The sequence below is a fragment of the Platalea leucorodia genome (assembly GCF_965183815.1).
Source record: "Platalea leucorodia genome assembly, chromosome: 8".
NCBI lineage: Eukaryota > Metazoa > Chordata > Aves > Pelecaniformes > Threskiornithidae > Platalea > Platalea leucorodia.
In genome coordinates, this window is record NC_138830.1 from 1,294,603 (window position 1) to 1,366,691 (window position 72,089).

At 41.3% G+C, this 72,089-nt stretch overlaps 2 protein-coding genes across 8 annotated transcripts; one reads left to right on the forward strand and one right to left on the reverse strand.

Annotated features, from left to right (window-relative positions):
• Positions 1-21,150: 21,150 nt before the first annotated feature.
• CCDC39 (coiled-coil domain 39 molecular ruler complex subunit) lies at positions 21,151-44,525 on the forward strand (the record flags this gene model as incomplete). Its single annotated transcript, XM_082320213.1, is given in 20 exon segments — positions 21,151-21,261; positions 21,753-21,872; positions 23,004-23,150; positions 24,213-24,371; positions 25,337-25,432; positions 25,521-25,643; positions 27,395-27,586; positions 29,376-29,479; positions 29,820-29,952; positions 33,261-33,455; positions 34,169-34,333; positions 35,721-35,858; positions 37,215-37,423; positions 38,672-38,795; positions 40,055-40,214; positions 41,397-41,503; positions 42,791-42,931; positions 43,073-43,252; positions 43,486-43,574; positions 44,232-44,525. Coding segments are annotated over 20 exon segments (2,853 nt in total). The 3' UTR covers positions 44,392-44,525.
• TTC14 (tetratricopeptide repeat domain 14) lies at positions 39,337-54,754 on the reverse strand. 7 transcript variants are annotated; one of them, XR_014229041.1, is made up of 13 exons: positions 54,590-54,754; positions 54,383-54,504; positions 53,986-54,185; positions 53,509-53,593; positions 53,290-53,419; positions 52,502-52,654; positions 51,744-51,815; positions 50,359-50,478; positions 50,153-50,275; positions 49,361-49,478; positions 47,228-47,337; positions 45,131-46,756; positions 39,339-40,118 (listed from the first exon to the last, which is right to left on the reverse strand). XR_014229041.1 is itself a non-coding variant. In XM_082320214.1 (12 exons), exons 1-12 carry the CDS (start codon positions 54,751-54,753, stop codon positions 45,799-45,801), a joined length of 2,355 nt encoding a protein of 784 aa, XP_082176340.1. In that variant the 5' UTR covers position 54,754; the 3' UTR covers positions 44,998-45,798. The 7 variants fall into 7 exon arrangements, 4 of the variants coding, with proteins under 4 accessions (XP_082176340.1, XP_082176341.1, XP_082176342.1 ...); XM_082320214.1 differs by lacking the exon at positions 39,339-40,118 and having other exon boundaries at positions 44,998-46,756; XM_082320216.1 differs by lacking the exon at positions 39,339-40,118 and having other exon boundaries at positions 46,649-46,756; positions 47,228-47,320.
• Between the last annotated feature and the right edge of the window lie 17,335 nt (positions 54,755-72,089).

Here is a 72,089-nt window from a genome sequence, read left to right on the forward strand (position 1 = left end):
GGCTTGTCATGAACATTTTTCATGGAAGGAGGTCTCGGATCAGATTTCCAATAAAGAATGTGGGGGCAGAGAACCTAACTTGCTTTAAGATGGAATTTCGGACATTTATGATCAGAATTATGTGACACATCCGTGACTGCAAGAAACAGATTTACTGGTCTGAGATGCTCCAGATAGTCTTGTCCTAAGTTTCTATGCTAGGTGTTAGCCTCATATAAAAATTAGCACTGGTCAGATCATTCGATAGAGAGGTGGATGACACAGAATGGAGAAGGGCCGATCTGGAATGACAACATATGTCTGCCCTTGTATTTCAGCTCTCCCATGTCAGCAGGAGCCACATCTCAGCAGATGGTGGCAAAATGCCGGTGCACCTCGGAAGGGAAGTTTCAAGTCTTTTATATTTCTTCAGTTATTTCTTCTCTCTCTTTTACACATTTGCTAACAGTGGCAAGTGATTGCAACGGGGAAGGACTTCACGAACCAGAGTGTGTAAAGGGCCTTGCAGTCCATCTGCTTGAATGTTACCGTTTGAATTCTAATCATTATCATTTAATCCACTAGCTGAGTCCACGTCACAACGGAGCCAAACTCTCTCCCTGTTTATGCTGAGCAAGGTCTGAAGGAAATCTATTGACTTCAGCAGAACTATTTTGCATTGGCTTCAGTATGGCCGAGAGCAGCATTTTCACCTGAGAAGAGAACTTACAGTTCTCTGTAATAGCAAGTCTGTTTTCAATACTGGTTACATTGGGCCAAACTCTGCTTTTTAAGTAGAGCATCATACACCCGGATTAGCTTCGCTGAAGTGAACACAGTCATTCTACATTTATACCCATGCAGTTTACCTGAGGATTTTATTTTCCTATTTCTTACGGCCTTTAGTAGTCAAGATAGCTCTGTAAAAGTACTGAATATGGAGGACAATATAAACTTTGCTATCAGAGTGAACCAAGAAAAAAGTCACGTAATATAAAAAAGTCATGTAAGTGTGACATACCGGAGTGCTGATACAAGACACTGAATAAGCAGCTGAAGAACAGCTGGACACAGTCACCTCAGATGGGTCGGGGTTACAAAGGACTATCTCCGTCACAGGACGTGGGTCCGTGTTATTGGTTCCAACAACACAGTCTTATCTTCCCTCTTTTTGAAATTCAAATGTGAACAAAATATATTGCCAACTACAAAGAATCAGTACAAACTCATACAACCCATTAAAGGAGTAGTTACTGCTAACTCCTGGTAGCTGTTACTATGGCTGCTTGAATTAAAAAATAAAATAAAATGGGAAGTTTCATTTTGAGACAAACTACCTGGCTGTTCCGTCATCCTCACTGTAAAACATTACATAATATCATATGGAATATGGATTTAGCGTCGTCTTTTATTCCTTCTCCTTGCCTCAGAGAAAAATGCTGTGTGGCAAATGCCATGTATTGTTAAGCAAGATCTAAGAGTGGAAAAAGGCCTTATGCAGGACATACCTTTGGGTATCATAATTAAAAGAAAAAACTCTTAACAGAGTTTTATGAGGTAAGGAAAGGAAAGCTCCATTTGGTTAATTCAAATGGCTGTAGCATATTTGTTTCTGTTGTAAAATATGTTTGAACAATATGTGCATAGATCACAAATATACTTCTGTTAATGCATACTGAAAATACAGCAAGTAGAGAAATATCTGGTTTGCTTCTCTGTCCTCATTTAGATTAGAATACCTGACACTACATTTATTTAGTTTTAGTGTTGTTTCCTTCAAAAAGATCTAACCTCTCTCGAGACGAAACAGGTGGTAAGGCAGGCATATACAATAGATTTACTATCAGTGGGTTAAATAACACGAGGAATAGTTTAGGCAGAAGGTTTTTTTTTAATTCTTGGGGGAGGGTGAGGGAAACCTAAAACTAAAACATATTCTCATCAGGAGGAAAAAAAAATAATTTAAAAGCTTGTCATAAATGAAAACAATTTACTTGTGCCAGTGTCCTTAAGTGCGACAAACTCTTCTGCTTCTGCTGCTACATTCTCTAATGATATTACTGCATATAGCACATCTCATCTAATCTGTTAGTAAAATCCTAAAGTCACTTATGTCAGTCTCTAATGCAAGCCAAATGAGTCTTCCCAGTAATAAGAAGCTTCGCAGAATTAGTTTTCGTTTTGCAGAAAATTGCCATTGGGGCTGGCACTTTTATCTAAAAATTTCACTCGTGCATAAGCAAAAAACTCATATATTATTTGGTTACATTCCATCAGTATGAGAAATAACATTGTGAGAATTCTATGCATGCTAATGATATATAGAAATCCACCTGCTTTCAGATAAAATGAGTTTAATTTTCTGTTGCCCACTGCCTGGTTGGCCTTTCATAAATTACTTATGCACAGCTATTATTAAAATAGAGGGAAAGCAAATTAGAAAGTCCTCATATCTCTCCACTGGATTTAACCAAGGCAGGGCTGTGACAGCTAGAGTCAGCGTTTTTGAAAAAATTCTGCTCTCTTGAAAAATTTTGCATCTCTATACAATTCTATGCCACTGTTGTAAACGTTCTGACCTGCCTTCTTACCAAATTAACCTAAATCCTTTCTATTTTTCAACATTAATGGAATCCTCTAGAGTCCTGCTGATATATATTAAAATATATTTATTGGTTAATTTGAATTCCAGCATTTTGTACCTCATTTCCCAGTACTTCTGTTATATCTGAACAGCTTGGAGCTTTAGCATTAGAAACTTACAAATTAAGATAAATACATCTGACAATTATCAGATCAAAACAACTTAACTTTCATTGGAATATATGATTGCAAATTTCCCTTCCTGATGAAAGAGAAAATGAGGACTGTCTGCTTGAAACAGTTAATTGGATTTGAAAGTACTGTACGTTTCAGCAGTCGGTGCAGCTTTTGGTTGGTCAATGACTACTTGACCTCCTGGTTTTCCAACAGACAATTGGTTTTCTTTTCTTGAGGGTCTTTTAAGTCCATAGTTCATGGTGACTTTAAGTTTAATTTTCTGTTAATGATATTATTTTGCTCTTTTAAGATAAAACTTTCTTGTGATGTGCTGAGCAGCAGTGGCAATCCCATTACTGTGTGAGGAAGGACACCTTCTCAAATTGCATTCTTTTAATATTGTCTGTATCGTTACGCTATTTCTGAGTGTCATTTTAACATTTTGGGTTTGTATTTCATGTGCATTTAAACTGATAGCTGCTCTGCTTCTTGAAAAAAATACAAATATAAAAAAAATCAAAATGCCGTTGTGGTCACTTGCCCAGTCAAAGATCCCTTTTAAATAACTGGGTCCTGATGCTAATCAGCAACTGGTTTAATGCCTTCCACTTCAGTAGACTGACTCCTGATTAGAAGTGGTGCGGGTTAGTTTGGGCCAAGGACATGCCCTACAGGTTTCAGGCTCAATCTCCCTATTTTCAAGCCCATTAAATTTGCATCCATACCATATAATAGTGCATTAAGCCCGTCCACACAGCAGGCAATTTTCTAATGCTAACAACAATTTTGTCCATAGCTGACATCCACAGCTCTTTGCTAAACCCAGCCAATCAATGCTGGCACGGCTAAGAAGAGTCTCTGCAGTTCTTACGCTAAAGCAGCTTTCCTAACGACTCGAATCAATTATTTCAGAGGAGTTTTTCACTACATTTACATAAAATGCATATTTATTTGTTATCTGCCATAGGTATTATTTTATATCATGTTGCATTCTCAGAGGGGACTGGAGCCATACAATACCGGCCAGCTCTCAAGCTGCTGTTTCACATTAGAGCCCCGCAAATCTAACAGCTACCTGCCACCAAGGGGGCCGTCCTGCTCTGCTCTGCCTCCCACAGCGAGGCAGCTCACAGAAGTAAACCAGGAGAAAACCATCCACTTTTTCGTAAGGTTAGTTTTCTGATAGTTGAGCTTCTTTAACTGGTTTAGCAGCAGACTGAATAAATGCCAGAATGGGGTAATAGAAGCAGAGAGAGCATATGGCTGGCAAAGGGAAGGGGGAGCAGACAGCTCTGTTAGGCATCAGGTAGCCATTAGACTGACTTAGGTATGATGTGAAACCAGTTTCCCTGGCTCTCCTTAGCAAATTTAAATTCCAGTGAAGAACAAATGGTTTCTCAATGAGCTATTTCAAATGTCCATCCATGAAAGAGGGCTCTGGATAGATAGGAGAATGAAAAATTATCAGTAGGTGTAAAATTCGACATAGATTGTAAAGAAACTGTGGAGCTCTGAAAATCTGCTGGAACCAAAGCTACAAGTCTGAGTTCTTTATAAAGTTGAGTAAAGAAAAAGCGAATCAGCTGCAGAGTTTGTTTATGTAAATTTGGCTTCTGGGTCTTAATTTCATGTGAACAGAGAGTGCGCGGCAGTGGGTTCCCTCTATGCCCGGCGGCCCAGAGCGCAGTGCCACGGCTTTGGTGGTTGTCTGGACTTGGGAAGCTTGCCCTCCGGTGATGTGATCCCCTGGGCCAGCGCTCCAGATCTTAAATTGAGCTTTAAGCCACTCTTATGTACGGTCACCAGAAGTACCGTCTGTGGAGAATGACAGTGGGTCTACCTCTGTGGGCAGATAAAAAAGAAATGGGACCATTTAAGCTTTACTCCTACCAGTAACTTTTGCCTGACTCAGGGTAATCGTGTGAGAAACCAAACCAGAGTGCTTGGGACTGGAACCTCAGAGAACAACTTTTGATCACAGGAACTCATGTGTTTATCATCCCTAGAGTAATCCAGACGTTTTTAATTCTTAGGAGTGCTTCCTGATGCTCAGGAGTCGTGGCTAATGTGGAGACTGGTTCTGTTCAATAATCCACATTCCTGCGTATGTAGCTCTGTAACAGTGGGATAAGTCAAACATACCTTGTGCAAGGTATGTTATGAATCTTAAAAAGTTTTTACTTGGCTAGAATATGCAATGCCAACGCAAACCATTGCACACAGCAAAAACTATTCTTTTTAACTGCTTAAAATGTTTCTAGAATTGGATCATATATAAACATCCAAACATTATTGTATACTATACAGATTTAGAAGTCTCAGAATGAGTCACATAAAAGTTGAAATCCTTTCTAATATGGAACATCCTCAAATTCCTTTCCCTATTAATTTTAGAACATACACATTTTCTCTCATTTCTTACAGTTCTGTTATTTAATCAAGAGGACAGGTGCCTAACTGATTAAACACCAGTTTTTACCAATATAAAAAACATTTAAAAACTCATTATTCAGCTTCTCCAAAATAATTTATTGTTTTAGCTACAAATATTGTTAATAGCTACAAATACTGTTAAATTTGTCTCTGGTTTTGAGACTTTCAGACTGTACTTTCTTCATAGTCTCCAGAGTTAAAACTTTGAGTCCATCTCCCTCCACCCTTCAATGACAATTTCAGTTATCATAAATTCACGTGAATCCAGGAATGTTCTTTAATGGAAAGTATATGTTGCAAAATTTGTGATAAAATTGTAAAAATGAGCAGGTAGGGTGTAATACTGTGTTTCACATATAAAAACACATCTTATATGGTTGTACGCTTGAATGAATTCAAATGCAACATACTAAACATTACAGAACGCTGCTGTCCGCAATATCTGATTATTCTCTACAGTCTCCTATCCCTCCTGACAGTTCAGGATCTGTAAATCACACCATACGTTTTGACATAACTCTTACCCCATGCAGTCAAGGCCTAAGCAGTTCATCTTGAGGCCTTAATGGAACACACATAATGCAAAGGCTTTAGACACAGCGATACAAATCACCTGCGATGAATTACTGTAATTTATGGCTTATGTTGTGGGTGCACATAGGAATTCTGGTCAGGACCCCACTACGATAGATGTTAAACAAACTGAGAAAAAAAAGGTCCTGCCAGAAGTTTGCAATCTAAAATAATGTAACTTGTAGACATATCTGTGAGCATAATGCAATATGCTACATAAATAGCTTGTGAGAAATCCATAGACCGAAATACATTCTCCTAAAACAATGCCAGATAATTTTCAACAATAATGAGCAATTGCATTAAAAACAATTTAAAAACTCTGTCTCCAAATTGTTCTTGAACACAACAATTAAAGTGCTCGCTTTATATAACTTACCCAGATGCAGCAGACAACACTGAGTTAAAGCCTGTCGTGAATTAAAAAACATTCTGAACATAAAGAAAACCAAAGACTGTGACTTCTTTCTGTACCCTCTCAAGTACAGAATGTCCTGTGCACTAGTAGAGGACATTCTATACTATAAGACTGTTGAAATGCTATAATTAAAGGTCTGTCAGAGTTTCCATTAAATTACTGATTTTCAGGGTTTAATTAATAATAACAGGGAAAATTAATGTGAGTAGAATTAAAGCCACTGTCATAGCTCTACTGCATATTAATTCCTGATTTTAAGTCTCTACAACACGTGGGGCTGATCAAGCTTCCTCTCTTCAGGCAAAACTCCTATCACAGGGGAACCTCTTTGAATGTAAAATTCCTCATTGGAGACAGCGGATATTTGTCTGAACGTAGTGCAACCAGGCTCTGAAACACCTATAGCATTTATACGGTAAGTTAAATGAACATTTCAGAAAGCCAAAAGAATTACTGAATCGCATGAAGTTACGGAAGAAATGTGTTAAGCGCAGTTCAAACTTATACACCCTAAATCCCATGAATCTCAGCCAATTCCTTCCCATCAATCGACTCAATGTAAGTTTATGCATTTATTTTAAAAATATTACTATTCTTAACTACTACTAATTTTTCCTAATTAAGAACTAAGGGATTGGCCCCATAATGGAAGGTGGAGAATATATGTAAGTATTGGGAAATGGGCTTTCCCTGGAAGCATGAGAGCAAATCAGATGTTCTGTTACTGAAACAAAGGCTACTGGCATTTTGGATTTGGGTACCAATAATTTCGAACACAGAACCTTCCATAAGATTATTCACTGAAAATAAGCACTGGTATCTCACCATACAACACAAGGAAATTCAATCTTTGGCATAAAAGGATCAAATAAAACTACCTCAGTGTGGAAGTCGAGAGAGGGACCTGGCAGAATACTGGAGGATATTAATTTCTCTTCGAAGTAAATAGTATTACAGCTGAAAAATGTGAAAGCATGAAATTTTCTCAACACTGCTGTGAGAAACAGACCCAGAAATACCAGATGTATGCAAAATACTACAGTGAAGGGTGGAGACAGTACATTCAGAAGTTGTTAAAAATGTTAAGAATATTTTGTTTCACATAAAAGCACCTATTATAAAATACACATTTTTTGTCCAGATTCCAAACTAATAGGTGGCATTATTTTCTCTTACATTAAAAACCTATGTTGTAATGTAAACCTATAGCACACACTTCTGTGGTTAATAGCAAAAAAAGGGTTCAAAACTAATTGCTGTTAGGACTACTAAGTAGGTCAAGGAAGTTCACAAGTAAAAAAAAACTTTATGTTATGAAGAAAAATGGGTATTTATATAGCTAATGAAAGCTATGCTTCTCAGAAGAAGTACTATGAAAAAGCAAAGTCCACCTAATTAAAAATTCACATTATATCATAAATAATAAGCTGAAATACAATCAGTAGAGACTATAATCTGTTTTCAGTAAAGCTGGATATGTTTGCAGCACAACCCAAGAAGTGTGATAGAAGATAAACAATCAAAAAAAAAGCATGCTGCTTCTACTGTGATCTTATATCCGTACTGTCTTGATATCTAAATGTGGGGATCTACTGTAGGTGTCACCGTGCAATTCACTAAAAGTTGCCGTCTTTGATCTGGAGAGCTTAAAAACTAAACAGATAATATGGACAAAACGTAGGAAAAGAAAGTATTACCATAGCTTTATCAAGCTAGAATCGAGGCTATGGTTCCACAGCAACCTAAACTGGAAATGTAACTGCCAGGCCCTGCCGCTGTCCCCCCCTCTCTATGTGCTTCTCGGGCCATGTGCTGAGCTGTTTTAGCTCACTATTCCAGCGTAAAACTGTCCTCTCAGAGCTGAGCGTACTTTTGCCAGACTAAGGTACTGACATAGATCAGGAAAGGAACTGACAACTACCTGAGACAGCAGGGGACGCAAACGTGGGAGAGGATGGAGGGGAAGGACTCGGGCTTTGGGATAACAGTCAAACATAGAGATTAAGTCATTTACCCAAATTCACTTAGAAATTCCATGGCATGCATCATATAATATTTCTGTTATCAGAATAAGTAGCTATAAACAGATCCTGAATAAGTTTAGGATGGACATTTCAAGAGACTTTTTAATCCTAGAGCACCAAAAGTTTGCGTCAGTCATCCTGCGAGGTTAATAAGAGCAAAAATCATAAGGAGATTTTAGATGGAGCTTTGCATTATATGGGATGGTTGACAGAGATGATAAAGGGTTATGACTTGAAAACTCAAAAGTGTCCTTTCAATTCTATGCATTTTGAAATGGCTCAACTGATTCATAACTAAGAGAAGCTGAAAAAAGCTCCTTCAAGTACACTGTATAGGAGGAAGTTAAATCAAATGAATGCCAAAGCTAGAACCAGGAAAAAGATAGGAACCCCATTCTGCAACTCTTTGGAGCCGAGAATAGTACTCTCTCTAATTTACTATCGTCACTATAAACCAGGACACAAACAACAGTTAGGCTCTTGATAGAGACAAATTCCCAATCAAACCGAGTAATCTGTACTATTAATCTGGCGTGTACCTTGCCCTGCTTACATAGTCTTTCAGAGTTTAAAGAATTAAGAAACCAAACCAAAACTTTGCATGGGGACGCAGTTTGCTGTAATCCATGTCATGATAAAACAAGGAAGCTCTCGACCAAAATGGATAATCGATAACTGTGTATATCTATTGCTGAGCTATGAGCTCTTGCGTTAGGTTTAAGTGAAGCATCACATCATCCGCTTTCTCCTCTCATATTCCCTAATGCTGAAGTCACATGAGAAACATCTGGTGATCAAAGCAAAATCACAAACTGGATAATTTCTATTTGGACGTTACTTTTTGGCTCCACTTATTCCTGCAGCTGGAGCATTTCCTTCCAGCAGCTCTACGCTGTTTTGAGAGCAACACTGGCAAAATGTCACAAATTTATGAGAAACTTTGAAGGGGCTTAGTGTTAAAAGACTTCTACTTTCAAATCAGTACAGCTTGAATCAATAACACTGCTACTAAACGTAAACAGGCATAATGGAAATTTTACAAAGCAAAACCATTTGTATGTAACAGCAGAAACAGCACAAGGTCCTCTTTCCATAAGAGTGCAAATCACATTTAGAGTAAGGCCAGAGAGAAAAGCAAGATTACTTTGTGATGATTTGCTGCAAAGTTCACTACGCTATTTGCTTGATAATGAATTTCAGTCATATTGTCATGTACTTCAGGCTTCATCAACAGAGTGCTACACCGCAAAAAAATATGATTTTAGCACATTGGAACAAAAGTGAAAAAAGGAAAAAGCACACATTATTGTTTGATTTTCTGCAAGTAGTAATTCGTAAAAATATTATTTTACTATAAACTAAATTCATGTTTCTAATGCATATTAAATATGGAATCAGAACTCCTTCACTGGATTTCAAGTTCTTAACTTTCATAGTTTTATATTCATTGCAGCTGATTTTTGGTTTTATTTCATTCCTGTACCAGCAGACCAAATACAGTATGCATTTTCTGAGGGAATAACAACCAGGAAGAGAGAAGACATTTTTTAATGCAGTTTGAGAAAACACCTTGCCCTGTCTAACCACAAATTCCAAGAAAGGGAAGGAAGGGAGAAAAGAAGGGTGCTGTTGGAAGAATGAACATGGATTCAGGTGTATGAATTATTGGCTAATTCTGTGGTAAGATTTTGCTTCCATCAGAAATAATAAGTGGGAAGAGATTACTGAATACATTTCCACTGCAAAGGGAAGAAAGCAGTTACTGGTATGTTGCACTCGTAACAATCTGAATGTTTTTGGCTTACCATTATTTACAGTGTCTTATCTACATTAGTAACAAATAAAAGATGAGCAGCATCTTCTGTTGCCTCTCAAGTCATACTTCAATCTGCTCTCAAGACCAGACGTGCTATTCATACAAGCATGGCTTCAGGCACACCCGCAGAAAGCCTTAGGCTCAAGTACACGCCGTGCCTTAGTACGTTGGGAGGCCTTCCAAAGACGGCACGCGCGCGCTGTCTATAGGCGCTCCAGGCGGCAGTTAGCGTGGATGGGAGGTGAACAGCTCACAAAGCACATCACGCTCACGGCTGCTCCGAGCGTACACACTAACAGCAACTGGTGAATAGGTACGAGCAGTCTTCTCCTGGCTTTTGTACGTGTATAAAAGCATGGCCCCGGTTGTAAGTAATTAAAGGATTTACTGGTCAGGTCAGGTTGCAGAAGCTGTAGCGCACAATGAGGGACAGCTAAGTTTCCTGGCTCAAATTCCCATGTGATAGAACAGTTACAGTACTACACAGCTCTCGGTCCCTCTCCTCTCCTCTCACATTTAGGCGCTGGCTGCTTCTGCTCATACAGCCACCCTTCTCAAGAGCATGGCTTTGCTTTTGAATTAGCATGAGTAACTGGACGTGAAGGCAGAGAAGTTGCTTTTACCACAGGTCTTGTAAAGAACTTGCTGGGAATCCGTCAAGAAAACTGTTCTCAGAATTGAAACTTTTCACAGAAGTTTACCAATTTTAGTGAAACTTTCAGAGGGAAAAGTATCTCAAGTCAAAGGCTGGATTTCTGACAAAGGTAAGAAAGAGAGGCCTGGCCAGCATCCCAGGATATCGGTACTAGCCTGGCATGTTAAAGACAAGCATTCAAGTTCACATTCAAGTGAACCTGAGACAGCATTTGTAATGTTGTAAATATAACACCGTACTTATTAGAATACCTACATTTTCCAGATTGTTACCAATATAGAACCTGCTTGGGCGCACGAGGCTCCTGGATGTTGACTCAAATTACGACCCTTACAACAGTGACACCATTCATAAAGAGCTATCTTTCCTGAGAGAGCCACAGGTGCGGTGCTGGCTGAATGCACAGCATGCTTAGAAACCTGGGTCTTCGGGGAGATGTAAACAGGAGCTTATCGTGAGCGTAGAGAAGCGACAACTGGAAAGCTGCCTGAGGACCGTGAAAGTGCTCTCACAACGTCCATTTGATGATGATGTTACTCCAATGAGTTCAGTGAACTTATCCTTACTTTACACACGGGTCAGAGAAAAATGAAGCTGATTAAACTGTAAAAATCCACCTTGTACATCTTATCATGCAAACCGAATTAAAAAACCCATGGAAATAGTCCAAAGAACTTTCTCTGCGTGTGGCTGTAAGTCATTTAAGTCACTCAGTGAGACGGGATAATGGCCATTCTTTTTCATTTGGCCAGTTCATATTGTGACACCAGCAGAAAGACAGTCTGTTGAGTTTTTGTCTGCAGCGTCTAATTTTTCACCGCACTGCTCCTGCCCTCCCTCCATTGTGTCAGGGGTGCAGTAGGTGTTGGGAGGGCACCGAGAGGCTCAACCAGTGGGTGGAGAGGCTGGAGAAGGGGGACTGAATTATAGGCAGCCTGCGGAGTCTGTCTGAAAGGCTGTGCTGTTTCTCTTTACGGTTGATATGGATCTATGTCCCCATGCTATATTACATGGAAGGGATTAGAAAGAGGATTTCTGATATTTCAGCTGACATGTCAGGAGAGATCATTTCATGCAACTGTCTATGTTGCAACCTAAATTCAAATATTCTACCTTTTAAAGGGATTGTATTTATTTTCATCTGTACTCCTAGGCTCAGAACCTTATTCTGCAATAATTGATACTGGAATGAAATGCACTTCAGAGAGCCTAATTCATAGCTAATGTTTTGTATCTGTAGGTTTACCTTACTCACTCCCCAGTGACATAAATGACTACATGAAATGGGAATAAACGTTAAAATAGCTCCAAAACCTATGTGTATCACAGTTTGTAGAAGTTTGGAAGTTCTTTTGTAAATCAAACATCAGTGTCTTCTTTTGTTTTGTTTTGTTTTAACGAAGGCCAAGAAAATAAAGAGACAAAGTAACAGAAAAATATCTGAACTTAACTGTAAGTGCAAGGTATCAAGGTCACTGACTATAAATACAAATAATGCTGCCGCACATAAATCTTAAACGGCTTACTGCAACTACTAATATAACTTTACAGTATTTACAAGATTAATCTTTTTAAAGAAAATTACAGGCTCATAATATCAAACAAGATTATGCTATGTCCTATATAGTATTTTACTATACATACAGCATTAATGTGACAGCAAATATGCACTTTAGAGATATGAAGTAACTATTGCATGAAGATGGTAACGCTGCGTACCAAATACTAATCACAGCAACAAGTCTTAGGCCCATCTCATCTCCCCATACAAAATATGTTATTAAATTCTTGATAGCCTCATTGTATGTCTAATGGGAAATGTATCATTTTTCATGCCTCCATAGAAATATGCATTGAGTATTCCAACTATAATATACAGATGTAAGATTTTCTAACTGCTGGCTGTTGAGGCAGTAGAAATTCCAGAAATACTACAATGCAGAAAGAACCCTTAGATCCTGCCCTTGTGACAGAATGAAGGTACCTTTGCTAGCTTATATGCATTTCTAGCACTCTTGCAATGGCATTTTCCACGTTGAACTCACGCAGTCCACAGTCTGCACCAGATGAAATTTAGCATAGCTCTGTTGCTTCGGATGAGCTATGTGCTTTATACTACTAGCTGAGGATCTGGTTCACTGGTTTTAAAGTTGGTCCAGCACGAGAAACAAATCTCCCAGTGAAGGCAAGCAATACCACCATAAGAATCCAGTTAGTAGTTTAGACCAATAGACACGCTTCTTCTGGAGCACTGAATAGTGATAAAAATATTAAGTAGAAAGTTTTGCTTGCTAAAAGTTCAGGTAGTAAAGAAAATCAAGCTCCCTTTCCCTTCCAAAAGTCTAAAAACATTTGATTTATGCCAGTATTTTAACATGGCCACGCAATGACCTTGCACAACAGAACAAATACATTGACGAGAAGCCCAGTTTGGGCCTGCGTATACATTAGAACGTTTTTGTCAGAAGCATAAGCTCCATCTCATTATGTTGCAGGGTATGCAACTCCTACTTTCACTAACCCGTAAATAGATACTGTTTGCAGCAAAGGGACCGTGCACATGTTTATATGACATACAACAAAAGACCTTGCTTCTCCGGAGGACATTCCTGTCACTTTCTCTTCTGCAGCTCCCCAAGCAAAAGCTGTTGCCTTGACAACTCTGGGGCATTCTCTGGCTCCACATATGCCGGTAGGAGGAAGGCCAATTTCCTTCCACAAAAACCAGAACTGCTAAGAAATAAACAATTAACAACTGTTCCGATTCCCTCAGTACTGCCAAATGAGGAAGAAAATGAAGAATCTTATTACAGATACAGGATTTTATAAGCCAGAAGCAGAAGGATTCAAGCACTGAGGATTCATAGACACAAATGAGGAACAGAAGAAACTGCAGTTACTTAAGAGTTCAGCAACACAGGGAATGGCTATAGCTAAGGTCAGGCTAAGGTTCTTCTCTTTGATCCGCTTCCTACAACTGTAAGGCCACTGGCCTGCCACAGCATTACCCTTGCTTTACCTTTACACTATTTATAAAGAAAGTGATAAAAACCAATATAAAAAGGATCCATTTGCAATTTCAGCTACTTGTGCATATGAACTTTGATAATATTAAGTAGGACTAACTTTCTTTATCTTGAATTTTGTGCCCCATTTTTCTTTTTTGAGTGCAACTCTTCTTCAAGTAAGTGCATTTCTGAAGTAAAAAAGAGGACACGGGAAAATTGATGGTCAGGAAAGAGATCACAGTAGCTGCACTTCACTAGAAAGAACAGGAGAGAGAGAGACGCTGTTTATATGTAACACAGAGAAAACTATAAGCATGCTGCCTTGAAGCTCTGGTCTTTTCTGTGTCCGGTAACTGAGCTGGGGCCTATTCAGCTATGGAATAGTCAGCTGTGTGGTCGTTCTGTACCAAAAATCTCACCGCATCCATGAGGAAAATCACATTCATTGAAAGTCAAAGCTTGTACGTAGAAAGACAGATATGCTGTTGTAATCTTTACATTCTTCATTACCTTAAGCACGGATCATGGCTTTTGGCATCTCTCTCTTATCAAACCTTCCCCTCCTCTAAGGGTTAGTCAAAGCACAAGCTATCTGTATTGCCAGTAGATATCCAATGATAACAGGTTATGTGTGTCTTTTACCAAAATGAAATTATTTTGGAAAGTATCCATTAGTAATTAGAGCTGGATTTTCAGAGTCAATAGAAGCTAAAAGTACAGGAGAAGCTACTCAAAATTTCATGATGCAAAGAGAATCTGTAATAAAGAGCAATGTACTCTGTATTCCAGAGAGACTGCAGCGTATCAATAGACATGTCTGCCAAAAGCACCTAACACCACTGAAGCTCTGGCAGGCATTTTATTTGTTTATTGTATTTTATTCAAGGAAAGGATAGACAAAGGCTACTGTAGGGACACTTCTGCTGGCAGTTAAATTTAACATGCAACCCTGTATGGCCAGGCTTCACGATACACCATCCTGCGAGTCCAACTAATAGCATTTCTAGTTTAAGTTAAATGGAAGGGAATTAGGGTAAGAAAACTCCCTCTATTGACCACTGACATTGTTTATTACATAAAAGGTAATTGCTTAGAGAAGATTCCCTCTGCTTTTGCTGCAGAAAATGTCTTGGTTTGCTGTTAACCCTTCTCCCATTACAGTGTAGCCACATATGTACCAGTGCTCACAGAAGCATAGAGAGCCTTCTGCATGATTGAGGGCAAGAACTCTGTAATGCACTACCTTTATCTGCCGTATTTTGGTCTGCGGCAGTAAATTTTGTACACTTCTACTGACTACTCCCTGGAAATATGGTAAAGATGTGGCCTTTTATACAAAGATAAGGTACACAGAAACGATATCCAGAGAAAATATGGTAATAGAAAAGAACAGGCTCAAACAACAATGAACAGCTCACAGTCAAATCCAAAAGCATTAGAAGATTTCAAGCTGTGTTGGTAGAGTACAAATCCATCTTGGATCAAATTATTCACCCATTTACTGTAGTCCCTCGCTCGGCCTGGCAATTAGTTCAACTGTGGAATGCTACTTACGGGTACATTCACATTCCCTACATACTCTCTACAGGACAAATGGAAAAGAAGAACTGGATACAGGCTACTCCATGTAAACAAAAGAGCAATTACTTTCATATAGGTGTTAAAGTTGTATCTGAAAATAAAACGCAAGTCAAAAATTCTCGTCTCCTAGTTTGTATTCTGGGCAATCTGAGGCAAGTCGCTTAGCCTCTTTGTGCCTCTGGTTCATCATCTTTAAAACAAGGCTCGTGCTACTGCCCTTATGGGACTCACTGCCTATTTTTTGGATCTGATAGGGTCATGAATTTTCCTGTTATGTGTAACATACGCGTGGAGCTTGGTAATTCTATGCACTCTTGTAACACAATGCTCTCTCGTTAGGCCATCTTAACATGGAAAAAATAGATCTGCCAAGCAAAAAGTTACGTTAACAAAACTCAGTTAGGCAAAACAATATCCACAAATAGGGAAAAAAACAATCTGGTCTTTAGCACATTCTTGGGGAACTCACCAGAGCAGACTGAAGGTAGAAGTTAATGTCACTGGATAGGCCTGATCTGCGGAAAGAGATTTTTCCATTCTGTTTAAGAAACAAAGAGAAGGAAAATGCTATTTTTAGAATTACAGTATGAAATGCCTGAGTTCAAAAAATTATGAAAAGCAAAAGTATATTTTCCCCTCTTTTTTCTTAGCAGTTCTGATTCACCATTGCATGACACAATTTTTACAACAACTTACAGTGAAATATTGCAATTAGTTTAATCCTGTAGTAGGGATGTAAGCTACTTTGTACATGCGTAAATAAAACTGCTTTATGCTAAGCAGTACGTCTCAGTCTCTTCCCCCAAACTGTTTAAAGTAATTTTTGGTTATAATTAGCAAGCCCTCAGAATGTAATTATTCTATGACTAGCAATTTTGCAGTAAAGACTCCCTTCCTGTCAGACGGGTTTTAAACAGAAAGGTCATTTTGGCTAATAATTTCTATGATTTTATCTCCCTCTCCCCCACAAAGTTAAAAGCTTGAGTTAACACAGGATGTCATAAGGGAAAGGAACATGTTTTCTTCTAGGGTTTTAGAAATGTACTATAACCTTGACCTACACGAATAACTTCTGGAGGCAAAAGTGCAGTTTGGTTTCTCAGAGTAATGCCTTGGCTTTACTCCCAAATCCGTCAGAAGGCTGCTAATCATAGCATCAAACAAAAGGGTGATTTTTAACAAGTTTTGTGCCTGAGTCTGTAGGATTTGCTCATCTAAAGCACAGTGCTGCTTTTCCTTTTGCATTTGCCTGCTTCCACTCACTGTAAGCAGGTCCTTAGTTACCTTTCAGCTGACTAGTGTCAATGATAATAACAATACATTTTTATTTTTAGAACACTCAAATCTAAAGACAAGTTAGCTCTGCACACGTATGCATGCACACACAAATGTAAGTAATATCTGAACATTTCCAAAGGGCAACAAGTCCTTTTGGAATAGTAATGAACAGAGAAATCATCTTGCGCCCTGCATGAGATAGGTGCATTTCAAGATTTTCCTATATAGCTTCCATGAAAATTGGCCCCTAAGCAAGGGTGTGAGTCACTGATGAATACAGCTCTAAGGCTTCACGCTGTGCAGCAAGAGCTGTAAAAGGCATTAGAGGAACACAGGGGAGGAGGAGGAGAGAGAGAGGGGGTTAGGAGGTTATTAAATAAAACCTAGTAATGGTTTTACATGAACATTTTCTGAACAGTGTTTTGAAAACGTACATCCTAACCCACTGGGCGCCATTCAGACTGCTGGCTGCAGTGCCCTCTGTTGGCTGATGCTCAAAGGGGCTGCACAGACCCTTTGCCACTGACATGAAATAAGCTTTTGTCTCTACTTAAAGGGATTTGTTGTTACAGCTACCCCAGCAGTCTCTTAGTGGAAACTCAGGTTGTACATGTGAAATCAATTACCCTCTGTTGGTATGGCTTATAGTAATTTTTCAAATGAATATGGCAGGAAAAGGATGTTTTTTTCTCCTCTGCACCCATATCCACCACACAAAAGCCCATGGCCGCAGCACTGTACCAGCAAGTCCAGCCTTCACCAGCACAACTACGCAAAAAAGTATAGAACAGGCCAAAGAGAACCTATTGGTGACAAACTTAAACTTCCTCAAACTTATACAATACAGAGGTATTTGATTTTGGCTTATATTTCTCTTTTTTTAACTAAGACCAATATATTAAAATTGGCATCAATTTATATCATTCACTGGTTAGCAATAGACTATATGTAACTGATAACACATCAGACTTGGATTATGAGCAATTTTCCTTTTTATGCAACTGTGTTTCTCCTAAGTCAGGAGATCCAGGTTTCAATAAAGACATCAGATTTTTAGTCAATACATAAGTCATTATCATGCCAGACTCTCCATCCTTCAGACTTCCTGCACGCTCTGATCTCAGACTCACTTGCGCGGTCCCCTCAATCTCTCTTCCCGTTTTTGCTTCTTCCATTGTGTTAGCAGTCTTAGTGCACCCACCTGAAAGAAAAGACACAATGTGCCCCATTACATCCCATTCTCAAACACCCTGTGACTTACGGAGGAAAAGGTTCACACGTGAAATTTATTATAAACAGTGATTAAATCACATTAACTGGCTACATTGGTTTAGTTACAAATAATCCCATAGCCCTTTAAATGAGTCTTGTTTTCAGTAGACGGCTTAGATGTACAGTCAGGAAAAAATGTTTTCCTGTATTTTAGATAACAAAAGTATCACTTGCTAGAAAGCAAATCATAATTGAAATCTTTATTTTCACACGGGTAACCATTTAAGGAGCTTGGGCATAAACCAACAAACAGAAAATGAATTTTTTTTTAACAGGCGTAAGAAGAGCTATAAGTCTTTTAAAGGCCAGAAAGAGTGGGTTTACGTTTATGTAATTGGAACAAATGAGCACAGTGGTCTACATAATTGAAAATTCAATCCAAAAGGAATGTTAACAGAGGAAAATAGTTTGTCATGTTACAATTACTTGTTTCTCTAACAGCTTTAAAAACACCACACATAATTTAGGAAAAAAAAAAAAAACCTTCTGTGTGTATATATATATTTAAGAATAGGAATTATAGTTTCCCTTTTAACTGAGGAGTCGATAACTGTTGTTGTTAAAAAAAGAAAACAAAAACCCCCTGAAATACGCAGACACGCAGCACCATCTGCTGGATTAGCATGTCTGTCAAACATTGCTGCACTCGCAGAATATATGACCACCGGCAGAAGAAGGGAAAAGCCATACAAACAAAAGCACATCATGGAGATTCGTTTAGTCAGGATCAGGCAAGAGAACTCAAGGGGTGTGGAATTTCCATGAAAATTGTGAAATAATACTCTTTACTCATGTAACACTTCATACTCTTCAGACACTATGTATAAATACTGTACTCATAAAAACATATGAACAGAACACTTACAATTACAAAAATGCAAAAGTTTGGTAGGTGTTTCAAATAACTGCATCAAGATTGATTTAATTTGGTTTCTTGCATGTATGCATTATGGTACATGATTATAAATTACCATTTTTTTCACTGGATGCCTGTCTCGCTTAGTGAATAGGACTGACTGTTCACCTAATAATAAACAACTATCCAATGATTTGCTTCCTTCTTAGAATGCATGATGTGGTCTCATGGGTTATTTAACACACAAGCTCTCCTTGGGTAACACAAGGTTTTCCAGTGCTCATCGCTGCAATGCCACATTGCATTTCAGATGTTAATTTAAAATCCCTGCCAGGTGAGTTGCATTTATTTTTCACAAACAGTGAGTACAAGGACATTCTCATTTTGGGGAGGGAAGGAAGTGGCCCCTAATGCATACATGGTGATGTGCCACTGTAGTCTCTGCTGTGTTTCTAGTAGCTTGTGGCATCTTTGGAATTCCACCTTTTCATTCAGTCAGGTCACCTAACCGCGCTCTGCAATACCTAGCTCTTGGCAGCTCCCTCCAGCGGGTCAAAACGCACAGCAGCCCTTTCGCCCAGCACCTTCCGAACACATGGAGCTTCCTTCCGCCTTGTTACCACACCAATGCACCACCCCTGCACCGGTCCCTTTCGTGCTTAGCCCCATTTCGGATACAGTGCCGAGAGCCGCTGGTCCTAAGAATGCGTGTTGAAAAGCCAGCTGTCTACACGTCAGTCTTCTAGAAGTCTCCTCCATATATACTAGATGCAAGAACACAGAGATCTTACGAAGCCTCATTTTTCTGCCTGTAGAAATTTCCCTTCTTCTTAATGGCCATATACCTCAGCTATCTTTTATCCCCCTGCAGATGACCATCTTTGTCTTGTCCACACTGGTAGCGTAGGCCAAATCATCCCACATCGACCTGGAAGACACTAACTGTACTCTGCAGATCGTCCTCAGTGTCAGACGGACGTCATCACTGCGCTGCAGGTGGTGAAAGTGTATGGCAAGGAGATCAAAACAGAGGACTTGGCCATCGCAACTTCATACATCCCGGAGGGCAAACAGGAAGGTGACAAGAGGCTGCTTGCTGCCAATTACTGTCTCGAGCCACTACATTTTCCTGCTGTTTACCAGGACAGCCAAGCTTGCTTCTTCAGAAATACTAGCCAGCATGTCTTAGAAACATCCATAGCCCACCACGCCACGTAAGACAACAGAGGCAAAGAAGATCTTCCTTGTGACCTCTGTATTTGTTTCACGGGTAGCTTAAGGCACCGAACCCTGCACCATTCCTCTATTTTTAAGAAACTAAGTTGCCTCCTCACATCGTTCTTTTTTCTTTCAATACTTTTAAGAATAACTCAAGACTTCTCTCAGGGTGATGATCAGCGAAGTGACCAAGAATTGAAGACCAGCAATAATCTGCACAATACTGCAAGCTGCCATTTTGGTGCATCCCCATCAGGCCTGACTTTCACTGTTCTTCAGCGATCTTTTCTTCTCTGAAAATATTATTCCATAACATATGCAGATACCTAGCAAAATCAACGTCTCCTGCTACGGTCAGTGTTGCTACTATGCCACAGGCCCATGTTTCACAACAAACCTCACTGCAAACGCCTCGCTCCTCCAAACCACCCCCCAACCATTATTGCCATTTTGCTCAGGCAGTTTTTAATCATGCTTTGATTAATTCCTTTAATGTCTTTTCAGATGTTTCAGCCAGACAATAGGGGAAACAGTCAGCAACCAAGGGTTTCTGCAGCAAACCACGCTTCCCAGCGAGGCTGACGTGCCCTTTTCCATCCATGAATGATGGAACTCAACAGCACAGGATGATTTGCAACCCAGAAGTACAGATGGGTTCAAAAAGGCAACCTCTAAGGTTACAAAGGAGACGGCATTAGTGTTTATGGTCACCTGAATGCAATCTCTGGCTCAGGAAACCCACCTGTTTGTCGTTGGGAGAGAACCCAGAGGCCTGTTCACAACAGGACACGTACCGCACACCCCGCCAGAAATCTGCGGTTAGGCGTTATCGGCAACAGGTGAGCTACCCCGCCGGCCCGACCCGGTGCCGGCGCAGCCGCGAGCAGGCCGGTGCCCTGACAGGGCGGCCATTCCGCGGGGCCCGAGGCGCTGCCAGCGCCGCGTCAGCCGAAGGCACCGGGTCTGACGCCTTCCGCTTCGGCACGGCTACAGGCGAGCGCGGGCGAGGCCGCCGTCCCCAGGCAGCTCCGCTAACCCAGACGTACGCGCTCAGACCACAAACTTCCCCCTTCGGGGCGCGCAGGCGGCACCAGGCCCAGGCCCGTCCCGCGGCGAGAGGCCGCCAACGGCCGGGCGGGGCGGGGCGGGGCGGGAGGCGGCTCCCGCCTCAGCGGCGGCCCGGTTGGGCGGTCGCCGGGCGCTCGCCGTTGCCAAGGGGCCCGGCGACGCCAGGCCCGGCCCGGCCGCGGTTCCCCTTCGCCTGCCGCCGCCAGCGGCCATGGACAGCGGCAGCAGCGGCTCCACCGCCTCGGTGCTGGCCGAGCTCCGCTGGGACGATGGCTATGCCGTCCCCGTCGCCAACGCGGAGAACCAGGCGCTGGAGGACGAAGTGAGCGCGGGGCCGCGGCCGGGGAGGGAGAGGAATCCGCCAGCGGCCCTGGAGGGCTGCCCGGGGGCTGCCCCGGGCGCGGGGCCGTCGGACCGGCCCCTGGGCTCTGAGGGGGCCGCCGGCGGCCTGCCCTTCCCCGCCCGCCTCAGGGCGGCACGGAGCCCTCCCCGCCGGGCCGGGGAGAGAGGGGGGGAAAACCCAGGGGTTCGGGGGAGCCGCGGAGGGAAGCGGGGAGCGGGGTCCTCGCCTTGAAGCGCGGGGCTGCGGGGGGAGCCCGGCGGGGCTGCGGGGGGAGCCCGGCGGGGCTGCGGCACCGCGCCGGGCCCGGCCCCGCCTCGCCCCTCAGCAGCCCCGAGCAGGGGCTGCGCCTTCGCCTCCCCTCAGCGAATCTCGGGGTCGCGGTGGGGTGCAACGACTGTATTTTTTAAGTAGTTGCAGGTAATAAGCGCTCAACTAAAAGTAGTTACTTGACCATTCTAACTCTTAATTAGCTGCAGAAGATGCAAAAAGAAAAAGTAAGCCTGCAAAATGAGTTGAACGACTTTGAAGAGCGTATAGAAGCAATGACATCTCATTTGAAAAACGTAAGACAAGAGTTCAGCTTCACTCAGGTAAATCGCTACCTCTAGCAGATCCATTTTATTGGACAGACTTGTCGTCTGAGTATCTTTCTGTGGCTGGTATCCTTATATATTTTGCCAGCTTTGTTAGAGATTTCTCAGGACTTTCACAGGAAACAAAAACTATATATCTCAGTGATATTATGTGATGGTCATTAAAACAATCATCCAAGATCAAATGACTGTACCTAGAAGAAAGCCAAGAAGGATGCATTTTAGAATTCTTATATTAACGGAGACTTTTGTAGATGATAAGAAAAATTTGGTCAATGAAAATAAAACATCAGCGTAAGGGAAAAACAAATTTATAGTCTTTATAATGGTCAAGAGTTAATTGTGAAATGCTAGTGAAGAGTTACTTCATAGACGTGAAAAATGAAGTGAGATGGTTAAGGTGCAAGTCTTCACTTACACTCTGAGTTAATTGGCCGAAATGGGTGGTTTAGATTTCTAAAGAGTCCCGAGTCAAAGCTGCACGCCTTTCAGGTAAAATATCCTAGGTGAAAAAGTCTTAAGAAACTACCCTGCAGCTGAACAACTTGAATGTTTTTTTTGTGCTAGAGTCAAGTTCTAATCTGCACATAAAGAAAGAGACAGCACATACTAGTCTATTTACGAGAAGCTTCTAGTAAGTAATAGATTTGTTATTATACAAGGAAGAAACCTACTGTTAAATCACTTTTGTCAGATAGATTAGATAATATAGAGATAGTCCTGTAGGCCAGCCTGGTGGTGGTCTGTCTCTGCACAAAACAATAAAATGGTTTCTTTCGCTGTGCCTCCTGAATCTGACGTAAAGCCGCTGGTAATCAAGAGACTTGGATTTTGATTTTGAAAGATTAAGATTCTGAATTTTGGGTGAAATATCTTTTAATTGAGTTTTTAGGGCTAAAAATGGTTGATCTGTGGATATCTGATACAGTACAATGGGTGTATCTATATATGAATACATATATTTGAGATACTAAAACCCAAACAATAAAGTTGCTCTGAAAATTCCTATATTTACATGACAAAATCATACCATCTCTGACTTGGGATTTGGTTGTATGTAAAAAAAGGTTTTTTTGTTGATATATGCCTCTTCTTTATTGTAAAATGCTGAACCGTATTATTCTCTAGTCCCTTTACAAAGCCAGAGAGAATGAAATTGAAACTGAACAACACTTTAAAGCCCTTGCTGAGAGAGAACGTGGACGTCTCAGAAGTGAGATTAAACGACTGGAAGATGAGATAGTTTCCTTAAGAGAAAAGAAAAACAGCCAAGAAGTAAGGTTTACAATTTTTTGTAAGAGAACACCCATATTGCAAGTAGATTTTATGACTTGTCCTCGCTTGCACTTATAGAAATAGTAGTATAAGTCAAGAATAGCTAGTTATAATTAAATCTTATAAACTATAATAACTGATCTGGATGTGCTTTTTCCCTGTGTAGGCGGGAAGAGTGACACTGGGGATCTCCTAGCATAGACTGGTCAAGACTCAGCAAATACTAAGAACTGCAGTCTTTCAATATCTAGTTAATGTTCTTAATGCCTGACACACAGCCACACATCCATATCACCATCTTGTTAATTCTCACAGCTATTTTCTTTATGATTTAAAAATTAAATTGTTGGTGGCAAATCTTTTTCCCCACATAAAGTAAACTCGGGGCATGATTTCAAGGTCAAAAATTTGCTTTACACTGAAAAAAAAGTAATCTAATGCTATCTAATTACAGGTGGTTTTCTGTTTAATGGAACTGTCTTTCTTTTTACAAATAATTTAAATTATGTTTGTTTATTTTCTTATTTGCTCTCTTTCTTCTCATTAAGTCTGTTTGTAATCTCCAGTCTCTCAGAATGGGTAGCGTGATGAAGATATCCTTACTATTCAGCTGGATCCAGATTCTCTCATATTTGTGTCAGGAAGTGTCTTCACAGTCACATGAGGCCATTTGTAAAATGATATGCAGAATAAGGATCCAAGAACCGGGCCTTACTGTGCGAGGGAGAAACTTTACCCTATGATGCCTCAGATCAGTTTATTATGTGGAATAAATATCCCACATATACATATATCTCGCCAGAGGTTGTCTTTTCTGTTTAAAATTATTTGCATTTTAAGTTTGTGGTAACGTACTGTCTTGTTTCTTCTTTAAGACCAGGATGTGTATTAGCATTCCTCAAGTATAGTACACAATTAACACAAAAGAGAACTAGCAATTCTGTTGACAACAGGATGTATGTAAACTTGTTACAGTAGCTTGAACTGGTGGTTTCAATTACTATTCAAAGAAAATATTAGACATTTAATATTAACTCTTTAATTTATTTCTAATTTTCTTAGAATACTATAAATAAAACCACTAAGAAGTTGGAAAACTTAAAACAACAGATGAACTGTGATGAGGAAGTTCTGGAGAGCTGGATAAAGGAATCAAATCGTAAAGATAACGATGCTACCGCAATCCAGAAGTATGCACAGCAAGATGAAGGGAAACTAGGAGTAAGTAGAAACGACAGCAATTTTTAGAAACAAAACAGAGAACCATTCTAGCATTTGAAGACTTTGTTATGTTATCAAGTCAGGTAAGACGGAGACAAGATTTTGTACAGCAGTGCTTTTAAACTGGTTTCTACTTAGCACAACACTGCAGTTCCATATGAGATTCATTTTAAAGGTCAGAGGGAACAGGTTTTACAGAAGGTGAAAGGCATAGTTGAAGACGTTAATTTGTTTGTTCATCTGGGTAAAATTTGAGTTTTTCTGAGAAAGGGCACAAATGGATAATAAAGTCTAGAAAACACTGCCACTGAATTAAGAGAAGAGTTTGTTCAAAAATGAATGCCAAATATGGACAAATAGTGTAGATTTTCCCATTAGAACTGAATTTGTTAATATTACTGAGAACAAAGTACAACTATTTCAGTAAAGCTGCCTAGAATAATGAAAGATGGTATAAATAAACACTCCAGTCACAAGTTCAGACGCTATAGGGGTTAGTTCTCAAGTATAATATTAATTTAGAGATAAGTATCCCTGGTTAATATTCTTTTGAGCCTTGAAATACAGGGAGGAGAAAACTGATTTTTACTCATTAAATATTAGCCCAAAAACTTTAGCTTACACAAACAGTCTCACTGATATCATTTATGTTAGCAAGTCACACAGCATAGTAGGAAGAGTAAAGTGAAACAGCTGATGCTGAGGACACCATGCACACATTTATACATGGTGGAGGGTTACTTTGGTCTGGCTCCAGTCTGGTCCCAGGGGCTGACAAGAGATTATGGCCTCTTGAATGATCAAAAACTTGGGAGGCTAGATTCTCAGGTTTTTTGTTCTCTAAAATAAAACAAAATTGATGCCTTGGTAATTTCACCCCTAATTGTAGCAGAGCTTTAAGAATTTATAAGACATTATATATTTGTTTTCAAATACATTATATTTTTGTATCCTTTCATTTTTAGGCATTAACCCTTCAAGTAGAAAAGTTGACCATGCAAGCAAATCAGAAGCGCAGAGCTCTTGATAATGAGCTTACAGAAACCATAACAGCTCAGGTTTGTGCTTAAGGTTCTTGAAGATATCTTGTTATATATGAAGTTTTTGAAATCAGAAATCATGGGGGTGATCTCCTTTAAACAGATAGAGCTTGACAAGACAGCTGAAGATTTTCGCAGAGTTCATCAGGAAAGGCAAGAAGTCATCAGGCAGTGGGAGAACGCGATACAGCAGATGCAGAAGAGAGATCAACAGATCGCTCACTGTGCTTTGGTAAAGCTGCTCTAACTGATCCATATCAGTATATCAGCCTGCTCTTGCATCTATGATATTGATGGGAGTTTTGCCAGTCGCATATAGAATGATTGGGTCCTTTAGATGTTCAGTGTTCTCTTTGTGTTTACCTCTGTATTTTATGAAGGTGTTTCAAAGTTCGGATATTACTGAAATATATTCAGAATTTATTTTGAAAGCTGTATCCCTCAGCGTAAGTAATGGTGCTCTGCTTGATACTATGCAAGGTTTAATTTTCAGTCTCGAGGTCACTGAAAAACGCAAAGCATGCCAGTTTCAGGTTGGTTTTTTTTTCTGTGATCTAAGCAGCAACAAGATGGAGCGTTATTTCTTAGAGTGTAAGGACAGTCAACTGCAAGGAGGGGATTCCGTGTCTGGGATGCAATATAAAAGAGAAAATAGAACGTTTGTTATTGAAGGAATTAGCATTGCCACCTCTGTGAACAAATGCGTGACTAACATTTATGTCAGAATTATGATAAATAATCACATTAAGGTTAAAAATTGGTCCTCAAGTACATTCTGCAAACGGAGAGAGGCAACAGCACTCTTCTAATCCAAAAAAGATCCTGTTGTGCATTATGAGTCAGTATTAATTTCTAGAAGATGTAGTCTTCATTGGTTTGGTCACTGTCTTATGCACAGATGATACAAATACAGTATATTTTATCCTGACTTTGTCAGAAGAAGTGTGAACTCCTCGGAAAGTTCTGCAGGGCAATAGAACAGATGCACCAGAAAAAGCCTGAAGGATCAGTGTAGAGAAAAATTTTATAAATGTGGATTCCAAAGTAGCAATGGCCTTTTTTTGAAGGGGGAGGAAAGGCATAATTACATGTACAGGAAGGCTCTACCTAAACCCTTAGCTCTGCTAGTATGATAGTTTCCTGCTGAAAGAATATCAGCTTTGTTATGTTGCCCATATGGGTATTAGGCATACCCTGAGCAGAAACATGCTTTAAACAGGCTTAAGGTATAACACTAAAAAAATGTAATCATAGAAGATGACACGCCAGAAGAAATACTACCCAACAGAAAATATAATGGTCTAATTTAGCTGAAATATTTTGGATTTCATAGTATTTCAGGTCAGAAGATTCCTGCAAAGAACAAACACCAAGCAGATATTAAAAAACAAAATAACAAACACCAAACCCCAATAACAACAGCAACAAAGCCCCAGCTCTGGCCAGCCTTCCATATATTAGTAGTCCATAGAACAGTCCTACTGATGCTTTTGTAAACAGATTTTTTTTTTTTTTTAACATTAGAACTACAGTATAATTTTCCCAGTAGCTAATCTTCTACTTAATCTTTCAAAACACACAGTTTTCACTGAATAGCTATCTGTCAGCTAAAGTAAGCATCACTACTGCTAGTAATTCTCCTTTGCATTTCCTCCATTTCAAGTGTATCTGAAGTTTTGTTCACATAGCTCTTTTTTTTTTCCCTATTCAATCAATTAAAAATTATTTTTATTTCATGCAAGTTTATAGTGACATGTTTTTTTGAAATTGCTGAAATCTTTTGGAAGTTTCCAATACGAAACAATTGTAGTATTTGGTGTTGTGATGTATTAGTGGAATAAAGTAATTTAAGAATGATGTGATAACTGGGCTATCTCATGCAAAGAGTAGTCTTAACAGCAGTCTATCTTCTGGTTGTACCCTTTATTAATCTAACACGTCTTAACTAATGTAAGCAAATCTAAAATGTTTTTATGCTGATAGCTAATAACAGAGATAAAACAGGAGATCAGAAAGAAAGAAGTTGTGCTGAAAGAGAAAACTTCCTTTTTGGTAAATGAAACTCTTAATAATATGGAATATGAAAAGAAAATTTCTTCAGCTGAACGGGAAGCTACCAGCCTCCGAAACGAGTATCGAACTCAGGATACTTACAGAGCTCGGCTGCAGGATGAGGTAAGGATGACTAAACAGTTCAGAAAAACAGACTGAAACCATAACTTTTAACTCTAACTTTTGACTGGATGGAGGAAATACAGGAATAGCATTTGCTTTTCTCTGTTTTTATACTAGACTCTTAATAATTCAACAAAATGTCTGCTCTTCTCAGTCTGCTCATGATTAGTGGGATCTTTCCCCATAATCCTTTCATTGATAGCGGTGAAGAGATCAGCTTGTGTTCTCTGTGTTGGTATAAAATGCATGAATTTTCTCTTAAATGGTGGAATGCTTATTAGATGCTGCAGAAGGAGGTGTGTCTTGCCTTTAGCATATGTAGGCTGCAGTATTGTATAAAGATGAGAGAAATCTCTCCTGGATTCCAAACGATTCCTGTCCTGTGGTCTCAGAAGTGAGTGTTGGTGGCCCTTGTAGTCGGGTTAAAGTTCTTGGGGGAAAAAACCCAAACACTTTCACATGGCTTTCTAACCAAGAAGCAGTAGGATAGGGCTGCTTGATGCTGTCCATACTTACTCTGCTACTTATATTTAATCTGCACTTAAAGCTAGGAATGAGCTGCACTGCTTAATTACTTAAATGCCTGTAGAAGTATTTCTAAGAGGTAATTAAAGTCTCATGGCTCTGTTGAGAAGGGATACACTCGTATTACCTGACTAAGTTTTCTCTTAACAAGAAAATGGTAACACCAGGCTACTCAGCAAGCTTGGTGATTAAAAAAAAAAAACAAAAACAAACAAAAAAAAAAAAAAACAAAAAAACAAAACAAAAAAAAAAAAACAAAAACAAACAAATAAAAAAAACCCACAAAAAAACAAAACGTGCATCTGCTGTTGCCTTAACTTTGGATAGCTTTTCTGCAGCAGGTGGTTCATAAACTGATATCCTAATTAAACTGTAGGTAGCTCAAACAAGGTGTAGGCTATTAGATTACCCTATAATTCATGCAAACTTGAGGGTTCACAGAATTGGTAGGTTTTCATCTCTAAGCCGTGACATTCTTGCTTGACATTTTTCCACAATTAATACTACATAATGTGAAAATGAGAACAGTCTCCCATTATTCGGTGTTAGAACATCTGTGGCATGCAAGTGAGAAACAAGGAAAGAAACAGACTTACAGTTCAGCTGACAACTTGTGACCTCCCAGATTCTTGTTCTGGTACGGAGAGAGACCTGCTATATAATATACCCTTGATCAGGTTTCGTCATCTGTGAAAGTGAGGACAATTACACTGTTAAGTGATACTGTGAAGACTAATGAGCTACTGATTGTAAAGTGTTCCTATCCTGTTTAATGAGTGTATGCTGTCATGTATTTTTTACCAAATTAAATGTCTGTGTATTTTTGTCACAGTGTTCCCTTATCTTAATCAAAATAATTTTATGTACCCAACAAAGTTTGGATTAGAAATATTTGGTAGATAGATAAGGGTATCCATGGTCACAACGAACCTCATCAAAGTCAGCTGTGCTCTAGAAAATGATGGTTCCACTTACACAGATGCTGTGGGATGAGAATTGCAGCCCATAGCACCTTCCTAATTCGTTCTGTATTCATTATGAAGTATTTTGTCCCAGTATTATGTAAGATTATGTGAATTAGCCCATTGAGTTTACCAGCTGTGCCGGTTTACAGCACCTCAGAAGTTGCAGCACTTCTCATTTGGAAAACACTGCTAAAAAGAAACTGAATGCTTTCCAATAAATAGGTCCTATACAATTTTAAATATCCTGGCATGTACCAAAGTAAATAAGAGCTTAATTGCTCCATTTTGTAATTTATTAGCTGGATGCTTTGAAATCCACTGTGGACAGAACTGCTTCGGATCTAGAGTCTTTGAGAACACAAGTAACCAATCTGAAGAAAGAAATTCAGAAAAAACAAGCCAGGTAAGAAACAGACATTTAAAAATATAATTTGCAAGGATTAGTAATATAATCAAATCCTTGAGCTAGCAAAGAGCCTTAAATAAGGTTGATGAATAAAGCCTCCAACTTTCTGGTTACTTCATGTCCTGCATAGTTTCTGGCAGTGAGCAATTTAGGAAATACTCCTGGTAATCCCTGTTTTTAAAGGGTGTAAAAAAAAAAAAATCAGTTAGAGCCTTGGTTATCATAGGTTAAAGCTTAGCCAACTTAGGCAACTGCTCAGTAAGGTATGCTGCTTGGGTTTGGCAGTGTTGTATACGCAACTTATATTTAACTTGTTAAATCATGTAATTTTCTTTAGATTAAGCTTTCTTAAACAAAAAAATGCGAGTCTTTCCAATAAGCTGAAGGTTGTGACTGAGCAGACGCTCAGTTCAGAAGACAAAGCTTTGAGGATGGAAGAAATACTAAAGGAAGACGAAAAAATTGTCAAGGTAAAAAGTTTTTCATGGTTTCTGCAAATGAGGATTCATTTGAATTTGCAAACTCTATCTAGAGCAAACATTTGTGGATTCAAATGGAATGGAAGTATTAATATGACATGTGGCTATTTCATCAAATGAAGAAGTAACGTGCGTGTAGATGCGTCAGCATCTGTGCTGGGAAAACTCTGGAGGAACATAAGTGGTCCTAGTAATTCAGAAGATGGTGTCCCCATGCGTTAACATAGGATACTGGAACTTTGTACTGATCAGGTATAAAACCAGTATCCTGACTGCATCAGTGTACTGACCCGGGCTGTTACCTCTGACGTCACCTAAAAGCTACTTACAACTTCTTGGCTAGACTGAAATAAAAGTTATTTACTGGAACGTGGCAAATTTTATAATAAAGATACAGTAATGTTTTGCTTCTGCTTTGTAACAATACTGAAAAATGTCAAAACCTTGTATTTTGCTTCGCTCTTTGGGGAGTTTGTCTCTCCGCGTTGTGGTTTATGGGCTGCTGAGGAGCAAAGGTCCTTGAACTTCTATCAGTTTTCCATCACTAAGGTTGTTGAAGGGTGAGAATCTTGTCAGGATGACTTTTTGGTAACGTTAGCACTGAAAGCTTCTTGGCTTTAGTAAAACACCACCAAAACTTACAAACCTGCAAAGAGCTATGATTTTGGCAAACTGGGATTAAAAAAGATTTTGAAATCTTTTAATCAGATTTGGCTGGCCTAGTCTCCTCTTCATTATTTTAATTCTACTACATGATACTCTGACACATCTAACTTGTTGTGGACTATTAAATAATTACTGGCCCACTTTAGATTTCATTTTCATGATGAATAAAGATTTTGATCTGGGAAGTGGCATGTACAAGCTGTAATACAGTGACTTTTTTTTTTTAACATGTCTAATAATACTTTTTTAAATCAAAACCCACTTATGTTGCAAATTAAGTATAGGAATAAAAATATCCTCAGTCATTATCATCTAATGAACTGCAGAGGGCTTTTTAATAAATGCAATGTTGTAATGCAATCATCTGAACTTTCCTGCATTTCAGGAAATGTATCTACTGCTTTGTCATTTTGCTACTAATTCTCTTAAAGTATTTTACTACTTAGCTTCTGACTGAACTTGATACAAAATTTTTTTTTTTTTTACATTCTGCTGGACAATTGAGTACTGGATAGGCTGAAGCTTTCTTTACTGCAAAACGACCAGGTCAAATTAACGTGGCGGCAGGTGTTCCCACACCAGGGACAACAAAGCTGTATCTCTGCATACCACTGTCTACTTCCCTCCCCCCCATTTTGTGTTTCCTGTAGCACGTATGTGAAATAATCCCTTGCAGTAGATGATTGTTATTTTTCAGACACTTTAACTCCACAGGCACTAACTGTACATTTAAAATACACATACAGAAACTAGAGAGGGGATGTCTTTCCTTTATAGTTTCTTAAATTACAGGCCTTCCTTACTGTTCTGGTTTTTCAGATAATTTGAAAACAAGTTGTAATGATATAACGTTTCATTAAAACGAAAACCTGATTTGCTTCCCCTTAAGGCTGTTACCAGGGTGGCTAAACCATTAGCAGGGTTTCCTTACTTGCGTCTGTGGCGGATAACCTAAGATGACACTGAGCTTGGCAGCTCCGCAGCTCCAGGGCAGTATTTTAACTAGGATGAACTGTTCTTGAACAATGTCTGTAATGTATTAGTCAGAAGCATGCTTTCCATCACCATTAGACACGCGTGGCTGTTTGCCGCATCTATTAATTTACTGTGAAGAGATATTTACAGGAACAATGTGGATGAAATGTCACCATTTTGTGCTTTAGTTCTGTGATACTTCTCCCTCTTCAGTCTGTGACAAAACGCCGTTGCGCAGTGAAGCTTATTGAATATCTTCTCTCTCTATTAACAGCCTCACTTAAAGGGAGAGAAACAATTTCTATTAAATAAATGAATTTAGATATGCAAGAAAGACTAGGAAATGACGGTCAAATCACGATCCAGTTTTAGGAGATCAATTCATCGTTGTCATTAGCTTCAGAGATGCAGCTCAGAATTGGGCACATGCATAAAAAGTTTACTTCTGAAATTAAATTCCTTTTTTCAGGCCTGATCCAAAGCCTACTGCCATCAGTGTAAAATGCTACAGGCTGTACCGATTTCACATTAAACTTACACCTGCTTTTTACTTCTTCCTGAGTTTTGGATTTGGCATTGCACTTAGAGCACGTTCAACTACAAACAAATTCTGTTTGGTAGAATGTAACGATGAACTCCTAGGGAAGGAGTTATTTTTCACTGTTATTAAAGCCAGCAAGATGGTTTAGAAGCAAATTTCACAATGTATACATCTAAAATCAAGAATAAGCACATTTTTAATTAATGTAGAAAAGTGAATTCTAAGGTGTTTTGCGATATTAATTTAAATGTGCATCTTCAACCTCTGTACCAGGCTTCAGCTAAACATAAATGAGTCTTTCGGAACAGGCTTGTGATGGCACGTCACTCATTTCAGAGACGTACCTTACGGGAAACTAGCACGCTGGACGGCCTGAGCTTTGGAAGGCCTCTGGTTATTTTGGCGGGGGATGGCGTGTGGAAGGAGGAAGGGAGAGAATAAAGTCATCTTCCTTGTTAGGGTTATAGAAAGAAAATAATCTCAGTTTTGTTTGTTTTCAGTACGTTTCAGGTAACCTGGAATGTTCAGCGTTGTCTTACCATAACAGACCCTACTACAACCTCATTGCCTGCACTGGTTTGGGTGCTGATGGCAACTTACCTCTGAGAATAAGGAGGTGATTTTAAAATGGGTAATTAATTTTTCAAGCAAAATTATTCCAACTTATAGAAACACACATACGTACATACATGTGCATACACACAGAGTTACAAGTTTTAATAAACCATTGAAAAGCTTTGTATTATATTTCTCCCAGTATCGACATATACTGGAATCAATAAGGAGGCTTTTTTCAAAAGGATGACAGGAATTTAGTTTTCTGAAAGGCTGAAAAGAGCAGCATTCCCATAATGGAAAAAAAAAGTCATGCAATAATAGGATAGGATCCAAGCTAAAAAAAAAAAAAAAAAATTTAAAAATTACTTTCTCTTTAAGTCAGAGACTTTTCTTGCCAACTGTTTTGAAGACCTAGGAAATTCCACGTTCATGTTAATGCATGTAGTATTGAAATTTTTTAATCTTCCTACATATGATTAATAAAGGCAAGTAATTCCTCAGAAATTACTTCTTATGTGATTAATTATTTCTTACTACTTAATGATTAATTTGTCACCAGGAAAAAGAAACAGAAATGGACCAGTTAAAAGAACTACTTTTCAAGAAGACTCAAGAGTTAAAGGTGCAGAAGGATAAGGAGAAGTGTGTTCTAGCGGAAATCGAGGGAAGTCGAACATCACTTAAAAATCTTAAGAGTCGACTGCACAGACTTGATGCAGATGTATTAAAACAACAAGAATTAATATATAACCAGGTAAACGATTAATGGACTTCCATACTATGTTTGTTTCTTGGGTCTAATGAGAGTAAATTGCTTGAGTTCTGTAATTTTTGTCAACATCTTACCATTTTGGAAATGCCATGCAGTAGAATTTGAAGTCTGCATTTATTTCTGTCTCTAGATGTAGGATAAAATGGAAATAACTGAAACTTGCTACAGTATTACCTACCTTATGCACTTGTGTATTTCATTATGTTTTGGATCTGCTGCTTTTCCCACTGATTTCTCAAATCAGTTCTTTACTTTGATCCCTCTGAACCACAGACACCTCAGGGTAAATTTTTAAAGCAATACAAGAGGTACATGCCAAAATCCTGTTATTCGCTAATTGGATTTTGTGCATATTTCCTATGCACCACTTTGAAAATTTGCTCTTTTATATCAGCATCCACTGGTAACAGCAAGATGGCAGCTCCACTGTAAGCCTCCCTGCAGCGGACTGCGCTGAGTACGCTTTGTTACCCTTCTAGAAGATTACTCCTGAACCATCACTGCACGTCAGTCGTCTAAGAATATTTTGCTAATGAGGTCTATAAGCCATAAATTATTATAAAACAATAGCTTAATTGGGCGACTGTCCTAAAGCCAACATTTAGATCCAAGTTTATATCCAGTGTTTTAGCTTTATAGGAAGGCTATGATTGCTTATCTCAGACAATTAATTCTCTTAAAAATTATTTTAACAGGATTTTTATATTCAGCAAGTACAGAGACGGCTGTCACGATTAGAAGGAGAGGTTAATGCAGATGAAAAACAAGTTTTGGAAGCAAAAGTTGCTGAACTTAAGAAAACCTTAGAAGAAAAGAAAAACGCATATGATGTTTTAGATGCGCAGCACAAGAAACTTCAGGTAACTTCCTTAGAACATCAGGTTGACTGTGTAACATGTAGGCACCTCAGTGAATTAAATAGATTGGGTATTAATTAATAACTTGGTATTAGATTAAAAGGTATTTGAACTTTGTGTAACCTGTGTGGAAAACTTCGTACATTCCCTATACCTTCCAGAAAAACAGGTCATTACTGCACGACTGGGGCACCCTGGCAGGAAGACAAGGATTGAAGTGTTGGCAAGGCAAGGTTAGCTTTCGTTTCAAGATGTGACTGGCTGCTTGCAAATGTCCGAAGTCGTTGTTAGGACCATGTAGAAATAGGAGAATGTTATTCTGTGATGCTACTACTTCCTTCTGTATTTTTCATAAAATTAGAAGTACAGTTGCGTTTAAAATTGTACAAAGTAAAATTACTGAATTGAAGGTACAGTATTTGAGTTAGCTGACCCCATCCTGACGTGTAATTCAGAAATACTATTTTTTTTGTCTTTATTCCCATGTGAGAATTTTGCGTATACATGCTGCTTCTCTGGTTTTCCGCTGTCCAGTGACCATCCCTAATTCTCTAAAAAATGTACTTACCTTTCTTGTGGATATGAACCAGTCAGTTATTCTGTAGCCAGTTTGTAACTTCTTTTTATAAGAAATATGTATATTTCTTATATTTATAGGAAATATTTATATTTCTTATATTTATAAGAAACATATATAAGAAATATATTCTTTTTATAAGAAATGTATCAGCTACATTTTAGCACATTTTGAAACCTCTTTTCAAAGAGAAACTATATGAAGACGAAAGTCGGGTTTTTAATAAAACATCACAACTGGTTTCGCGAAGTGATAGTTAAGAAGAAATTTGATCCATTTAGTGAGGGGAAGAAACTGCTTATACGGGAGCCCTTTAACTGGAGATCCATGCAGTAACAAGGTCTAATGGTGCGCAACTGGTGCTCACACGTCAGTTTTGATGAGATGCAAAATTTGAGCCGTGAGTGTAATCAAACATTGAAACACGCCACCGGGAATTTATTCATACTCTGGATGGTTTTATGAAGATGAACCATGAATATCAAAGTCCTGGTCAGACACGCCAGGAGAGTTTTTTTATCTAGACCAAAATACAGGATTATATTAGAATTGCCTTATTGGCTGAAAGATCTATATTGTATAAATAACAATTACTACGCTTCAGGTAAAACAAGCGATGACATTAGTATCGCGCGGCACTCTGCACGAGGACTGCAGTGCTCTAGGCGCTGTTTGCAGAGCAGCATATGGACACAAGGCGATGATGGTTCCTGGCTCCAAGACTTAAAAATACCTCATTTCAAATGAAGTGGCAGCTTTTGGTGCAAACTACATTCACAGAAATAAACTAAACATAACTTAATTTGGAAACAGAGTGATGTCCAGCTCATCAGGAGAGCACTTGATAAGACGGGAGAAGAAACAAGCGGTATGATGATCAAGATAAATGAACTAAATCTTTTCAATGAGAGATCAGATCAGGAGTTAAAAAAAGCTAAAGCCATTAAGCAGGTACAGTATTATTTTACAACTTTACTCATACAGAACATAATTCATTTGTTTTTAAAACACACAAACTCATGAGTTGATCTGAAGGCTGCTGCCCGCCTGCCGCGGTGCTACCTCATTACATCCCTAAGAACCCCCTTTGTAGTTTCTTGACTTACACCTTCCTTCCCAAACTTTGAAGTCGCTTTCATCGCTATTACCTTACCAGGCAAAGTGTTGCTTCTCCCCTGTATGCAGCATAAAGTTTCTCTGGGTTATCAATTTAATCACGTTACTTACACCGCAATATCCACCTGGTCAGTGGTTTTTTTTTTCTGAGAAACAATTGCCTTTAAAATAGAAAATGTATTTACTGTTCAAGGACGTCTTTACCTAGCGCTGAATTTTTATTCTCAATCTGTGATGCCAACTAATAAGTTTGGCTCAGTTTTGTTATTAAATTGTGGGACTTTTTCCAGCAGATGGTTTGGCTCTACCTACCTTCCAGTTTAAGGTATTAGAAATAAAATGGAAGTCTTTCTTCCCATATTTTGATAAACAGAAGAAACCAGTTCCCAGTCCTCTCATTACTGCGCGTTATTTCCTGCAATAATCTCTCGCCTTCCTAAAAGAAGCACTAAGGTAGCGGAACAATCCCGGGCGTGCGTAGCAGGGGGAAGCCTTGCCATCGACTTCACTGGTGCGCTTGCTCCCCAGTGAAAACTCTCCCTGACCTGGACCTTTTCTTTGGGGATGAAATTCAGGGGAACAAAAGAAAGAAGCATAAAAGAACTCAGAGAAGAAATGGTACAGAGTTTGGGATCCATAAGAAATTTTTTTTTTTTAATGATTCAAAGTGTTTGCATGCTAATGAAGTTCACCACTTGCTGCTTCTCCTGAGTTTTGGTGTATGTAAATTTGCCGATATAACACATGACTTGTAGACCTACAGAATCTAGAGCATAGTCCAGGACAGTTATAAGGGTTCAAGTGAGATACTGACTGCTTCAGAAAGTTCCTTGGAAGGTCTGCTTGATGTCTTTAACACCACCGTTATAGTCTTGGTGGTTGTGATGCTAACTGAAAGTAAGGCGTAGATGGAAGTCTAACAACCCCTAACTCAGTCTGAATTAGTCCGATGAATTTGGACAAAACCATTCAGGAAGCAATCATCTACCCCTGTCGCACTCGCCATGTAAACTGCTAGCAAATGAGAAATTGAGAACATTTTTAAATGCAGAGTAAAATGAGTCTTACAGTTGTATATATAAAAAATAAAATAATGGATGCTTTATTAAAAATTATTAGCTTAGTAACTTTTATAAATATCTTAATTAAAAATGATGCTTTCTTATTTGAGACCTTTTTGGCATTTATTAGGAGATGATGGTCGAAGATAATCTCTTAAAACTAGAATTGAACCGTCTTCGAGATACTCTGTGTAATAAGACAGAGAAAGTTCTAACGCTGGAAAAACAAAAACTGGAGTTAAAGAAAGCCATAGCAGAGAGAACAGAGGAAATTAAGGTCCATAAGGCAATGCTGGATTCCCAGATAAGACTTGTGGATCAGGAACGGCAACGTGTAAGGTAACTATTCTTCTATCTATTAAGCTTGTAACTTTTATTGAGTATATTTTACATGGGGACTGACTGAAAAAGAGAAGCATTTTACCCAGTCTCACCAGTTGGAGAAGCTGAGGATGAACTAACTCTTGCTCAAAGTTACATACGGAGGCAGTTGAGGCTAGCAAGAGGCCCCGTCTCTGAAATCCAGCCTCCCGCTTTAGCAGCCTGGAGACCAAGAGATGACTGGTTGGTCTGGTAGTGGCGATCCTCTGCAGTACCGAGGGGAAACCTCGGTTGCAGGCATCTGTTTAAAGTAAATGTCGTGTGCATTTTTCAGAATAATCGGGAAATGGGAAATCGGTGTGTCTGGAGGTATGACAGAATATTTAAAATAGAAAAGTTGCCTTTAAAGAGGGTTTACTCCCAACTGCTTGATAAAATGTGATTTCTTTGACTCATACAGAAAGTCTGTTTGGTTTGGGTTTTTTGCCTTTTTAAAAAATGAGCTCTCCGTTATGTGTCCTATACGACAAAACTAAATCTTCTGAATTGTGTATGTACCCTCGTATAAAGCAACCATATAGGAAATAACTTTTCCCTTCTGTAATAGTCAGTGCAAAGTATCTGGGGCAGCTCTAGCTCTGAAATCCCAGTATCTACAGCCAGCCAGAAGTCAACGTGTCGGCAGCTGAGCTGCTGAAATCTGGCAGGCTGTTTCTTCCCCCCTCTGCTAACCACACCCCACACAATCGGAAATTAGAGTGATTTAGCGTGACTAAAGCTTAACTGCGCACCGAGAGTGCAGACCGTGGGGCTTTTTCCCTTTGATAATTACACAGCTAATTGGTACTTCCATGTAATTTGATTTGGGGTTGTTGCCTGCCGTTGCTTACGCTCACCTAGTCGTGGCAATATTAAGGTACTATCAGCAGGAGGCAGCTTGCGCAGCTGTAGGATTTAAATGCCAGACCTTTAAAAAGTTTTTGGGAAGGGCTGTGGCACAGCGATCTGGAATACGAAAATAAAGTAAGGCAAATTTAGAACTGCAAGAGAGGTGCAGGTAACCAGCAGGACAGGGGGCTGGGCTGGGAGAACACAGAAAGCAACAAACCCAGCAGCAGCGCAGCCGCTGCCCTGCCTGCGTCCCAGCGCACGGGCGCTGCTGGAACAACGCCAGGGATTTGAACTGCTCTGACGGGAGCTGCCCACAAAACACTACCCGACAAACACTTTCTCAACCCATTTATTTTTTTTCTCAAAATAAATCAGCGCTGAATTTCAAGATCGCCTAAATAAAATTGATAAACTGAGATGCAGATATGAAATCCTTACTGTTGTGATGATGCCACCTGAAGGAGAAGAGGAGAAGACTCATGCCTACTATGTAATTAAGGTATTTTATTAACATAATGTGTTATAATTCAAGTATTGAAGCTCTAGCTTTCCCTGGGCTCTACTGAAGTAACTAAGACAACCTCCTTGCCTACTGCTTACTTTCAGTCTAATTGCTTTACGTTATCTGGCACTGTTGGTTATTGAAATGATACAGCCGTTTCACAACAATCTCTGGTGAGCCCTGATGTCGGTGGGACCTTCATTTGAAAAACCGCACTTCAGTGCTCATTAATTTACAAAGACACAAGAAGTACTGGTCATGTGGGAATCTGCTATAAACTGACAACAGGTTTATCACAGTCTCACATGATCTTAAAGTCTTCTACTCTTCAGCGATATTTTTAGGTATTTATTTCACCATACGGTGTTTAAACCTTGAAGAACGTCAGCTTCCCCCTTTTAGTTATCAATCACCTATGCATACTTCAGCTTTTCATTGGGGGGGGGGGGGGGGAATCAGTCTTTATCCATAATGCAGTACTCGGATTCTGGAACAAAAATCTATTGGTTTTGATCTCCACAAATTCTCCGATTTCCTCTTCAAGCAAAATGCTTCTAGCTGCAATCTGGGCTCTGAAGTCCATCTCTTTCTCATTCTGAAGCATGAAATTTCTTAGTGATGGCATTTCTGCTGCCGAGAGCCAGCCCGGCAGCAGGCCTCGGTAAAGCCCGCGTGGTCACCGCGGGTGTACGCCCTCTGACAGCCACGGAGACTTTTCACTGCGTGAGATTTCTGAGGGGCTACAGAAAAGACATCCCTTCACCAGCTGGCTCCGTTTCTTAAATCTCACTGACCAGGTGGATGGAGACTTCCCAGCGAGCCATTCCCAAACGGGATGACTTTTCACACTCTCTCGGTAGTTTTGTATGATGTACAACCTCGGCTCTTACTGCATTTTGTGGGTAAGGAAACCGACGTGAAGCGCGCGCTGCAGTTCACATCAGCAGCGCAAAGCACGGCAACGGCTGCGTACGCAGCGAGGACACGGCGGCGCGGGGCTCTGTGAGCGGCCGGGGAGGGCAGGTGCCTTTAACGACGTGCACGTGGACGGAACACCTCAAAGGGCTCCCAATGCTGGGAATAACTGCTCCTTCCAGCCCCCTCAAAACTCAGATCTCGGCTCAAGCCTGACAACACAGAGAAGCCCCACATCTACCTGGGGTTTTAACCCCTAAATATCACAGGTGTTTTCTGTATAATTGTCCTAATATTTTCAGTATGCATGCCGTCACCTAAAATATCAGTTTTCCTCGCAGGCGGCACAGGAGAAGGAAGCACTTCAACGCGAAGGTGATGATTTAGATGCAAAGATCTGCAAAGCTGAAAAAGAAATTGTAGCTCTGGAAAACACTTTGTGTGTACTTAATAACTGCAACAGCAATTACCGGAACTCTTTCAAGGAAGTCACCGAGACAAGTATGTAAAATAGAAATTGCTGTTTGCTGTGTGAGTTACGGGTGACGGTAAAACTCAGGTCTAGAGTGGGGAAGTTCCATGGCACAGAAGAATGAATCACAGAGAGTAAACTGATAGTAGCAAAAGGGAGTAAGTCACATGCTGCTGTGAATGATTCAGCAGAATAAGCACAGAAGAAAGTGCAATAAGGTGTAATTACTAATATTTACATTCTTCTATCTGATCTCTGTGAAGATCTCTAAGCCTCTATAAATTTTGCAAATAGTCATAAGTAGGAGCATTCAGAAGAGGCAAAGCATAAAGATGATTACTGGGGAAAAAAAATGTCATTACTGGGAGGAAGGGGCGCTCGCTGAAGTACCTGGGCCTGGTGGATAAAATTTTGCACAGTACAGAAAGCACCGTAGTGCTTTTGCCCTGTCGCGTTGCATTAATGCAAAGTGCAGCAGCAGAACAAGCCGTGCCGCTGCCGGCCGCCTCGTGGCAGGCTGAGCCAGCCCGGGCACGGAGCTGGACCTCGAGCAGCTCCCCGGGAGGCTTAGGTGCACGTGCTCCAGGGGCGAAGACCGATCCCTTACCTACACCATCGTTATCTCCGATTTTCACATGGAAGCGGGGAAAAAGGTAGTAGTAACCTGTCATCTGGGAAAACGATGAGGAAAAGTGAAACTTACACTGCGCTATTTTAGTGTAGCGTCAGCAGATTTTAAACTGCGGACTACCTAACTACAAGTTTTTGGATATTGAAAATTCCTCAGAATTCTGGAAAATACCTTCATCTGCTGTTTCTGTTGCCACTTAGGCTCCACAAGCTTGCTCTCCTCCAGTGGAACTTACTTTGTTTAGCTTGTAAAAAGCATCGCCATGAGAAATTACATACACTTAATTCTAGAAAATATTTGATTATTTAACTTTTGTGCCCTCTGCTGGCTCTGGAAACCGTAGCTCTTAAAACCATTCTCTTGCATGAAGGCAGTTACTTTTTCACAGGGATTTGGAATTAGTAGCAGAGTATGAAAAAAACCCATAAATGTTGAGGCCTCTGTAGTACTCCCAACGCTAACGTAGCAATACTCCATGGTGCAGTTACTTTAAAGTGCAACTGCTTTTAAAGTGAAAATGGAGTTGCATAGACTGCTTGTCCAGCATTAATTAATGCTGCCTCATTGCTTGGGATCACAGGTGAGGAGTATGAGGAGAAATTGAAACTAGAGGAGGAGAAGAGGGCTGCTGAGGAAAAATACCGATACAAACGAAGACAGATCAAGGAACTGCAGGAGAACCTCCAGGTAAAGCTCCCGTCAGACAAGGCTGCAGCGCGTGCCTAAATCCATGCAAGCCCCCTACTGAAAGAAGGGGAAATTCTGGGACAAATTTTTGCCCCTTCTCTTACATCCTATGACTTGTATGAATGGATACCGTTTTTTAGAAGGCTTTATCTCTCCTTTCAGAAAATTGAGTGCTTATTTGAATTTTTGTGAATCACAATGAAACTTCAGGCTTTTTAGTCACATACAGCTAGAAGTTTCCAAATCCCAGATGCTCTGTTCTGGCATCCAGGAAAGCAGTTGTCTTTTTGTACAGCATACCCCACGATACTGTGTCATCCACACATCTCGTGCCCTCTGGCATCTCGGTCCCAGGATTTTCCTAGGAGAACGTGTTCCGTTTTATTAGCATTCAGGGTGCTTCAGTTTAAACCCTGCTAAGTTGGCTCAGGGAAGCCAGCTGACTCTGGCCTTAACTGCACTTGGCGCCCAGCCTGCTGCAGGACAGCTTGTGTTCAGGCTCCACGTGGAGGACTTACTCTCTGATCCCCCCGTCACCAAAAAGCCCACCTGGCCCTTAAGAACAACACTTGACTCCGATGGGTGACGCTCTAGTTACACGTGTCTTAGGCAGGAGGAGTCAAAGGCACCCCGTTACATCCCGCAGGATTATTCTAAGCCCCGAGCCACCGGCTACAGGTCAACAAACATTGCTATTGCTTATTCCACCTCCACAGGACACGTACCTCCCTTAAGAAACAACATCCCTGAAAGGAAAGAACAGGGACGCATATCTTCATCGGGGAGTAAGTCCTAGGATACGACGAGGCGTTAAGGCTTACCCTTCCCTGCCTTTTTATTTATTCATGTTATAAAAACCAGAGCCGCCTTTACAGAGCGGCCTTTATTCATTCCTGACAAAGGTATCCATCCCCTCCCACGGGAAACAATGTCCTTTTTCTTCAGACAGCTTGCACTGGTAAGTTGGTACCGTGCCACGTACAAGGTCTGCAGACACTGCTCAGAGGCACATCTGAAAATACGTCCTTAAAACTTCATTAATAGTACCTTTAATGTAGTTTTTGAAAGATACGTAAATTACCTGGTACTCTCTCTGTCCTGGCATTTATCTACCAAACAGCGCGACGGGCAGCAAGGTCTGAGTTGTGTAGGACTTAGTACTAATTGCTTGAGCTACATTTAGAAACAAGTAGTAGCGATACTGACCCTCCCACAAAGTAATAGAGGAAGCGAAAGGCTATCGGAATGGCTTTATCAACTAAAACTGCTGTTCAAATGAATTTGCAGAGCATGGAAAAAAATTTCGATACGGTACTGAAGCAGGAGGCCCTCTTCCAAGAGCAAAAGAAGGAAAAACAAGCTCTGATTTCGCAGCTGAACAAAGACGTAGAAGAACAGAAGCCAAAACTAGAAAGGGTTATGAACCAGGTCTGTACAGTCATTAGCGACAGCTTCTGACTTCATAGTGACAGCCAGTAGCGTGGTTAAAACCACAGAACTTGAACTTAGCAAGTTTCTGGAAAAGCGTGGCATTTTCATAACAGCAGTGCTTTAAAAATGTGTGTTAAGTGTTCCAGACTATCCAGAGAAATTCAGTCTCTGAAGAAAACTAAATCAGAAACACAAGAAGAAAGGGACATTGATCTTCGTGAATTGAAAAGCTTCAACAGAAACATCGACAAATTGTTAGCTGATGTTCTAGAAGCAAATCCTGATTTATCTACACCCTTTCAGCTCTACTTCCACCAGGTGAGCTTGCCGGTTAACTGCCACCAGCATCTTGATTGGTGGCTCTAGTCTACCGAGGGGTGTTTCGAGGGCAACTCCTAAATTCAATAAACTACGCTTATGGTAAAGCAGGAAAAAGTGTTCATCTGCTTTCAGCACCTCTGTAAATCCAAAGGATTGTAAACCCTCCCGGTACACCCAGCCCTACGGTACAACCATTAGGTCAACTTCTTTTTTCTTTCCAAATTTTCTAGTCCAATTTAGAGCTTCCCACAATGGCTTCTAACGGCGGTGGTCAGAGTTCTCCATCACCATCCACACAAAGCTCGCTAGCTTCTACCGGGTAAGTGCTAGCAATGGGTTTTTGGCTTTGGTTTTGGTGTGGTTTTTTTTTTTTCCTGAAGTTAAAGCTTAAACCAGCAACGTTAGTCCCTAACTGGCAGAATTCCTCACTCCTGAAGGTCTTCTCAATCTTGTCTCTACTTCCCAAATGCTCTGTAAAAACTTTCTCCTTATACTCTCCCACCTTTAAGTTTACTGGATTTTTCTAGCACACAATTAAGTTTACTTCCGCACCCATCAGAGTTTAAAACTGTAATGACGGAATAACCACGCTTACTTTTACTAACTGCGCTCCAACTAAAAAGTGGTTTCACGTTATAAGAGCACAAGCTTGCGCTCCAGCCCCGTTTGCACCTGGTAGCGTGAGCTCCCTTGCCTGGTGAACCGGGGCAGACGGCGCTGTACGCTTTTACCGGTACCTTTTTCCCCTGCTCAGCACGCGTTCAGCTGGTGGTGCACGGAACACCGCCAGCCGGTTACAATCCGACAGCGTCCCCGCGAGCTACCCAAGCTACGAGGGGTTACGTCTACCAAGATGGCGGTAGGGGGCTTGCCCAGAACAGACGCTGCTGCTGGGCGGCTGCGCTGTAAGCCGCCCCGAGCAGCTGTTTTACCCAGAGGGATTTCTGTGTACCGATGAGTACCTCTTGTCTTTCAGATCCTCCGGAAGCGCAAGTTCAGGCTCCAGTCAGACTCCATCGCTCAGAGTCATAGACCTGAGCTTGCCTGCCGACGCGCCCGCGGCAGCCGCTGCTGGCGCCTCCCAGCCAGCCAGCAGAGCGCGCGCCTCGGATATTTGTACACGCAAAAAAAAGTAGCCTTTTGAAGGCCGTAGGGAAGGCTTCACACTACCTAAGGCTTCTTAATTGAGTAATCTGTAACTTAACTTATTTATCAAGGTCTGTTAGCAATCTTGGCGTTAACTTTATTGGAAATGCGTGTTTCAACTTTCTTCTACAATATAAAATAAATTACCTAGGAAAAATGTTGAGCATATGTTTTATACAATAAAATAAATTAACCTTTAAATTACTTTCTCATTTTGCTGTTGGAGAACTAAAGATCCACAAAACCCTTCCAAAGCCAGTAATTCATTTTTCGTATCATGAAAAGGAGAGTTATGTTAAAGCCATTAATTACGGGGAACTGGTACCTTCACTGCTGTCCAAATAGTTTTAGATTACATTGCAACAACCCAGGAAAGAAAACGTGGGCTTCATTTCAAGATCAACCTTGACTATTAATCAAATAGTCAGCTCGGGCAACGCCTTCATCCAACGATGACAGCGTACAGGTGAAGGCAGTAAAGCTGCTGCTCCTGCTTGAAATCACCGAGTACCTTCTTCTGCAACTGACCTCTCTCTACAGAGAACCTTGGAAAACCGGCAGCCGACACAGGGTTGGTGTCGCGCAGGCGGGCAGACGTCGGCTCCTCGGCGCGTTCTGCCGGCCGCCTTCGCAGAACCCGCTGCAAGCGGAGCCGCAGCAGCGCGCCCGCCGGCTTCAAGCGCCTCGGAACGCAAATACCCACCAACCACGGCCCACGCTTGAGCTTACCTCGGCGATCAACGCTGTTTCAAATCTCTCTCCTCTTCTACTTCCCTCGGGTTTGTTTTACGTTGCTTCGAGAACGTGTCTGACGCCTTTAAAGCCCGTAATACACCTGCCCGCACAGGGCTCCATTCGCTTACAACCAGTGCACCAGTATGAAACATTAACAAAAACCAAGACACAAAATTAAGAAAAACTAAGAAAATTTAATGATCAAATGAGCTATATACATTGGTGGCACATGACTTTCAGTCAGTTATCCCCTTTCTATAGCTGGAAGTTAAGTTTGATACAAAAATAACAGTCAAGAGTACCCCGGGGGATGAAAAAAAACCCAAACCCAAACAAAAACCACGTGTTATTAAAGTGCAAACTTGACGTGAGTTCCACAACTAACTACAGTCCACGGGCGTCAAGGATTTCAACCCATCAGACAGAGGATACTGTACAGGAACATCCCAAGTTAAGAGCACAGCAAACTTAGGTTTTAAATAACGGATATTTTACGTAAGATGTCCTTGCATCTCTTTCCACCATACAATCTTTAAGAATTCTTTGACACTCTGCAAGACAGAACAAATTCTGCCTTTCCATCACTCCTCACATGCGTTTCCTCAAGAGCTACTCGGAGAAAAGCCCTACGCCACACGCAGAACCGCATTTTCTTAGCTACGTTACTGTTTCTTCTGCTTACTTCCCTTTTCCCTCTCAAACTCAGCTATTTGGTTGAATATGTTCACCAAGTTCTGGGGCAGGTTTCTTTTAACGCCACTTTCTGTTTGTGCTGTACCATTTAAAGACATTTCCTCGTCTGGGTCCTGGGCTTTATTAGTCTCCTCACAGCTTTTTTCCCTACTCTTACGCTCGCTTTCATTTTTATGCTGACGTAACGCATGCCGACCGCTATCGGAACTTTTCTCACCTTCACGTAAGCAGGCGCTCGAATACGCCCTGTGCTTTCCCGCTGACCTGCCAGCGTAGTCAGACCCTGCTGGAGACGCGTAATACCTGTCTTGCCCTGAGCCGTGTTTCTTAAACTGCTCTTTTCTCCCCTCTACGTCCCTTTCTAACTTCCTAAAATAATGCATCCTGGGTTTATCATCTGACTTGTGATATGAACCTGAAGAACCCCTCCGACCGGAGAAAAACCTATCGGATTTACCATATTTTTCAGTTTTGCTACTACTTGGCAGAGTCCTGGAGCTACTGTAAGAATCTCTTGAATCTTCAGACCTACCTCCGAAAGCGTCTTCATCATCGCCTGAAGTCCTCGAAAAAGAACAGTGTCTGTCTTTCTCTCTTACTTCTGCTTTTGTACACGCTAAGCTGTCCTGCCTCTCCAGCAGCTTTTCCACTTCAAAATTTTGGTTAAGAAAGGAAGCAGAGGTATCGGCCGGAGGCGAATACCACTCCTCTTTCCTAACCTGATCTTTATAATGGGAAGAAGCTCTAGATGAGCATTTTTTGGAGCTGCGGGCAGACTCGGATCTATTCCGACGCTTTTTCCTACGTTTCTTGTGATCAGAGGAAGAGGAGGAAGAAGAAATTGATACATCTGATGAAGAATCACTTGAGGAGGAGGAGGAGGAGGAAGAGGAGGAGGAAGTCGATACTTTCCTTTTCTTCTTCAACCTAAAAAAATGTAATTAACCTGTGAGACAATCTTCAGCATCAGGCAAAAGCGACACGCAGAGAGCGAATCTGTTCTCCCCAGAGTCTGGCTGAGATGGGACTGTAGGGCACGAATGGAAACTGAGCCTGACCTGGCAACACAATTCCAAATGTCACTTCTTTATCAAAAAATTAAATCCACCGACCAGTTTGTTATAAAAGGCATCTTTCCCAGTTTAATATGGCATTACACTTTGCAAATACTTCACGTTGCAAAGTCTTCTTTAAACAACCTCTCTTCCACACGTACCTCCGTTAAAGGTTACAGGCACTCAAGGCCACTACCCAGGAAACACCTCCGGAGGAAAAGCAGCTTACCTACTAGAACTTCTACCTAGCTTACTCTTGGGCAACCTGCGTGGAAACGGATTGTTCATAGTCCTGTCTGCACTTACTGCCACATACTCAGTGTACCGAATATAACAAAGTTACCTTTTTTCTTCTTTTAAGAGCTTACGCAATTTTTCTGCACTTGTTTCTACTTTCTTTTCCTTCTGTCTCTCTTCTTTGGCAGCTTGTTTCTCCCTCATTTCCAAAGATTTCTTTTTTGAACCCAAGCGTCATAAAAAAATTACATTAAAAGGAAGCGTTAACACCGGTATTTTTCCCCATGTCCCCAACCCCATTCGAATGTATAATTACACCAGGGATGTTTTACCAGGGTTCCCAGATCAAGGATTAGTATTGTTCAGGAGTTTGGCATTGGCCATTGTGATAATCAGGTTTACATTAAGGACCATATTGCAGTTTTTATTCCATTAAAAAATATATTTGCCCAGCCATTGCAGTGGTACCCGTGATCCAGCACACCGTGAAGCGTGGAGCCCAAAAGGTACAGACAGAATATGCAAGAAAAACCCAGTATTAGCAACAGGAAGGGGGAAAAGAAAGAAAAAAAAAAAAGAAAAAGAAAGAGAAAGGTTTGAGGGAAAGTATCATTGTTGTAGTTTACAAGTAAAACATGGCAGAACCCATTTTAAGATGTATTCAAGTTGGCCGTGTTTGAATACAAACCGTTTTGTAACAATTTCACAGACCAGTTTGATGCATAGTTTACGTAAGAAATCATATTCCAAGGGTTTGTTGGTGACGAGCAGCACCAGATGTCAGATACAGCAACAACGGTCCAATTCAGAAGAAAATGCATTGGAGAAAAACACATAATCAGTATTACAGGAAAGCACACGTCCGTGTTGTTTCAGCCACTCTAGCACAACAGCGATAGCATCAGACTTATGTATTAAAACACACGTAAATGCAGAAGAGCATCTCATCCGATGAATCATCCTTACAGATAAACTACTTAAGTCTATTAGAGACCAGACTGCTGCCATCCACAGCCCTAAGGAGTAGCTCTGCTCACACGCAGAGTGAGCAGAAAGTCTGATTATCGTTCTCAAAACTTAACAATTGTCTTAGCAGATACAATAAAGGAAACCCTTAATTGCAGCTACGGCTATGCAAACCGACCAACAGCAGCTGGCATCGTGCTTTTTACCTGCTGCTCAGTGACCCACTGTACCAGGAAAATGCTAAAGGAGAGTAAAATTTCTCTCCTGCTTGCTGAGAACGTTCTTCGTCATTTTAACTGAGACCGACACCTCCTTCTAAAGCAGCCACATGTGGCCAGCGCTCGTATACCACACAATGGTTTATCTATGATGTGGCTCAGTTTTATTAAACAGATTGTCGTGTCTCCTCTTCCCCTTCCTTCAACACAGCCTGTCAGCATTATGGCTCCACCAACCGAAGAAGTGTCGACTAAGGCCATCTACCCCAGTCTGCGTACTTCCTTACAGGCAGGAGCACAGCACAGAACAAGCCTGTGCCTCAGTGCTCTGTTTTACTCTTTGACTCTCTCTAGAAGACAAGACAAGCAAAGGAGGTAAACATCAGAAAAAAGACAACAACTCAGATGAGCAGAGACCCACCAGGGCTCCCCTGGGAAACACGATGCGTGCAGGAGAAGAGAGATTAAAAACCAGACAGCAGAGAAGAAAGCTCAGATATTCAAAACTGCCTGCCTGCCCACCCACCACCCCCTGCTGTCCTCCTTTAAATCACCCCTTAATTTCCCCTCTCGGGGGATCTTCCTGCGAGTTAGCTTTGGCTGGCGTTACTCTGTCTTTTTGTCACTACTCCAAACAACAAGGATCTGGCCGGTACGATGGTGTGCAATGTTTATTCGGCTTGCCCACGTGTTCTACGCTTTGCATGTCCGTATTCACAGAATCTTTTAATTTAACATTATTAATCATGCTTGTGTGATGGAATATTCTTATCCTTGCTTTAGCTGACGGGTTTAACAGGCTTTGCTCTTTCCCTGTCTCAACTGTTTGGCGTTTCTTTGCTACCCTGTTCAAATCAGTGGAGTCATCAAGAGGTACCCTTCTTCTGGTCGGTGCAGCCATAATGCTCGCTATAAAAGCTTTACTGTGGAGAAGGGAAGCAGAGAGTAAGACAAACCATCAACTTAAGCTCTCCCTGTTCAAAAGATTTAATACCGTTTTTGACGTTCATTTCTTGTCGCTGAGAGCACTATATGAAGAGAAAGTAAAGAATCACCTGCATGTGCTTACGCAGTTTCGTTAAGGCCTCTTCTGCTTCCTGAAAGGTCTCATCCAAACTTAAGGCTTTTTTATAGTAACTCTCAGCATTTATTAGCTTGTCTTCCTCTTCCAACCTAAAATTCAAGTGATAATTCCATATACAGTTAAGCCACAGATTTTTAACAGTTTTTTCTTATTTTTAGGACTACCTTTCTTATTCGCACTATGACACTGCCACTGCATCTGTCCAAGACCCTATCTATCACCTTAGCCCACCGCAGTAAAGAAATAAAACCGTATTTCTGACACGTTATCTCCTAATCATCATCGGTAATATCGTTCTTGGAAATTTCAGTTTCAAAAATACTCTCTCTCACTTCTTAACACAGGGCTTAAAAGAAATCTATTCCCTGAATATTCAAAAGTGAAATTGCGTGTTCCAGTTGTTAACCGCTATTTCAATAGAGTAACAGAACCTCATTTTGTTACAAATACTTTCTTTAAAAAAAAACCAACAAGCCTACTGGAACATATTCAAACATTTCACAAGACTTTACGCGAGCCTGGTAACCTACCGGTGAAAGGATATCAAGGATTAAACCTCAAATATTTTGCCAGGGTTTTAACTGGGACAGAGGAGAAAGTGTAAACCAACCGCGCAAGCGGGCATATTTCCAACGAAGACTTTTTTTTGAAACACGCAGCCAGGAAGGAAAGATGCCGTTCTGTGTCCTAACTAGAATGGTATTAAAAAATATTCTGAGAAAAATCATTAACAACCAAACCAAAACACAACCCCAACACTTACTGCCCGCCTCGTTCCACCAGCGTCTGACAGAGGTATTTTCTTGCATTTCTATGGGTAGGACAGTTTTCTAAAGCAATTTCAAAATCACCTATGGCTTTGTTCAGGCTTCCTTTTGTGGCATACCTAGAACGACAGAAAAATTGGATAAGTTTCAGGGACGTTTCTCTATCACAAAGTTGAAAGACCAATGAAACAAGCAGACTTACAGAGCTCCACGTGCGACCAAAGCTTCAACATTCTGTGGATCAATTTCCAAAGCCTTGTTGTACTCATTCATGGCTTCCACGTGGCGCCCAACCTTAAAATAATCAACCCCAGCCTTCACGCTGGAGAAAAATATTCAGAAAATATTATGTACGGTTAGCCTATACAGATTTTATACTGTTAATTACTCACAAATTCTTGTTCCGAATAAGCGATAGGTAATAAAAGTTCACCTTGTTATCACATACTTAACACTGGCATTTCAAATTAACGCGATATTGACAGAATTCCACCACAATATACCGTCTTTAATCCAAATTCTTAAGGCACTGGAGAGCATTTCTGCAGACAGTGCTACTACGTGACACTGTTCTTCATTTACAGAATGAATATTCAAGCGCTTTTCTGCGCAAAACTCTACATGTGACCCACCACCATTAAATTGCAACAGGCTTAATTATATCCAAAGCTAAAAATCACCATTAGACCAAGGACACGAGGCGAGACGGGTAGATGGTACACACTGAAACCAGTTCATCTCAAACTGGAATATTTTGAGGTTCTATATTTCATATTACCTGAACCTTTCTTCTACATTTACCAAAAGATTAACTTATTGGAAGAGAACTGATATGAGCTAAATTTCAGAACTTTTCATTACAGACTTCTTCAAAAAACTAAAATTTATATTTAACATTATAAGCAACTTTTTCTGTAATTAATCAAAGTTGCAAAACACTATTATTTTAAGAAAAACACTCCTTTGTTAGCACAGAAACCAGAAACTCTGAGGCTTCACTCAGATTTTTTTTTTTTTTGAGCTGGTGGATTCAAGAGTTTTTCCACAAAAAAATTTACATTTTTAGCAGAAGAATCTCTCTTACTTCTGCCTCCTCCACCCTGTAGCACGCCCAAGCCCCCTGCATAGCGTAAAAGCAGTAGCGCCTGTCCAGAGCTGCTGTTCTAAATGCAGCCAGGGAAAGAGATTTAACTTTTCAAAGACAGAAAGCGCATGTTGAATCCACAGCCTGCGGCTGAAATGCCACGACAAGCGGTATACGGTCGCTCCACACCCAATGATAAAATGGAAAATTGTGTACTTGGTATTGCCACACATCTCGCTCTCATCTCATCAACGGGCCGGCGTATTACAAACGTTCTAAGAAGTTCTCCCTTAAACCTGACACGTATTTTGGAACTGAATCTCGAGACTTTATCTATCACCTACCCACTTGGCAGTTAGAGTTACTTTCAAAAAGATCTTCCTGGTTACATCACTACATGTGCAGTGGGAAAACAGGTTCGACGTGTATTTTCTTTTAAGAAACGTAACCTGTAACCTAACCTGACCTAACAATAAGCTCTAAGAAGAAAACGTATTGCATACCATTTCAAGGCCCAGGATGCAGACTGCTTTTTCCTCAATGCAGGGGCAAAGTCTTCTTCGTTGAAATTTTTACTTTAAGGAAAAAACAAACAAAAACATCAGGTTGGCCTTCCGGGCCTACAAGACTAAGCTTACAATACATAAGGCAATTGAAATAAATGGAAGTATGATTTATGCAATGCCTTACAGCTCGCCCTCAGTCAGGAATGTTCTTTCATATTTCTGAAACCAGTTTTTCCCAACCCATTCTAAAAGTGCTGTGTTGAGCACAGCTGCAGCACATTTAACAAAAGTACATCGTATCTGCACCTGCTTTGGGGCCTAACACATACAGGGCTCACAACCTCAATCATTGCATATGCTTGAGCCTATTTTACTAAAGAGGTCAGATCTATTACTAAAATAAACATTGTGAACAAACATCTGACAGAAAACATTAAAACTGAAACATCCTGTCTTTCAATCCAAAGATGTTGACAAGATCTAAGCAACAAATTCCTGAAGTATTTCTGAATTCCTGAAGCATCAAACATTTTGTGCAATAAGGTGTCTCGCTTACTTAGAGCAACAGAATTCCACATGTAAATTTCTTACTCTAGAGAAGTTTGCTTTTAAATACTTAAGCCTGCAGTCGCGCAAATCAAAATGAAAAAGGTTTAAGTATAAGTGGTCTAGGACTTCCACTCACAAGTCGGTTTCAATGGATTAGAATAATCTCCACAAAGCTATAGGATAGGAACAATGTAAAAATCACTTACATCTGAAGACTTCTCAGCAAAGACGGTGGATTTGATTCGCTTAGTCCTAGTTTTTCTGCTAAATATTCAACTAAAAATGGATTAGCGAATCCTGGGGAACGATGCAAAACCTCTTCAAATGTCTCTCCCGTATTAGCAACCTCCATGCTTCGCCTTTAAAAAACAAAACACCAATGTACACAAACACCACCTCACAGACACCATACTCGATTTTATGATGCTTACATTTAGAATAAAAACGCCTACGCTGATGTTTACTACTGCTCACAAGCTGTTGCCTTTTACAGGCATGTGTTTTCCTACTATTTAACGACCCTTATATACCTAAGCGAGCTTCTAAAACCTATTTCAGCACTGATTTAGGTATCTCCAGGACACAGAAAAACATTACAAAAATCGTGGATAGCTGTGTCCTTCTGTCTTCTAAAGATAATTTAAAAATTTTAAGTTTCGTATTCCAGTCTCCCAAGGTTTTTGTTTCTTGGAGGGTTTTGTGTTGTTGTTGTTGTGGTTTTTTGTTTGGGTTGGTTTGTTTTTAACACAGTCCCACAGTGATAGATATCTCGCTCTGCTTTTTGCTTTCCTTATGTTTTGGTAAAGATGCTAAAAGACCAACCGCAGCTGACCTATCCAGAAAAAAGTACGTTAAAGAGACGAACAACAAAAAGTACACAATCATCCAATTAAATCAGAAATGCGACTGACAAGTTTAAAGAACAGCCTGGCAAAGATGCTCTTCAGACACGCTGAACACACCGAGCAAGTACAGCTGAGGAGCGTATTCTTACCTATAATGCAATGGGAAATCATCGGAAGTAATTACGCCTAGTTTTGTACTGGAAAGATTGGGTGGAAGAGCTGAGCTGTAAAGCGACACCGTGAGCTTCTCGTGGTAACGATCGACGTCCTTGATCGCAGCTATAGAAACGAGAAAAGTTACGATGAAATCACAGAAACGCCTCAAAACCGAAACAAACAGATTCCTGACAACTTTTGCAGCTACTTGCCTCGAATAAGGTCTCCAGTTTGATAGTAAGATAAAGGATCTCCGTGGTTGCTTTGAGAAGGCACATCTCTCAAAGGACAAAGAGCCTGCAACAGAAGAAAGTAGGAATACCATAAACAAAGCCAAAAGTTTTTTTTTTTTTTCTCCCCAAGATTAAGCCAGAAGATTAGTTTAATCCTGACACCCATCAGAGCCGTAACAGTTAAAAGCATGGCTTGGTTCAAATAAAAACTTATGCATTCATAAATGATGAACTTTTCAACTCCAAACTAATAAATATCAAGTATGGGTCATAAAAATAAGCGTTTGCTGACTCAGCAAAGCACCATACGCTGTCCGCAAATTCAGTTCAGTTCAAAATTCAAAGTTCAGTTTCACCTTTACACATACCGCTCCATTAAGAGATGCTAGAGACAACTAACACGTTAAAAAGTTACTGCTTATCAAGAATAAAACATCGAGAAAAGCTGTATCTTACCGTGATTTCTAAATCTGCAATCTCCCGTATGATGCCACTTCCCAGACAAATCAACACCATGAAAAAGCCAAATTCACGAATAGAAGTAATCCTGCCAATCACGATATCACCACGCTCGATGTCTCGAAAAAATAATTCTCTCCTCTCTTCCCTGGGAACCTCCATGAACCGCTCCAGGGGAGGCATAACAGCGTAATACTCTGCAACACACGAGAAACCCGCAGTTACCACACTGGGACCGAGCTACAGCCTGAAAACACAAATGCTTCACGACAGCAAAACCTATTAAAATCCCGTTTATTTGCACCAACAGGAAGTTTACGCACCGCCTATAAAACAGAAAAACCTTTCACTTCGCTTTTAAAGACGCTGCTGTTCACCCTCCCGAGCAGCCTACCTTCATTCTCCTCAATCGTCTCGCAGAGAGGCCCGTTGGGTTTCCACGCGTGAGCGAAAAGCAGGTCGGCCTTTTTGGCGATGAAGCGCTTTATCTCGGTGTCGATGCTCGGCCTCTCTTTCCTAGGGGAAGGAGAACCCGGTGAGACCCGCCCGCGGCCCCCTCACGGCTCGCTCCCTCGCTCCCCTCGCCCGCGGCGCCCCTCACCAGGCGGCCGGCGGGTGCGAGGCCCCGCGGGGCGGCTCGAGGGCGGCGCCGGGCGGCGGCAGCAGCCCGCGGAAGTCGGGGTTGTCGTGCTGCTCGGCGCGGAGCAGCGAGAGCAGCGCGGGGCCGTGGTAGCTCAGCGCCTGGCGCAGCAGCTCCCGGTCCATCCCGCCGCCGCCGCCGCCGCCGCCTCAACCGGAACCGGAAGCGGAGTCGCCCCCCGTCCGGCCCGACGCGATGACGCGGCGTGACGCGCACGCGCCGCCATAGAGCGGGGCGGGAGCCGGCGGCCGCAGCGCCCCCTGGCGAGCGGGAGGAGCGCGGGGTGGCTCTGCGCGGCCCCCCGCTCCGCCCGGCGCCGGGGCTCCCGCTGCCGGGTTACGGAGGCGAAGGGTAACAACGGCGCCGGCGGCTGCCCGAGGTCTCGCCGGCTCGGCAGCGGCGCCTCCCGCGGCGGCCGTGTCGGGAGAGGGCGCTGCGCCCCCGCGGCCCGCGCCGCCCCGCTGAGGCGGGGAGCGGCCCCCCGCCCCGGTAGAGGCGGGCGTGGCGAAGGGGCGCAGCGCCGCCTCTGCCGCGGCCCCCGAGCGCGGAGGCCCCCCGGGCCCGGGCGGCTCGCGGCCCGTCCCGCAGCGTTTGCGCTCCGCTGCGGCGCGGGGAGGGAGCGACCGGGCACCGCGGCCGTGCGGGCTGGAGCTCGCCCGCGCCGGTCGGGCGGCCGCCATGGTCGCTCCGTCGAAGCGGCCCTGCGACCGGCTTCCCGCCGGTCCCGTTTACCAGCGCTAACTTTGGATGCTAAAAAGACACTTAAATCAGGAGGCTCTTTGTGCTAATCACCTCCTCTAGCTAACGGAGAGAGGTGCTTAAAACCAGCCGGAATTAATCCAAGTCTATTAGAAAGATCACAGTTCTTGGGTCCCCAAGAATAATTTGTCCCTGGCATCGCATTTAATAATTAATTTTAAAAGGCGAGGGGGAAGGAAAAGAAAACCCACTGCAAGCAACATAATGTCACATACACCCTCAGTACAACGCTGAATAAAAACCAGGAATCTGGCTGTCAGCAGATCAGTGACACAAACTCCGCTGGGAAGCAGCATGACTGCGAGGGCAAGGATCATGCCAAAGACACTGGGCTCAGAAGCTCAGTTCAAAGCCAGCAGGGATATCACTGGCATAGCAGACTCCGGGAAGACGCTAGAAGGGCAAATTTGTATTTTATTTTCGTTTCATGTCTCCCTGTTTCAATATAACAAAAGATAAAGGAGGCGTAACGCTTAATATGTACCTAAGAACCATCAGGATTTTGATTTAAATTCTTCCTGATCTGTTTAAGACCAGGTGTGTACTTAGATTTCTGGTTACCATGGTGGAAAAAAGCCATGGACACCAGATGGAAATTTCTAGACGTTAGAACTGATGAGAGACAGCTTGACACGGAAAGGTTAACGCACCGGCAAAGCTCCGGTGCAGAGAGGGAGCCTTTCCTGGGTGAATCGCCCCGCAAGTGCAGCGTCCTGAACTGTGCTGCACCATTGCAAATAATGACCGTTTTAATTGGGAATGGTATTTTGAGGAAGAGTTAATTTGTGTTGCTTAGCAAATACAAAGAGCTAGCAATAACAAAAGTTGTTTGAAGCACAAACTCTGCTTGTGTCAGCATTTCCCCAGTCTAATATGCAGATACGCACACATAATGTATAAGTAAGACATTATGAATAAATACTTTAAATGTGTTGTGTACCAGCAAAAAATCATGGCGAAAGCCGAACCACCTGTAATTATGGACTCTTCTTACAGGCGTTTTCTTCTGTGAGTAGAAATCAATTGCAGTTTAGCAAATTCAGTAATTTATATCATATTAACACAGAGAATGTAGATCAGTCGCCCCTGAGCATGAGGGTTAACTTCATATTTAAATTGATCCTTTCTTTAACTGGGCCCAACAAATACTGAAGTTATCTTAATCAAACAAACTAAAATACTCCAAATAATCCCAACCTTCAGAAATAGCTTTGCCAGAGCAGGGTACGTGGGCATGAACTCGTAGTTTTCTCTCCCATTTTCCAGGTTACAGTAATGAACTCGGAAGCAAGGCAAGGGTAGGGCGTACGTGCGTTGTTCCGCCTCACTCGGGGCACACGCAAGCCTTTGCCTGCCTTTTCTCTGGTGGGACACAGCCTGCATACCCACTGTGCTCTTAAAGAGGTCTCTGCATGTTTTCAGTCGTGGATTTTTTTTTTTTCTTTTCAATTTTTGCTTGTTTTACTTCAGTTAGCTAATGGGAAATATTTTTGATAAAAGGATATAGCAGCCCCCGCAGCTCAGGCAGGGGTAATGCTAAATGGAACAGCATGGAATAAACGCAGGGGTAGATATACAGCTTAAGAGAGCCCAGGCCTGAGGAGGAGGCATGCTGCGATGTCGTTAATCCTCCGTTCCGTTGGCTCGGGAGCTGCCTGGGTGAACAGTGCTTCACCCCATGTGCTAAATAAACAAAGAGGGCGGGCAGGAAGCGTCCCCGTTCTGCAGGGAAAGCGATACAAGTCAACACATCGCCCTACTCGAAGAGGGGCATTCCAGACACTCGGAAACCAGACATCTCTGAATGACTTCGATGTCAATTTTCTGACAGTTTAGGTCAGCGCGTGACAAAAGGCAGCTCCCAAAATCCACCATGCAGCCTCTAACTCTCACAATACAAAGCTTATGAATTTACACCAAGCCAGCTTTGAACCCAGGGTCAAACGCACGGTGATAGAGCCCCTCAGCAACCCAAAACCTGACAGGCACAATAAGAATTTCAAAGTGGCTATGTGAAATACTAAGGAGATTTTAATCAAACCCCAGTAAGCAGAGTTTGGATGCAACAAGGTCAAGCTGCTTTTCAAATGTTCCCCAGTAGCCAATATCAATGGCAAGCTTACAAGAAAATCACACGGAGGAAAGGATTTTGTGTCAAGAGCCGCATTTTATCACTGACAAAAAGATTAGATCCTCCAAGATCATGCTTGTCAAAGTACTATTTTCTGCAAAGTTTGGGCAGATTTGAGATAAATTTTAGCCTATTGCAAATGGAAGCAAAACGTTCAACTAAATGTGTTCTTCGGGCAAAGAAAGATGAAACTAATAGCACTAATGAGAATTACCATGAAGAGCTATACTTCCAGCTGTGTTGTCAGATTTTTGGCAAGTTCTGCCAAAAGCAGTCCTGCTGCCCAGACTTTCTGTTCATTTATGAAGCAGCAAAGGGATTGCTCAAAGATGACCTGATATCTAAGATATTATTTTAGCTCACGAGTGATGAAGGGAAGTTCAACAGCAAATAATTGCTAGCCAGTTAGTAGCCCTACTTTGAGGAAAACATTGTATCTGCAGGCATAATCACCAAATACGATGGAGGAGGTGTGAAAACAACACCAAACTCGGAGTGATGGAACAGCCTGAGCCATGCCTATTCAAGCATTTCTTAACAAGTTCATTGTTAAGTCCAGCTTTGGCACAGTCTGTGACGGATCAGTGACACGTAGCCTCACCTGGAGATACGCTGAGCACCTGCGTGCATCACCGACCTTTGCACTTCTCAGACTTCTGGAAACGTGTAGACAGAGAATAGTTGGTCGCACGTAATAAATATGCACAGACGGACCGTGGAAACTGCCCGGGCTCTGAGTCAACACTGAGACCCTGTTGGAATACAACAGAAATAATGGTTGAGAAATGTCAGCGGAGGACCCCCTCTGACTCCTGGCGATTTCTGTCAAACTGCAGGCAGCGGCACTGCTGCGCCTTTGTATGGCTCGAAGGGTTACTGCTTGTGCACTTAGTGCAGCATTTTGTGCCTGCAGATTAGTGACAAGTGTTTGAAGGCTTCAGGTGAGACTGCAAATGTTGCTGAAGGAAACATTGGCACTGACATTTTTTTACCTAAATACGAAAAACCAGGCTGTCGTGAATGAAGGTTTGCTTATTTGACAGGAATACCAGTCAGGCAACTTAGTGGTAATCATGACACAGACAATATGTATACACCCACCTGTACAGCTTGCAGCAGATCCAGAAATACTGCCTACAGAGCAAATGCCTATCGTACACGAGGGACTCGGCAGAAGGTGTGCCGAGCAGGCAGGGTTTCGTGGGTTTTTTAATGAATTTTCCAGCTTCTAACACTCCATAGACTGATAGTATCTATTGCTTCATAGCAAGGGGGAGTCATCCTGATTTCCGAGTTTTAGAGTAAGTCATTGCAGCTTACAGTCAGCATCACAACTTTCCAGTCAGCAGAGCGGATCATTACTTACAACCCAAAATGATATTTCCAGCGTATAGCAAAATACAGTAAGAATATTTGATCTCAAGTCTGCAAGCGCTACAAGGAGATGTTTAAGCATGTAACTACTCTCAATTATTAAGTTTCTTACCCATGGTAGAACAGCATGCATGTTTTCATTGTAAAATTCTTTCTCCAGCAATTGTCATTTTTCTAAATTGCCATGTCACATATGTGAACTTTCCAAAGGTGTTCAAAGAAGTCTGAAGTATTTTGAAGATCTAAAGGGGTTGGAGTTGTTCTGTTCCTGGTAAAACAACCTACTTATTTTTGTATCTCATGGTCAGTTGCTCTAACATTCCCTATGTGCAATAAATACTGGCTAAAGAGCAAGTAACAAATACCAGATGTTGTTTTCTTAATTGCTCACGATGAACCAGGCATGGAACCATTGTCACAAACTAATTAGCAGCCTCTTAACTTCTTTAAAATTTGTCACTATTTAAACCACACTAAAATTAAAAAGTTAAAAACTGTTTTAATTAACTCACGAAGAGTTAAACAGTTGGCAACTTCCCAATACAGATTAATGATCTCCATGTTTGCTCCCATTTGATGCACGAGCATACCTTTATTTAAAACAAACAAAAAGTATCAAAAAATGAGTTTTGTCCTAAGCAGGTGAAGCTCCCATTAAAGCCGATAAGCTGAGTTGGTCTGATATGATTTCCAATTAATTTTTACTTCAATAAGAATTGTCTGGAAATACAGTGATTAACAAATACTTTCGCAAATAGAAAGACAAGTTAATTCCAGTATTATCTGGATGGTGTAATTGCAGTAACTAACAGCCACAAGTAGCGACCCTCACGTGTAGACATTCATGAGTCTCCCAATAGGTCAGGTTGGTTTTTCCAATCAACAACCAAAAGCAGAGACCAAGCGGAACAGTGAAATGCCAAACTGATGTATGTGTGTGCTATTTGTTTGTTTAAGCAGTTGGTGAATTCCTCACAGTGTTAAATCCAAAAAGCTGGACTGATTTGCGAGTAAATGAACAAGCCATGAAAAAAAATTATATCTGCTCTGAACTTCATAATTATCCCTAGGTTTGTATTTTTTAGAGTATTATTAGAGGTTTATTATTATTAGAGGTTTCCAATTTGTATCATAGAACTTTTAAAATCTGTAAGTAGAATCTGTTGCCTGGTGTTCCAGCTCGCCTTTTGGCTCAGTGAAGAAGTTACAGCGGCCGAGCCAGAAGCAGCTGCCACCGTTCCTAAGGGGAAGCTCAGTGCCTCTGACGGAGCTTGGATGAAGACTTTGAGGGCTCCCTGACTGCAGCAGGTTTCAGGTCAAGCATGAAAGTCGGAAGTCGGTCATTAAACTTTCTGTGCTTGCCCTGCTGCCTATGATTGGGAAAGCATTAATCACAACACATCAGTGCAATCAGGTGTCAAAGTCCAGGCACTGTTTGGTGGGGGCTGTTGAAATGGAAATAATATACATCTGTTGATTTTCTCTAGGTTCTTGTCTTATTAAGGCAGTTGAACTCAAATACATAATCACAGGGAACAGAAGCTCTGAAACAAATGAAAATCCAAAGCAGAAACAAGAAAAGAGGAGGTAGCTTGAAATGTGAAAAAATACTACTTCTGTGAAAGAAAGATGTGGACGTGTGCAGGTGACAATCACAGACTTGGAGCAGAAGTAAGGGACCCATGGCAAAAGCACAGCCAGGGCCAGAATTTCTCTCTTTAAAAAACAAAACAAAAAAAATCCCCCCTCTAATATTGTGTCCCAAATCAAACGCAGAGACAAACTGACATGAAAATCACGTGTTCCATTCACCTCTTTTCTAGCATGTTCTATGACACTGATACCAAATTCTGTTTTTAAAGGTATTGGCAGCTAAAGTCACAGAATGGTGCCTAAGAAGGTTTCAAAAAACATAGAAGTAGGTTAGGCATGTAAATACCTTTGCACGTTCTGCCCTAAGAAAGGATGATAATTAGTACCACAAATGAAGTTCTTACATATGCAAATGGAATTGTTTGCTGTCACAACTAATTACAGATGTAACTCTGTGCTGCGTTGATTGTGAGTGAGGAATAAACACACAAATTTAAAACACTGGTGTTTAAAGCTCCCCTCTTGTAATTGTGATGATCTGATCCTCCTAAAACTGGCAAATATATACATGAGGGACTGTGTGTACGTGTGTAGGAGAACAGTAAGTGGGAGATAGAAAGCCAAATTTTCCCATCTGTACAAAATGTCAACATATTGTCTATAAAAAGCCATCAACAAAATTCTTATAAGCACAATTCAGCCTGGTCAAGTCCTAACCTGTATCTTCACTGGCAGCGAGTTAATCAAAGCTCCAGTACAACGTTTCCTGAAGTTGAGAAGCGGGAAGGAAATGACGGAGCAGTTTCAAAACTGCTGTAAGGCTTGGTTAATGCTAGATAGCATACACACAATCAGAAGTTTAAACAGAAGGTTAATAGTCCAGGAGAAGGCGGGTCCTGCAAAGTAGCACTTCAAGCAGATGTGGTTGAACTCTCCTGTCGGCTCCCGCTGCCAGAATGCGCCTCCGAGACATTTAAGTGACAGCTAGGGAAATAGATTATTGTCGGGTCCTTAAATGCAGTGTTCCGTTATTTTTCATCTTTCGCTTCCCTAACTTGGTTTTTAATCTCATAATGCAGATTTAGCGCTTTGCTTCTCTAAAACTGAAAAAGTCTGCCTAGCGTCAGGAGTGATCACAAAGTACATCTGAAAAATGCAAGGAACAGTTTTTCTTCAAAATCACTGAATTCAAATAGCATACGGCATCCAAACAGCGTTTTGGGTCCTGCAATCCAGAAGAGGTGTGGAAATTTCAAAATGCGAGAAGGGCTTTTCCCTAAACGGCAAGGGCCATTTCGGCATTGAGTGCCAGGATAACAGGGAAAGCCTGCCCTGGCCAGAGCTAGCAGTGCCTTTTGTAAGGGGGGGCAGCAGGGGAACCATTTACACTATCAGGTGGTCAGAAACACAAATCATTTGTTGCAAAGTGCTGTCAAAAAAAAACCCCAACAACAAGTAAAGGGAGGATATAGGACAGGGAAATTATAGGGAAAAAGTAGATTGAGATGCACCATATCTTCAGTAGGGGCAAATGGAGGTATCGAAATATAACAAGGGCTATAAAGAGAAGTCTAAGATATTGTAACTGCAGACTCTGAGCAGCAGTAGGTTCCTGTTGGTACCTAAATTGGGCCATAATCCTCTCTACTTCAGAAATTGCGTCTCACACAGCTGGGAGATGAAACAGTCATTTGGTCTCTTTAAGAGCTATGTTAGAAGCCAGAAAGAGCAGGAGAAAGCGGCAGCTTGGCTAGTGTGATATACAAACCTTTTTTTTTTTTTCACAGGGAAAATGTATTATTGTCTTCATGCTTTAAAATACCGTCCATAGAGGAGAAAAATATATTGTAAAGTAAGATAAGAGTACAAGAACTCTTTAGCTTCACTGATACCAGAATGGAAATGCAGACACTTTTTTGTAATTACCTGGAATAAAGGAAAGCCATTACTAGTGAAAATCTGTAGATTCCTTAGGTAGAAAAATATACAGCATAAGTAGTTTACATTTTCAGTGGGGAGCATCCTTTGGTGCATCAAGCTGTCATGCAGCTTAGCAGCATGACACATCTTAGTGATTAAATGCCGGCTCCCTGGCAAAACCCAAAAAACAAAACAAATGAATTTTTCAGTGGAGAAAGCCACTGTTCTCTTACCTTGTACAGTGGCTCTCACAGCTGAAAAGACACAGCAGCAGGATGGTAGGAATTAAACTCTATCAGCAGGTGAACTGTAGTTTGAACATAACCACTTCACAGGGTGTCTCTATCTGCCTTCAGTCTCACTCATCTGTTTGGGCAAAATACAGCATTACTTAAAAATTTGATTATGCAACATGCTGGACCTTGGAAAGCAATTATTATAGAATCACAGAAAGCTTTGGGATGGAAGGGACCTTTAAAGGTCATCTAGTCCATCCCCCCTGCAACGGGCAGGGACATCTACAACTAGATAAAAAAGTCCATATATTTTATCTTGAATGCTCAAAACAAGCCTAGCTAACTCAGTTACTCAGGTACATGAAATCAGTGAAGTGACACAGTCAGAGGGCCCCCTCTGCGTGGAAGGGAAGGTGAGCAGGGTGGTGAGCACGACAAGGAGGCCGGTGGGACCAGTGTCCCCACCGAGGAGCCGGGCTGTGGAGTGGCGAGTCAGGGTCAGGATCGGGGCTGGCACAGCGACCAGGGCAGACGCAGCCCAGGGAGCGCCCGGTGAGTCCTCAGCGGCGAGGCAGCCCCAAGCCAGGGAGAGCAGCCGGTGGGTCTGGGGCCAGGTCCCGGCTGGGAGGTCAGAGCCTGGCACAGACAGAGCTGCAGCGTGGCCGCAGAGTAACACGGGGAGAGCAATAGTAAACTCCCAGCTTAAATGTAACTCCCAAGGGAAAGGAGGTGCAAGCCCTCACTGCTGGTTTTCTTCGCAGTAGTTCTTGTCAGCGAAGGAGCCGATCTTGAGCTCAGCCCACTAAACCCCTTAACTGAGCCAGCTCAACTCCAGACGGGCACGTACTCAAGGCCCTGGCACAAACTCAGGCTTTGCACTTTGACCAATGCAAAAGCAGTTGTAGCATACGGTACAGGTCCGTTTCATCATGCAGGTGCCTGGTATGCGACTCATCAGCCAGCCTGAAAAGCCAAATTAGCTGTATTTCTTGAGAAGTTCACACTTTCTTGTGCCTCGGCTTGTTCGCTATTACCAATGCCACCAGTATGTTGCCATCTGAAAAGTCAGCTTAGGTTTCCTTCAAGTGGTACAAAAAAGTATTATTTTTTTGGGTGACTTAGTAGTATTTATCCACCTTTGTTTTCTTTATGCTGTTTGCAGCTCCGAAGGGGTCACATTCAGCAGCTGACCAGGAAAAATACTCCCCGTAGATCAAAGAAAGCTACTGGGCGTTCAGCGCAGGAGCCGCAGTCACGTGGGGCTGCTGAAATGCACGCACTGACACTTTGACAGGATAGCGATTATCCCGTAGTTTAATAATAATATGTTAATCATCTTAGAGTCATTATTCCCTCCCAGGCACACACTGTACTCCCATATTGACATTAAAATAGAAAAAACCAAAACACACCAGAGGACATTTCTACAGGGCAAAACACACTTGAAAACTGAAAGGATCCTGTCAGTGAAATGGTCTCTTCATCTGTCCTAGAACACAAAACCAACAGAAAGGCGGTGTGCTTCTGTGCCACTTCATGCTAGTCACCCCAAATGATTTGGGATGTAATTGCATGGGCTTTTATTTACTAAATTTAATAATAACGGGAATGTAAAGGTATAACTTATTCTTGGCATCATGTGAACACACTGTGGTAGCATCAGCAAAAACTTCCCCCACCCCAATATCTTACTGGGTTGCAAAGGTTCCTGTGGGAAATCTGTCTTTGATTCATCTTGCGGTGACACACCTAACTGTGACTTCCAACAGCGTTGTCAGTGCCAGCTGCAGCAGTAGCTTTTAGTATTTTTTATCTGGATCATCTGTGATTTGAGGTCACAGCTACTTTCATGTGTGCTACCAGACACTCGGAGGCTTTTAATTTTGTCTGAACCTGTCTGAAGTACAGGTGGGATAGGAGTACTATAGGAGGTTGCAATGGACAGTGAGTGTTTGAGTTGGGCGTTCTCAGTCTGCGAATATTCCTTAAAAGTGTGTCCGAGTTCGATGGACCCATCTAGCCCATGGGGAGGCTGCTCCTTCCCATGGAAGCAACTGAGCCTGTTTGGTGAAGATGGTCCCGCTGGCACAATATGGCAAAAGGAGAATGAGAAAATCACAGTAAGGAGCTTTGCCTGTAGCCAAAGCAAAGACAGTGAGACACTTAGTGCATTGAGTTGTCAAAAAGTAAATCTGGAAGGAAAAACACAATCTGCAAACTCACAAACAACAAAGACAGACATTATTTTTAAAATTTGTGTTCACTTTAGAGTTGGTTGTAGATAAAGAAGTTAATTGCTGTAGTTTATATTCTAATAAAACCTGACTTAGGAGTTTAAAAGTCTTTTGGGGGCACTCACTCACTCAGTGTAGATCTGCACAGACTCATCCTGGAGGTGGGACGGGTCCCGGGCCCTGTCATGGGTCTGAAGTCCATTAGTTTGGAGCTCGCTGTACCCCAGCCAGGCGCTGACAGCCAGCCCAGCCCCTGCTGCCGCTTCATGGGGCGCATACGAAATGCACCGAAGTTAATGGGAGTTTGTGAGAAGGTCATGTCCTGATGCTGATAGAAATAAATTATTTGCCAAAATATATTTAGTCAAGACTTGGACAAAGTCTTTAAGCAATAAGGTTTAGTTTCCTGGGAGAATTTTACACCGTATAGTTCATTTCTGTATCAGAGTTTTTATCTTAGTAACCAGCCTGAATTTTCATTTTTTCCTTCCTTCTGCCTCAGAGCACCCTAAATAATTCCTCTTCCTTCTTGCTGATTATCCCGTTTGTAGATTGTTGGCAAGTTCTTTGATTCTCAACCACTTAACCTTCCTTTCACCAACCTATAAATATTGATCCATTCCAATCTTCCCTCTCTTGTCTATTCAAAAATCCCTCGGTAGTTATTTCTGCTGTACACTGAACGACCTTCAATTTGTGCGTTATAATGAGCTACCTAGAAATGCATGTATTCGTCTGTCAGGGTTGTATGGAGATGAACAATTACCTCCTTATTCACGTTGCACGAGCACAGGCACTCCAACAGTTTCTCAGTCCTTCACATTACTGCTTTCCAGATTTGTCCCTCACAGCAAGTATGTACAACTTGAATTATTTTTCTTGAGATAGATTAGCTGGCATTTTTCCAGGTTGAATCCAATTTTTGTTGTGTTTCATCAAGTTTTTAAGACTTCCAAAACCCACGTTATTTCCCAGTTGCTTTCTATCATTTTGTTCATAACTCATCCCGAGCACCTCCAAAGCACAGGCGGGAGGTTTCGTTAACATGTGAGTTACTTCTTTTTCTAGGTGATTAGTGACTGTATTTTACCAGGAGCTACCAGTGATCTCTACTGTACAGTTAGTCACCTTATTCTAACCCAGCATTTGCCCATTTATCAAACTGGATCTTGATGCTACTCTTGACTCACCATTAGCTTTAGGAAATAAACAGCTGCTTGGCTTACATTAAAAGGTATCACATCAATTGAATGATATTCCAGGAACGGAGACAACTGCAGTTTTGGTGTATATATGCACAGATATATTTATGAAAATGAGTACGATTCACTGCACAGATTACAATTTTATATTTCATACTCAAAATTATTTCAATCAGTTTCTAGTAATATAGCAGATAGTGCAGCAACTGCTGCCTGCCGCAATAGCTCACGCAAGCTTGCAGCCTGAGACATTATTAGCATACACTGTGCAAGCGTAGCATAAACTGCCTTGGATGGTGAACTGAAATCGTCAAGAACTTCCTGCAAATTCCCCATCACAAAGTTTGTCTCAGTAGTCACAGAATTACTTCTGTTTAATATCTATGTACAAAAGAAGCCTGAAAGTCTGTTTGAGTGAGTTATTCTTAGATCAGTTGTCTGCTGAGAAGAAATTTTCCTTCTGCATCCCAGCCAGAGCAAATGAGATGCCATTGAGCTTTTGGAAGCAGAGCCCATAGACACCTGCATCTTTCTGGCCTTAGTCAAAGTCCTTGTTTGGATTTAGACAAATAAGACATCACGTAGCAAAATCCCGCTGTTCAGGGCTTACGGCACCTGCTAAAAATGTCTGGTTATTGCTGTTTAGCTAGAGCTCAGAATCTTTTCTTTTCGATCTCGTGTGTTTCCTCGAGCTTGTCCTCACAAAAGGTCACAGAAAAGGAGAACGTCCTGCCTTCTTGTGACCCTTGTATAATCCTATTGATTTACCCTGGGTTCAACCCAGTTAATTTCAATTTACCCTTTTATGATTTGTTTTCCTCAAAGTTAATAAACCTATGCTAACCATTTTAGTTCCAGCTATGATTTGTTTGTGCTGAACCACAGGGGAGAAAGTGGAACGGTGATCTGCTGTGCTGTGCCTCTAAGCGATGCAGCGCAGAGATCCCCGCCCACGGCGTGGCAGCCCCCGGGGCTTACAGGGAGCTGGAGGCAGCCGCAGCCCTGCCGGTGGGCTGCGCGGCTGCTCCCGCTCCGCGGCCACCCGCGGGGATGCCTGTGGCTGGGTCCTGGCACCCAGTCCCCTCGCGAACACCTGCCTTTGCTTATGGCTTGATAGGGGATGCAGCTTACCTTTGATGAGATCTCTGGGCTGTGACATAATTCAGGATCTACACATCAATAGGCAGCCTGATCTACGATATATCTTTCAGCTTTGTTATGCCTTCTACACAGAAGTCCTGCAGGCAGCTTTCCATGGCAATAGGCGCACCGTGGGGAGGACCCATCGCTGCTGCTGACCACACCAGGGCATTCGGGCAGCGCAGGCAGCACTGAGGTCTTGACAGCAACGTGGCTGCTCTGGTGTAGTGCCAAGTCTGAGGCAGTAACACCAGCTTTGCAGGCAGACTCGTTAGTTCAGGACCATTGCGTTACAGAAGTTGCGCTGCTCTCTGTTTCACTGGGTGGTGTAGATGTGCCCTTCATGACACCTGCGCATGGGAAGTTCTCTCCTGGCTGGCACCTTCTTCTGCTATTGTACCCCTTTCGGTCAGATGTGATGAGAACCTACAGGTTGCACCACATACCAGCAAAAGAAATCAAGAGAGATCAGGATATATGCCCATATAATCTGTAAGCCTCTGGACCAAGCATATGTTTAAGTGATATGTTGGACAGGGATGCATTGTTAAGGAGTGGCGTCTGCATTCCCTTGTGACCATCCCCTGAATGCATTTTGCAGTGTTCTGGGACCTCCTCAAAACATCCTGAAATCTCCATGAATTCTGAAAGCTACCTCACTCTCCACAAGTTTTCTGATAATATTGGTATTGGAAGGTCAGAAGTTCACGATAGCAAGCACTACTGAAGTCACAGCCCTTAGGGCAGCCCTGAATTTAGCCCAAATGCATTAGTCCACAACTATATTTTTCAAAACATTTACAGGAAACCGTACCCATGCCTAATGACATATAATTTGGTGTTCCTTTCTGCATAGCCTGAATGTTCTCTCGAAAATCCAGTTGCAGTGGATATCTGTATCATCTATAACATTGTCAGCCAGCAGTTATTTCAGCTCGTCTCTGAATTTGAGGCCTGCGGCTTAGGGCAAAAGCAACATGTGAGAAAAGATAATCGCAGAAGTATGATATTAGACGGCAAAGTAGGGCTGAAATTTATCACGCTGTGGCCTCCACGTTACCCCTATTTCAGCCAAGGCAAACATTTTTCCAAGAAAAACAAATACGTAACTATAGATCCTGTACCAGTGTTATTTTAATTAGATTTGTAGCAAAGAGAAAGCACAATATATAATTGCTGACTGACTCAAAAATAGCTTTAACTACAAATACTAAGAAGCAGGTTAGAGCAGGGCACAGTGCCTGGAGATTTTACCAGGCAGCAGATCAAACAGCTGAACTCTTTACAGACTCTGCAGCTTTCCTTTGCCTGCTGTTCCCTGGAACAGCGAATTCGGGAGCCGTTCGAGTCACTAGCCAGTTCTTCTTCACAAACCATTAATGTCACATCTGACCTTTCAAATGTCACAAGGGAAACAGCTACCATTTAAAAAAAAAAAAAAGAAAATCCAGCTCAGAACTTTCCTGTCTCTCAAAGAATAGTTTCCTTGTCCTTCTTGGAAAGGTGTTTGGAATGCGCATTTCAGGTGATCGGCAGTCCTATGTCTGACATAAGTTTGGGTGGAAAAAATCTCTATAAAAGCCCTTAAAAGGTTCTCTTATAGTTATTCTTCCACTAAATAAATATTTTTATCGTGATCAAGCATCAAATGCAAAGTGCCGTTTCCTGAGTGCTTGCTGAGGGCTTTTAAATTTTCTTTTATTGAGAAAATTAGAGCAGCAGTTGTCATTTCCCACAGTTCCCCAAGGAACTAATGCATTTTACTCCAGAGAGAAGCACAAGGACCTAGAGCTCTATAGACATGTATTTTTTAAACAGTTTTGCTCATTGATTTTGTGCCTTAAGGAGTCCAGAGTTCAGAACAGCCTTTTGTGCGCCACAACAATGAAGATACCAGCCAGTGACATCAATAAATCTACTATTAATTGCACATGTTTCTATGCCTGGGCTCTGATGCATAATGCTTTGAATCACATATCTAAGAAGGTCCAAAGTGAAACACGCCAAAGATGAGGAGGAGGAGAAATCATCATACAGGGATAAAGAGCCAGAGACTCTCCTGGCTGCTGCTCTCCAAGGCTCTGCTTTGCTCAGCGAAACCTGCGGCTGAGAAGGTTACCTGCAGCACCACTGCCGCGGTTCTCGGTCCGTCTGGCGTCACCGGGGCACTATCGAGCTCCAGAACACTCTTGTTAGTGCTGGCTCCCCAGCTGTGAAAAGCAGGCAAAGATGTGAACGACAAGAGCTCGCCTCTCTCTGGCTCATGAGCAAACTCTTAACGGGAACCCAGCTCCTCCGATCTAATTATAGCCAGAAATTCCCCCTCCATCGACTGTGAAGAGGGATGGAGTAAATCCTACCTGACTCAGGGCTAGAATTTGACTGAGATTGTTGCCTGCTGGAGACACAGAATATAATTGTTCTTTAGGTACTTTAATCTCTGTTTTTTTGGATAGTCTGCATCTTTAAAAATATTAAAACTATTATCAATGCTCTGAAATGATTAAAACCAGGTTTTAAGAATATCATTAGATGCTTCTCAGCGCAGCGCACGGTCTGACACGTTGCACAAAGCAATCCTTTACAGTTAAGGGAGGTGAGAGCTCTGAACTTTTCAGGAAGACTTTGTATACAATAAATCCCAGAAGAAATTTATACATTCATATGGAAAAGAATTCTATATGAAAAAAATGAACCTCGTATATCCACAAACTGCCCTGTTTCATTTAAGTCTCTTCTTATCACTTTGAATTAAAACCAAACTGTTCTGATTGTCAAGATGGAGGCACTGCACAAAACAAATTCTTATAAAAATAGTACTGTTCTCATACAGTACTTGCAATCAGTAGGTCTCAAAGTAATATACAGAAATGTGATTAACCTCAATTTCTAGATGGGGAAATTGAGGTACACAAAAGTGAAGTCACTTGCCAAAAATCCTCCAGTGGGTCAGAAATGTCAGTGAAAAGAGCAGATTTCAAAGCCTTTGCAACAGCTTGATGTGTCAGAGAATTCCAAAGAGAAATTACTGATATTCAGGTCCATTCGTAACCTGAAAATGAAATTCAGGTTCTTGAAGTACCCAAATACTCAAACTGAGCATCTGGTGTTGCCACTGAAAGTTATCCTCCTTAACGAGGTAGAGGAACCTCATGTGCTAAGTATGTTATATAAAATTAGTAAATATTAGTGTTTGCCTTGAAGAGAGAAAATTATAGGCCTTTTTGTTATAAGAAATTCTTTCCTACGTCTTAAGAGTTTCACAATTTTGGCTCCCTTGCTATTAATTACATATCTATTTCTTAAAGTTTTCAAGTAACAGCTGCCTCAGAGATCAAAGCTGATCAAAACAACAGGGGGTGCGGGGAAGGAGTTCCATTCTCTTTAGTGCATTCCTGTGGTTTTGATCAAAGTATGCAGAGAATCACATTAAGCAGAGACTGAATTTTTTGGGATGCAGCTATATTCAGCTGACAAATAGAAAAATTTAGTTTATTGGATACATAAGTCTGTGTTTATCCTCTTTCTGTCTCTCATCTCAGTTTTTTCCTACAAAATGTTCATTATACGCGTGCAAACTGAATGGGTTCAGGGGTGTTCAAGAGTAGACTCTAGCCCATAAACCGATCAGGGTCACAACTGCCTTCACTTTACCTGCTGCACTACGTTCTCAATTGCCAAACTCCGTAACCACCAAAGCACGGCTGTAACATCCACGATGATGAGTGGAATCATCATCAAGGTCCTAAGCAAATATTGGAGAGTAATTGTTAATGTGGATGGCCTCAGGCTTTGCTTTTGTGAGCAGAAGTATTATCTCTATGCATAAATCCACGCTTTGAGGGCAGAATATAATTAGGAAATTAGGAATATTGCTTAGGAAAGGGTCCAGAAGGCGGTTGTCGTATGTGTTTGAAATGGAAAAAAACAGCCTTTATATGACTGCTGAGATTCACCTAAACAGAAAACTGACTGCCAAGCAGATAAAATAGTCTTTTTAAGGCGGTATTATTTTCCAGTGCCAAATGTTCACAAATAGATCCTTCAACAGAAGCAAGGAAACCTATAGGTATTTTTAAATGTTTTGGTGCACATAGGATGATTATATGGGAAAGTGGCATTCATATAAGATAAACCAGATTCCCTACCAGTGTAATGACATCAACGCAAAAGATTTCGCATATCCTGTTATTTTAGTGAGAAGAGTAGCTTGTTGCCAACTAGATTAAAATGTTTCTAACAATTTCACATAAGATGAAAAAAATAAACCACTCAAACTGAACTAAAAGAAACCTAAGTTTTTCTGCACTAGTTTAACCATAGTAGATTAAATTCATATTTTAAATTATACCAGTACAATTCTGCAGTAAAAATAAGGCTGTAAATAACTATGTTCATTAAAACAATGGAAAAACTAATGGAATACCAATTCAATGAAACATGTGGTCAAGGGCAAAGTATATGCATCCATCAGGCTTCATAAAAACCGTAATCTGTTCCTAAAGTTAAATAAAACAAACACATGGTCAAGGTCCCTGACATTTTTCTAAAGGCTAAAAGTCTGAAGACTTCATTGTAAGAGAAACAGAGAGAAGCTCAATTTCGTGGTATTAAACCTAAGGAATAATTCTTGCAGAAAATCCTTTTTTTTTCTTTTGGAAAAAAAAAAATCCAGTTTCATAATGACAATAGAAATGTCATCATTTCCTATGAAATAGAATCATAGAATCCCATTGTCAGAGGTGAATGAGAGGATTTATAGAATACAGAATGCTTTAGGTTGGAAAAGCCCTTTAAGATCATCGAGCCCAGCCACTAACCCAGCACTGCCCAGGCCACCACTAACCCATGTCCCTAAGCACCACATCCACA

Coding starts and splice junctions, on each gene's coding strand:
- TTC14 (XM_082320214.1), bottom strand. CDS start 54,753: ATGGACCGGGAGCTGCTGCGCCAGGCGCTGAGCTACCACGGCCCCGCG. Junction 51,816..52,501: donor TTGCTGAGAAGTCTTCAGAT/GTAAGTGATTTT, acceptor TTTTCCTTAAAG/TAAAAATTTCAACGAAGAAG. Junction 47,338..49,360: donor AACTGCGTAAGCACATGCAG/GTGATTCTTTAC, acceptor GGTTCAAAAAAG/AAATCTTTGGAAATGAGGGA.